Source organism: Acinonyx jubatus, chromosome X, assembly GCF_027475565.1.
Source record: "Acinonyx jubatus isolate Ajub_Pintada_27869175 chromosome X, VMU_Ajub_asm_v1.0, whole genome shotgun sequence".
NCBI lineage: Eukaryota > Metazoa > Chordata > Mammalia > Carnivora > Felidae > Acinonyx > Acinonyx jubatus.
In genome coordinates, this window is record NC_069389.1 from 79,749,737 (window position 1) to 79,821,825 (window position 72,089).

General features: G+C 38.8%; 2 protein-coding genes across 6 annotated transcripts; both read left to right on the forward strand.

The window, feature by feature from the left end:
• The first annotated feature begins 13,464 nt into the window (after positions 1–13,464).
• Positions 13,465–19,203, forward strand: GPRASP2 (G protein-coupled receptor associated sorting protein 2). Of its 3 annotated transcripts, XM_053201476.1 has the most exons (5): positions 13,465–13,941; positions 14,509–14,595; positions 15,169–15,236; positions 15,574–15,651; positions 15,956–19,203. In XM_053201476.1, exon 5 carries the CDS (start codon positions 16,277–16,279, stop codon positions 18,851–18,853), a length of 2,577 nt encoding a protein of 858 aa, XP_053057451.1. In that variant the 5' UTR covers positions 13,465–13,941; positions 14,509–14,595; positions 15,169–15,236; positions 15,574–15,651; positions 15,956–16,276; the 3' UTR covers positions 18,854–19,203. The 3 variants fall into 3 exon arrangements, with proteins under 3 accessions (XP_053057451.1, XP_026909616.1, XP_026909617.1); XM_027053815.2 differs by lacking the exon at positions 13,465–13,941 and having other exon boundaries at positions 14,336–14,595; XM_027053816.2 differs by lacking the exons at positions 13,465–13,941; positions 15,574–15,651 and having other exon boundaries at positions 14,336–14,595.
• A 2,263-nt stretch (positions 19,204–21,466) lies between these two features.
• GPRASP3 (G protein-coupled receptor associated sorting protein family member 3) lies at positions 21,467–34,127 on the forward strand. Of its 3 annotated transcripts, none has more exons than XM_015086152.3 (5): positions 21,467–21,756; positions 24,435–24,595; positions 30,128–30,228; positions 30,610–30,701; positions 31,440–34,127. In XM_015086152.3, the coding sequence occupies exon 5, from the start codon at positions 31,734–31,736 to the stop codon at positions 33,384–33,386; it is 1,653 nt and encodes a 550-aa protein (XP_014941638.2). In that variant the 5' UTR covers positions 21,467–21,756; positions 24,435–24,595; positions 30,128–30,228; positions 30,610–30,701; positions 31,440–31,733; the 3' UTR covers positions 33,387–34,127. The 3 variants fall into 3 exon arrangements, with proteins under 3 accessions (XP_014941638.2, XP_014941639.2, XP_014941640.2); XM_015086153.3 differs by having other exon boundaries at positions 30,625–30,701; XM_015086154.3 differs by lacking the exon at positions 30,610–30,701.
• The last annotated feature ends 37,962 nt before the right edge of the window (positions 34,128–72,089 follow it).

The window sequence follows — 72,089 nt, forward strand, 5'->3', positions numbered from 1 at the left end:
ATCAATAAAAAGCACTTAATTAACATTTTAAAAATACTTCATCCCAAACAGCAGAATACACATTCTTTTCAAGCTCACATGGAACATTCACCAAAATAGAACACATCCTGGGACATAAAGCACACCTTAAAATTAAAAAAAAAAATAGACACGATTCAAACTGTGCTCTCAGATCATAATGGAATTAAACTAGAAATGAATTACAGAAAAATAACTGCAAAACCCTAAAATACTTGGAGATTTTTTTTATTCACAACTTAGTTAACATACAGTATACTCTTGGCTTCAGGAGTAGAATACAGTGATTCATCACTTACATATAACACCTAGTGCTTATCTCAGCAAGTGCACACCTTCACCCATCACTGATTTTCCCCACCCCTATCAGCCCTTGGTTTGTTCTCTGTATTTAAGAGTCTCTTATGGTTTGCCTCCCTCTCTGTAACTATTTTTTTCCTTCCATTCTCCCATGGTCTTCTGTTAAGTTTCTCAAATTCCACATAAGAGTGAAATCATGTGATATCTGTCTTTCTCTGCCTGACTTATTTCATTTAATATAATACCCTCTAGTTACATCCACATTGTTGCAAATGGCAGATTTCATTCTTTTTCATCGCTGAATAGTATTCCATTACATATATATATATATATATATATATATATATATATACACACACACACACACACACACACACACACACACACACACACTACATCTTCTTTATCCATTCATCAGTCGATGGACATTTGGGCTCTTCTCATAATTTGGCTATTGTTGATAGCACTGCTATAAACATTGGGTTGCATGTGCCCCTACGATTCAGCACTCTTATATTCTTTGGATAAATTCCTAGTAGTGTAGTAGTGCAATTGTGGGTCATAGGATAATTCTATTTTTAATGTTTTGATTAACCTCCATACTGTATTCTAGAGTGGCAGCGCCAGTTTTCATTCCCACCAACAGTGCAAATGGGTTCCCCTTTCTCCACATTCTCACAAACTTCTGTTATTTCCTGGGTTGTTAATTTTGGCCATTCTGACAGGTATGAGGTGGTATCTCATTGTGGTTTTGATTTGTATTTCCCTGATGATAAGCGATTTTCAGCATCTTTTCATGTGTCTGTTTGCTATCTGGTTGTCTTCTTTGAAAAACTGTCTGTCTATTCATGTCTTCTGCCCGTTTCGTCACTGGATGATTTGTTTTTTGGGTGTTGAGTTTGGTAAGTTCTTTATAGATTTTTGATACTAATATTTTATCCTATATGACATTTGCAAATATCTTCTCTCATTCTGTCAGTTGCCTCTTTTATTAATTGCTTCCTTTGCTATGCAGTTTTTTTTTATCTTTATGATGTCCAAATACTTCATTTTTGCTTTTATTTCCCTTGCCTCTGGAGACATGCCAAGTAAGAAGTTGCTGCAGGTGAGGTCAAGGAGGTTGCTGCCTGTTTTCTCCTGTAGGATTTTGATGGTTTCCTGTCTCACAGGTAGGTCTTTCATCCATTGTGAGTTTATTTTTGTGGATGGTTTAAGAAAGTGGTCCAGTTTCATTCTTCTGCAAGTTGCTGTCCAGTCCTCCCAGCATAATTTGCTAAAAAGACTGTCTTTTTTCCATTGGATCCTCTTTCCTGCTTTGTCAAAGATTAGTTGGCCATATATTTGTGAGTCCATTTCTGAGTTCTGTATTCTATACCATTGATCTATGTGTCTGTTTTTGTGCCAATACCATACTGTCTTGATGATTGCTGCTTTGTAATACAGGCTAACATCTGGGATTGTGATGCCTGAGCTTTTGTTTTCTTTTTGAACATTGCTTTGGCTATTCAGGGTCTTTTGCATTTCCATACAAATTTTAGGATTGTTTATTCTAGCTCTGTGAAGAATGCTGGTGCTATTTTGATTTGGATTGCATTGAATGTGTAGATTACTATGGGTAGTATTAACATGTGAACAGTATTTGTTCTTCCAATCCATGAGCATGTAATGTTTTTTTTGCATTTCTTTGTGTCTTTTTTCAATTTCTTTCATAAGCTTTGTATAGTTTTCAGCGTACACATCTTTGACCTGTTTGTTTAGGTTTATTCCTAGGTATTTTATGGCTTTTCATGCAATTGTAAATGGGATTGATTCCCTGTTATCTTTTTCTATTGCTTCATTATTGGTGTATACAAATATGATCAATTTCTGTACATTGTTTTTATATCCTGCAACTTTACTGAAATCCTGTGTCAGCTCTAGCAGTGTTGTGGTGGAGTCTTTCAGGTTTTCCATGTAGAGCATCATGTCATCTGTGAAGAGTGAAAGTTTAACTTCTTGGCCGATTTGGATGTCTTTTATTTTGTTTTGTTGTCTGATTGCTAAGTCTAGGATTTCCAACACTATGGTAAACAACAGTGGTGAGCGTGGACATTCCTGTCATGTTCCTGATCTCAGGGGGAAAGCTCTGTTTTTCCCCATGGAGGATATTAGCTGTGGGCCTTTCCAATATGGCTTTTATGATATTAAGATATGTCCCTTATGTCCTAACTTTCTTGAAGAATTAAGAAAGGATGCTGTATGGGTGCCTGGGTGGCTGAGTTGGTTAAGCGTCTGACTTTGGCTCAGGTCATGATCTGATGGTTCGTGAGTCCAAGCACCGAGTCATGCTCTGTGCTGACAACTCAGAGCCTGGAGCCTGCTTCAGATTCTGTGTCTCCCTCTCTCTCTGACCCTCCCCCACTCATGTTCTCTCTCTCTCTCTCAAAAATAAAAACATTTAAATTTTTCTACTTATTTTTTAAAAATAAATTTTTTATTTATTTTTGAGAGTGAAAGAGTCAGAGACAGAGTGCAATCAGGAGAGGGTCAGAGAGAGGGGGAGACATAGAATCTGAAGCAAGCTCCAGGCTCTGAGCTGTCAGCACAGAGCCTGATGTGGGGCTGGGACTCACAGACAGGGAAATCATGACCTGAGCCCAAGTTGGACACTTAACCAACTGAGCCACTCAGGTGCCCCTAAAAAAATTTTTTTAAGACAGGATATTGTATTTTGTCAAATGCTTTTCCTGCATCTATTAACAGGATCATATGGTTCTTATCCTACCTTCTATTAATGTGATGTATCACGTTCATTGATTTATGAATACTGAACCAGTTCTGCAGCCCATGAATGAATCCCACTTGACCATGGTGAATAATTCTTTTAATGTACTGTTGAATTCAATTTGTTTGTATCATGTTGAGAATTTTTGCATCCATGTTCCTCAGGGATTTTGGACTGTAATTCTCCTTTTTAAAAAAAATAATTTTATTGTTTATTTTTAAAAATTTACATCCAAATTAGTTAGCATATAGTGAAACAATGATTTCAGGAGTAGATTCCTTAATGCCTCTTACCCATGTAGCCCATCCCCCCCTCCCACAACCCCTCCAGTAACCCTCAGTTTGTTCTCCATGTTTATGAGTCTCTTATACTTTGTCCTCCTCCCTCTTTCTATATTATTTTTGTTTCCCTTCCATTATGTTCATCTCTTTTGTCTCTTAAAGTCCTCATATGAGTGAAGTCATATGATTTTTGTCTTTCTCTGACTGACTAATTTCACTTAGCATAATACCCTCCAGCTCCATCCATGTAGTTGCAAATGGCAAGATTTCATTCTTTTTGATTGCCAAGTAATACTCCATTGTATATGTATACCACATATTTTTATCTAGTCATCCATCGATGGACATTTGGGCAACCTACAGAATGGGAGAAGATATTTGCAAATGTAATTCTCCTTTTTATTGGAGTCTTTGGTTTTGCAATCAAGGTAATGCTGGCTTCATAGAATGAGTCTAGGAGCTCCCCTTCTGTTTCTACTTTTTGGAGCAGTTTGAGAAGAATAGGTATTTATTCTGCTTTGAAGTTCAGGTAGAATTCCCCTGTGAATCCATCTGGCTCAGGACTCTTATTTTTTGGGAGATTTTTGATAACTGATTCAATTTCTTCACTAGTTATGCACCTGTTCAAATTTTTTATTTCTTCCTCTTTGAGTTTTGGTAATGTGTGCATTTGTAGGGATTTGTCTATTTTTTCCAGATTGTCCAGTTTGTTGTCATATAATTTTTCATAGTATTGTCTAATGATTGTTTGTATTTCTGTGGTGTTGGTTGTGATCTCGCCTCTTTCATTTGTGATTTTAGCTATCTGGGTCCTCTCTCTCTCTTTTCTTTTGGATAGGCGTTTATCAATTTTGCTTATTCTTTCAAAAAACCAGCTCTTAGACTCGATCTATTCTACTCTTTTTTTTATTCTATATTGTTTATTTCTGCTCCAATCGTTACTATTTCTATTCTTCTTCTCGCTTTGGGATTTCTTTGCTGCTGCCTTTCTAGGTCCTTTAGGTGTAAGGTTGGGTTGTGCATTTGGGACCTTTATTGCTTCTTTATATATGTCTGAATCGCAATGTATTTTCCTTTTAGGACTGTCTTTGCTGCACCCCAAATGGTTTGGACTGTTGTGTTTTCATTTTCATTTGCTTCCATATATTTTTTTAATTTCTTCTTTAATTTTCTGGTTGACCCATTTGTTCTTTGGTAGAGTATTCTTTAACCTCCATGTATTTTGGGGCTTTGAAAATTTTTTCTTGTGGTTTATTTCAAGTTTCATAGTGCTGTGATCTGAAAATATGCATGGTATAATCTAAATCTTTTTTATACTTGTTGAGGGCTGTTACCCAGTATGTGATTTATTTTTGAGAATGTTCCATGTGCACTTGAGAAGAATGCATATTCTTCTGCTTAAGATGAAAAGTTCTGAATATATCTGTTAGTCTATCTGGTCCAATGTGTCATTTAGAGCTGTTGTTTCTTTATTGATTTTCTGCCCAGATGATCTGTCCATTGTTGTAGATGGAGTAACAAAGTCCCCTAAAATTACAGTATTATTATCTACACATTTTGTTTATATTTGTCATTAATTGATTTATATATTTGGGTTCTTCATGATGGGTGCATAAACATTTACAATTGTTAGCTCTTCTTGATTGATAGAGTCCTTAATTATGATATAATGCATTCTTCATCTCTTGTTACAGTATTTGTTTTAAAATCTAGTTTTTCTGACATAAGTTTGACTACTACAGCTTTCTTTTGGTGTCCGTTAGCATGATAGATGGTTCTCCATCCCCTCTCTTTCAATTTGCTAGTGTCCTCAGGTCTAAAACGAGTCTCTTTTAGTCAGCATATAGATGGATCTTAGTTTTTTGTCCATTTTTACACCCTATGTCTTTTGATTGGAGCATTTAGTCCATTTACATTCAGAGTGATTATGGAAAGGTATGGATTTAGGGCCATTGTGTTATCTGTAGGTTTCCTGTTTCTGGTGATGCCTCTAGTCCTTTGTAGTCTTTGCTGCTTTCCACTCACAGAGTCCCCCTTAGGATCTCCTGCAGGACTGGTTTAATTTCATGAACTTTTTAAGTTTTTGTTTGTCTGGGAAAGCCTTTATCTTTCCTTCTATTCTGAATGACAGCCTTGCTGGAAAAAGGATTCTTGGCTGCATATTTTTCCTATTCAGCACATTGAATATTTCCTACCACTCCCTTCTGGCCTGTAAAATTTCAGTGGACAAGTGTGCCACTACCCTTATATGCATACCCTTGTAGGTCAAGGACCATTTGTCCCTAGCTGCTTTCAAAATTATCTTTATCTTTTATTTTGACAGTTTCACTATGATATGCATGGTGTTGACCTGTTTTTGTTGATTTTGAAGGGAGTTCTCTGTGCCTCTTGGACTTGGATGCCTGAGTCCTTTCCCAGATTAGAGCAGTTCTCAGCTATAATTTGTTCAAATAAACCTTCTGCCCCTTTCTCTTGCTCTTCTTCTTCTGAACTCCTATGATATGGATATTTTTTTCATTTCATTGAATAACTTAATTCTCAAATTCTCCCCTTGTAATCTAGTAATTCCCTTTCCCTTTTTTCAGCTCCTTAATTCATCATGACTATTTCTTAGGCCTTTGATCTCTGCAGCAATAGATTCTCTGCTGTCCTCTATGTTTTTTTCAAGCCCAGGTATTAGTATTATGACTGTTTTTCTAAATTCTTATTCAGATATATTGTTTATATCTGTTTTGAACAATTGTCTTGCTATCATTTCTTCCTGAATTTTTATTTTTGAGGAGAGCTCTTCCATTTCATCATTTTTGCTAGGTATCTGTCTTTTACATGTTTTAATATCTTGTTATGTGTCCTGCACCTGCAAGTACTACTGTATGAAAAAGGGGTCATACACTGTCCAAGGTCTGGCACTTAAGGAAGTGTTTCTGGAGTGTGTTGCATGCACTCTGTTGTTGCATTTTGATTATTCTATCCCACTGGTCAGTCTTATGCAAAGCTTCTCCTTTTTTGTAGTGGTGTAGTGTTTGGACCTTCACCCAGGTGTGCTTTGATTTGTTTGTTGAAGTAATCCTGGAAAAAAAAATGAAACAAGGTTGGGGGGAAGTGTGATCCCACGCAAAGAGAAAAATGAAAGGGGAGAAAAGAAGACAAAACAGAGAGCTAAAAGAACTATAAGGCTAAATCCAGAGAAACGAATCAGAAACTATGAGCCTGATTCCAAAAGGAAAAAAAAAAAAAAAAGAAGAAGAAGGGGGTAGAAAGAAAAAGTAAAGAAAAGAAGAAAAAACAGACAGATAAAAACAAAAAAATAGTTGCCTGTTGGTGTCTGGGACCTGTGGCTGTGCTGGTTTGGAGGCGAGGCAAGCTGTGTTGGCTCAGTCTTCCTGCAGTAAATAAGCAGTTGCCAGGCATGGAGGGGCGGGGTTTGGTATAAGTGGGTCCCGCCTCCACTGGGGGTCACTGTGCTGCTCCCTGAAGCCCCACTGTATTGGTGTTGGAGAGAAAAATGGTGACACCCCAATCTCTCCTTCCCTGGACTGGGTATCTCAAACCACGCTGTTCAGGCAGCCCTCACAGAATAGCACAGACAGTTGGTTTGCCTTGGTCCAGGGCCAAGGCCTTCTCCTGCGCCTTCTTGGCACTCGGCTCAGATTAAAACCCAATGTCTTAGGGCACCTGGGTGGCTCAGTCAGTTAAGCATCCAACTTCGGCTCAGGTCATAATTTTGCGGTTTGTGGGTTCAAGCCCCACATCAGGCTCTGCACTGAAAGTTCAGAGCCTGGAGCCTGCTTCGGATTCTGTGTCTCCCTCTCTCTCTGTCCCTCCTCTGCTCACACTCTCTCTCTGTCTCAAATATAAATAAACATTAAAAAAAAAACAGTGTCTTAAAGTGCCCTGCGACATGCGGACCCTTTTCTGATGTAGCGCCACTCAGCCCTACCAATTAAGGCCTTTGGCTGGCACCTGCAGGGTCTTTTTTCCTTGGGGAGGCAATTAATCCTCTTCCCACATTACTCAAGGAAGGCGACTATTCTCTCCCAGTGTGCCCCTGAGATCACTACAGTGCCCCAAGGTTGGTTCTTTCCCCCAATGGTGTGCACACATGGTATGCTCTGGTCCAGAGAAAGTCACACACTTTTGAAACCTCTGAGCTTAAGTTCCTAAAGCTGTTTGCAAAATAGAACCTGGCACTTTCTGTATTTCTCATTCCTCAGTCCGTGGTCTGGAGAGGTTTTCCTCTTGTGTTAACTCAGTACTGCAATTTCACAGCCCCATTGTCTTTCTCTCCCTTTTGTCTCTCCACAGAAGGGGTTACCTCCCCTCCATGCCTACGCTGTTTTATCTCCCCCAATTCACATACATGCATCTCAATCCCACCAAGCTGTCTCTCTCCACCTGTGGAGATCCTTCTACCACTCTGCAGATTGATTTCCTGGGTGTTCCAAGTGATCTGACCTCTATATAGCTGTGTTTGAGGGAAGAGGGAAATTCCAGTCCCCCTACTTCTCTGCCATCTTAACTCCTCCCAAATACTTGGATATTAATCAACACACTTCTGAATAACACATGGGTCAAAGACCTCTCAAGGGAAACTAAAATATTTTGAAAAAAATTATGAAAATATATTTTATCAAAACTGTAGGATGCAGCAAACAATGCCTAGAGAGAAATTCATAGCATTGAATATATTAAAAAATAAAAAGGATCTTAAAATCAATAATTGAAGCTTCCACTTAGGCAACTAAAGAAATAAGAGCAAACTAAAGCTAAAATAAGCAGAAGAAAATGATAATAAAAATTAGACCAGAAATCATTGATATGAAAACAGGAAATCAAGAGAGAAACTCAATAAAACCAAAAGTTGGTTCTTTAAAGATTAATAACATTTATAAGTCACTAGGCGGCTTACGAAAAAAGAGAGAAAGATAAATTATTACCACAAATGTTTCTATGGACATTAAAAGGATAATGAAGGAATAGTATGAACAACTTTGTCCAAAACATTGATAACATAGAAGAATTGTAACAATTCATTAAAAGACATAATCTACCAAAAATAACACAAGGATAAATAGATAATCTGCATAATCCTTTAACTATCAAAGAAGTTGAATCAATGCCTAACAACCTTCCAAAAGATAAAGAACCAGGGTCAGGTTTACTGGTGAATTCTACCAAATATTTAAGGAAGTAATTATACCAATTTTATCTAATCTTTCAAAGAAAATAGAAGTTGAGGGAATAATTCCCCCCCCCCCAAATTCTGAGACCAGCATTATCCTAATACCAAAACCAGGCAAATACATTACAAAAAGGGAAAACTATAGACCAATATATTTCAGGCAGATAGGTGTAAAAATCCTTACAAAATATTAGCCAGTAAAACCTAGCAATGTATAAAAAGAATATACACCACAGCCTAGTAGAATTTATTCCAAGTATGCAAGACTGATTCAACTTTTGAAAATAAATTAATGTGATCAATGACATCAAAGGCTAAAGAACAGAAATTATATGATCATATCAATAGAACAGAATAAAACATTTGGCAAAATTCAATACCCATTTATGATAAAAACTCAGAAAACTAGGAATAGAGGAAAATTCTTTAAGCTTAATAAGGAGTATCTACAAGAAATTTACAGCTAACATAAGGGTGAGATGCTTTCTCCTAAGAACAGGAACAAGGAAAGGATATCCCTACTCACCATTCTTCTTTAATATCACACTGGAAGTCCCAGCTAATGCAATAAGAGAAAAAAAGGAAATAAAAGTATACAAATGTGGAAGGAAGCATTAAAACTGTACTTCCCAGATGACATGATTGTCTCTATAGAAAATCTCAAATAATCAAGAAAAAAGCTGTGGAACTAGTGAGCAATTGAAGCCATGTTGCAGGATACAGGGTTAATTTACAAACCTCAATTTTTTTTCTTATATACCAGCAATGAACAATGGAATTTGAAATTAAAAACATAATACCATTTATATTAACACCAAAAATGAAATATTTACATATAAATATTTAAAAATATATACAAAATTTATTTGGGGAAAAATACAAAATACTGATGAAAGAAATCAAAGAAGATCTAAATAAATGGGAAAATATTCCATAAGCATGAATAAAAAGGCTCAATATTTTCAAGATGTCAATTCTTCCCAACATAATCTATAGATTCAATACAATGCCAATCAAAATTCCTACCAGTCATTTTGTGGATATCAGAAAACTGATTCTAAAGTTTATATGGAAAGGCAAAAGATCAAGAAGCAAACAAAATACTGAAAGAGAACAAAGGCAGAGGACAGACATTACCCAATTTCAGTACAGTCCATAAAACTACAGTAATCCAGACAATGTGGTATTGCCAAAAGAAAAGACAAGTAGATCTGTGCAACAGAAGACAGAGGCCAGAAATAGATCCACACAAATATAGTTAACTGGTTGTTGACAAAGGAGTAAAAGTAACTCATTGGAGAAAGTATACTATTTTCTACAAATGGCGCTGAAACAACTGGTATCTACAAGCAAAAAAAAAGTGAATCTAGACACAAATCTTACATCTTTCAAAAATATTAACTCAAATTATATCACAGAGCTAAAGGTAAAATGAAAAACTCTAAAACTCTTAGAAGCTGAAGTGAAAGTCTAGATGACTCTGTTTAGATACAACAAAAAAAGTGTGATCCATGAAAGAATATATCGCTAATTTGGACTTCCATTAAAAATAAATCTTCTCTGCAAAACATTCTGTTTATATAATGAAAAGACAAGCCGAAGATTGAGAGGAAAAGCTTTGTAAGACAGACATCTACTAGAAACCTGGTATCCAAAATATACAAAGAACTCTTAAAATTACAATAAGAAAACTATCAACCACATTAAAAATGGGCAATGATCTGAACAGACAACTGACCCAGAAAGCTATAAAGATGGCAAATAAGCATATGAAAAGATGCTCAACATTGTATGTCATTATAAAATTGCAAATTAAAACAACAAAAAGAGCCAAGTTAAGCTAAATGGACAAAAAAAAAAAAAAAGTCATTGTCCATAATGATTGAGATGGACAAGGAATAGACCAAGCCTGGTGAACATGTGAAAGTTTACCTGTATGTTTGTAGGAAGTGGGGGTGGGGCTGGGGACAGAGCTGTAGTTATAATGAATCAGCACAGTTGCTTCTATATCTCGGGCTTAACAATTGGTGGTTATTTGATTCTGAAATTTATATTTCAGGGGCAAGTTGGGTAAACACAGGTGTTAGTGCAGTCACTGGGTAGTAGAACCATGGCTGTTGAAATGTGTTAGACGGTAATCCATTGTAGGGTAAACTAAATATTGTTTGGCAATTAGACATAGGTCAGTATCCTTTAATCTTTTAATCTTTTTTTTCTTGTTTTCTGACGTTACAGATGAAATTTAACCAATTTCAGCTGGTTTCCTCACCTGTTATATGAAGGTAGTAATAGTATATTTTGATTGTAGTCCCTATTGTCCACTATTGTTGTAAGTTAATATGCATAAATACCTTAAAATAAAGCCTCTCTCAGTTCAATAAGTGTTAATGAGTAATAGTGGCTGTTCTATAAATGAATTTACAATATATTGTTCAACGGGCATTAAATGTCTTACAGCAAAATCTCTCAGCTATTGGTAGATCCACCCCTCTGTCACAAAGATCTTGGAATCAAGATTCCACCGCATCCACACTTATCAGAGAAGCTTATGCTTGTATGATTTTGAATATACCTGTAAACTTTTAGGATAAGAAACTGCATAAGACATACACTACAAGTAAATGTGGCTTCCACAAAACAGAGATTTCTTTCACTTTTGTTTCTACTGTATCTCCAGTCCTTAGGATAAAAAAGATATTCATATGTATTTCTTGAATGAATGAAAGGCACCAGAGACTTTAACAAAGTGAAAGAATAGTTCAGGGAGGCAGGAAGATTCACACACACCCACAGATCCCAGCAGAGCTCAGACACTTCTTCAAGCCTGGCATTCACCCAAGATAGTATACTGTGGAATAAGGAAAATGATCCACAATTCAGCTTAAAGCCATTTAAACAGTACAGCAAAACTGGCCCTCCTCTGGGGGACCTCGGTGGCTTAGTTGGTTAAGCATCCAGCTTCTTCTCAGGTCATGATCTCAAGGTTCATGAGTTCAGGCCCCACATCACACTCTGCTATCAGCACAGAGCCCACTTCAGATTCTCCATCTCCCTCTCTCTCTGCACCCCACCCCCACACTATCTCTTTCTTTCTCAAAAATAAATATTTTTTTAAAGTGGAACCAACTTGACAATAAATTATATTAAAAACATACATACATACATACATACTTACATAAAGTGGCCCTCCTCTGATAATTGACATCTGTTGTCAGTCCAGATGCTGTATATAATCATCTCCAGATTTTTTTCCTGTCACCTAATATTGAAGTTATAATACATATAATACATATTTATCTAAAATAAAAGCTGAAATAAAAATACATGAAAAGTCATAGTAAGAATATGGTTCCCTTTTCATCCTCAAAAATGAAAGTGATTTTCAGCAAATGGGGATTTGTTCCAAGATGAACCTCAAAGGCCCTTGCATAAATCTTATATGGAAAACAGAGACAGGAGATTGCTAGAAAGGGTGGTTATAGTGGTAAGAAATGAGCCCCCAAAGTGATCCTCCCAGGGGTTGAGGCACAAATAAAGAAGGATAAGGAGAATGGACCATCATGATGGTAAGTAAATTCAGTTCCTACCGCTACTATAACACATTACCACAATCTTGGCAGCTTAAAATAACACAAATATATAATCTTACAGTCCTGTATGTTGGGAATACAAAAAAGGTCTCACTCGTCTACAATGACGGCAGGGCTTCATTTTTCTGAGGAACCCTGGGAAGAATCTGTCTCCTTGCCTATTCCAGCTTCTGGGAGCTGCCTGCCTTCCTCGGACCATGGCTTTCTTTAATCTTCAAAGCCAGCAAAGGCCTGTCCTGTCTTTCTCATGCTATTTCACTGTCACACTGACTCTCTGCTTACCTCTTCCACATAAGATGTACCCTTGCAATTACAAAGGCCAGGAATACCCAGCATATTCTTATTATTAAAGTCAGCTGGTTAGCAATCTTAATTGCATCAGCAATCTTAATTCTTTTTGCCCTTAACATCACATGTTTACAGGTTCTGGAGAATAGGATGCAAATATCACTGAGGGAACTTTATTCAACTTACCACAGTGAAAGTGCCATTTAATTGAGTTTAAAAGTTTTACAATGGGCACCAACAGGTCTGTGCTTAACCACAATTATGCTTAAACACTGTTTCTCTGTTTGCCCTATGGAGCACAGAAAGGAAGGGCTCAAGACTAGAGGAAGGATGTAGGGTTAAGGGAGTCAGAGGATTCAAGAACCACCAGGCTTCTGTCTTGTACAAGTGGGTACATGATGGGGCCTTCTCCAAAGAATGTCTGGGGAAACTAGATAGATGTGCAGGCAGATGTGCATGGCATCCAAGCTGGTTCTAATCCCTGCCACATATCCACATTGCCAAAGATCATGAGAGCTTGGACATGACTACAAGCGAAGACTTGATAGATAGGATAGTGGAAAAGGAGCCAGGACTATCCTGACACCGGACCATGGGGCAACAGACAGGAAAGATCCTATGACCCAGTGCAAGTCCTGACAGGGAAAGGCCCTCCTTCTTGGGCAACTGTGGGGACTGCGAAATGGCAAAGCATATTACCAGTTTGAATGAGGGGTGGGGGTGGGAAGCAGTGTGGCAGAAAGGGTGGGCACAGAGCAGTGGTTGGTTTTCTCAGGTTAGAGGTGCAGGTCTGCTTCTCTTTAGAAAAGGCTCAGTGGTGAGGCCTCCATGAGAGCCCCCTCCCACTTCCTCCTCTCCGGGCTCCGTGAAACAATGAAAGAAGGACTCCAGGAGGGCCAGGTGGTCTGGCCTTAAGTCGCCTCTCCCCTCTCATCCTGCTGTTCTCACAGCCCCTAGCCCATCAGCTTCCAGGAAGGAGGGCGGGCTGGATTGGGTGGGGGTGGGGGGTTGGAGGCGGGCAGACACTGAACAGGCTAGGGATTCTCACAAACCGAAGGACGGTTGATATCCATCCGCTGCTGCCTGCAGCACACTACCACCACCACCACCCTGAACTAGGGATCCTAGCCCCCACTGCCAGTCGTCCCCAGGTCCCTTTTATTGCGGTGCCAGCAATGAGAGGGTGGTCGCCTCGGAGGTCTGCAGAGGCGGGCTGCTGTGAGCCCGCCCCTTAGGCTGGCGCACCTCCTGGCCCCGCCCCCCGTGGGTCGGAACTAGGGTGGGCCAGGGAGGGGGCGTCTAGCCCATTCGTGCTGTATCCCTCCGCCCCCCTTCCCGACACCCTTGCTGAGAGCGGTTCGTGCCGCATCCTGCGCAGCCCCTGCCCAGTTTGGTGCTGCAGCGCGGGGGGGCGGGACGCCTTTTTGCGATTCTGACAGCACGCTAGGTGGTGGGAGTCCGAGTGAGGAGCTCCGAGAAGAGGGGGAGGACAACGACCTGCACCTTGAGCCTGTGAAGGCAAGTGGGTTGCCGTGGGGAGGGGTGGGGGGACCCCCACTGTCGCCCGGCTTACAGCCTGCCCGGACCCCAGCCTCTGGCAGCCTGGCAAGGGGGAGGCGACCGGGTCGTACCCTGTCCGTGACAGAGGTGCGCAGCGCCGCGGGACGCCTGGTGAGGAGAGGCAGTGACCGGTGCGGGCCGGGCCCAGGACATGGGGGCTGGCGGGAGAGGCTCCCTCGGATCCTGTGGAGGCGAACTGCGCCAGCCACTCCGCAGCCAGCTTTCCAGGCACCCATGACCCGCCCTCGACGGTGCTGTGCCGGGAGAGAGCTGTGGGGGGAGCCTGCTGCGGAAGAAATGGCGGAGCGGGAGCTGGGGTGGGGGGCACCTGGAGAGGCCGCCGGGGCGAGAGCGGGTGGGGGGTGGCGTTCGAGTTATTTGCCCAACTGGCAGGAGCCTGGGTTCGGTGGCGTCGGCTGTTCCGGGCCCTAATTCTGTAAAGGGGCCTATTGGCCCCCGGACCCTGGGTGCTGTCCCTTAGCACAGGCTCCTGGTTGATTCGAAAGTCTTCTCTCTGCGAGGTAGGTCTGGTGGTTTCATCCCGCAGGGTGCATCTGTAGAGGAGAGGCTTGAGAAAAAGGAAGAGCAGGACAATGGCCTGGATTTCTGGAGGTATGTGGGGCTGGGGGTGCAGGGGGGAAATGAGCAGCAACCATTGAGTGGAGACCCAAATCGGGGTGGGGTGACTGCGATCAGAACAGGTCAGGCCCATCCAAGAGTACCTTCCAAATTTCCCCTTTTTACTAGCCTTCTAAGTCCTTCCTTTGCCTTTCTCCTTCACCTCCACCCGAAATTGGTGGCAGGAAAAGATGAGCTAGGAGGTGAGGGTGAGACAAAAGTCATAATTACAAGTGTCACTGCACAACCTGTTTTCTAGAATATACGTAGGGGCACCCTTCCCCCAATTTATGCTGCGCAAGGCGGTGGGATGTGGTGCACCTAGTGGTGAATCCTCAGAATTGGAGAAGGGAGGCATGTGAAAGTGTGACGTCAAGAGAAGATGTCGTTGTATGCAACCCTGAAACTGAGAGCTTAATTAATAGAGAACATTCTACCAAGAGGACTTTAAATGTTGAAAGACAAATAATATGTGGACTCCTATCCTTGGTGTTTGTGGGTCCACCCAGAACTCAGTTGCTGCCATGGTCTCCTGACTGTCATGCCTTTTCATCTGTTTGTCCATAGGCCTGCTTTAAAGCTGCTCACTTCCGTAAGGAAGGGAAGGAGGAATATACTGGCCCAAATCTCTGGAGGTTGGTATAAAGGACAGCAATGCAGGGGATAGTGGCAGAGTAAGATCAATAGCAGGTGTCTTTGATCCACTTGGGTGTGTTTGATCCACCTCTCCTACCCTCTGCCATATTTGCACACTGTCACAGCATCTTTTCCTCATTTCCTGCAGGAGGTATTAGGCATATTAGTGTAGTTACGGATTGGGCCATGAATGGGAGGAGACAACCAGAAAGCAGGGACCATTAGATAGGAAAAAATTAGACAAATTAAACAGATGTTTACATCAGGGGTCAGTGTGTCAGTCTGTCAACAAGGCACTCAGACTTCATTGTCTCCTGTATGTTTACTTCTCTGTAGGACTGCCTACTCTCTGATGTAGAGCTTAATACCACTGAAACAAAGCAAGGAGGGGGAAATTGCACCATATCCTTGCAGGTTGGTATGAGATTGGGTGCAAACTTGAGTGGGGAAGTGGAGATCAACACTGGCCCAAGAATGACTAGGGTAGTCTGGGGGCTCCTAAGCCTCTCCCATTGCCAACACTCACCAATTTCACACCTGTTTTGTAGCAGGAAAAGTAATGTGGCAAAATCTGGGGTAAAATGTGGGTGAAATGAGGGTGATGGAGAGACTTTCCATCTGTTCGCTAAGCATTCAAGGTCCAGTCTCTGTGTGAATCTCTGCATGGAGTGATGCAATTTGAAGAGATTCAAAGCCCTATATCATTCTCTTTCCTTAGATCTACCTCCAGTGGCATCTCTGGTGGTGTTGGAATTGCTGCTGACCACCACCCTCAACAGGTCTGCACCCACCTGGGAGCATCCATCATCCCCCAGCTTGGTTGTGCCTCTTCTGCGCTTTGTGATATTGACTGAGGCTGGGCTTTGGAAGCAGATCAATTGACTGCTGGACTGGTGATTGACTCTAACTCTTGTTTCCAACTATATCACGTGAATCACTGAAAGATCACAGTGTGAAGATACAAAACTGTGAGAGATCTGTGGTAGAGGCTGAGACTGGGGTAGGGGTACTTAACTGGGCCTCCTCTGTAACTTACACCATGACTGGGGCTGAGATTGAACCTGCTGCCCGGGCAAAGCCTGAAAAGAAGGCTGGAGAAGAGGTTGGGGGTGGGGCTGAAAGAGAGAATGAAGTCCCAATGGTGGTCAGACCCAAGGTTAGGACCCAGGCACAGGTAATGCCTGGAGCAAGGCCCAAAACTGAGTCAAAGTCTATGCCTGGGGCAAGGCCCAAAACTGAATCCCAGGCAATGGCTGGGGCAAGGCCCAAAACTGAGTCCCAGGCAATGGCTGGGTCAAGGCCTAAAACTGAGTCCCAGGGAATGGCTGGGACAAGGGCCAAAATTGAGTCCCAGTCAGTGGTTGGGGCAAGGCCCAAAGCTGAAGCCAGGACAGTAGGGGGAGCACGTCCTAAGACCGAGGCCAAGGCAATCCCTGGGGCAAAGCCCAAAGATGAAGCCCAAGCTTGGCCCCAGACTGAGTTTGGGGCTGAGGCAATGTCGCAAACAGAGGGGTTGGCCCAGACCAGTGCTGTAGCCTGGCCACTCGTCAGTACTGAGTCTGGGCCAGTTGCTAAACCTATGGCCCTATCTGTGGATAGGGAACTGGTCGGTGTAGACACTGAGACGTTTCCTGGCTCCCAGGTTCAGACAGGAATTCAACCCTGGTTTGGATCAGGGGAGGAAGTTAATATGGGGTCTTGGTGCTATCCTAGGCACCGGGCCAGAGAGGAAGCCTCTAACGAGTCTGGATTCTGGTCAGCAGATGAGACCTCTACAATGTCCTCTTTCTGGGCTGGAGAAGAGGCCAGTATCAGATCGTGGCCCAGGGAAGAGGCCAATACCAGATCCAGGCATAGGGCTAAACATCAGCCTAACCCCAGGTCCAGGCCCAGATCCAAGCAAGATCCCTATGTTGATTCTTGGTCTGGGTCTGAGGAGGAGTCTGGCAATCCATTTTGCTTGTGGGCTGGAGAAAATACCAATAACTTGTTCAAGCCCAGAGTCAGGGATGAGGAAACTATGAGGTCCAAGCTTAGGACAAAGAGAGAGGACTTTTTTGAGTCTGAGTCTGAAGATGAGTACTCTAAGGAGTCCTGGTTTTTGCCTGGAGAAGAGGCCAATGGTAGATTCAGGACCAGAGACCAGGAAGAGCCTAATACTGTCTTGAAGCCCAAGGGCCAGAAAGATGTTAATAACAGTGGTAGGGTCAAACAAGAGCCCAGGTTTGAAGAGGAAGTCATTATTGGGTCCTGGTTCTGGGCAGAAAAAGAGGCCAGTATGGAGGCTGGGGCTTTGGCCATCTGTGAATCTACACCAAGGTCTGAGGAGGGGGCCATTGGTGGATCCTTGCTCTGGACTGAGGAAAAGTCCAATTTGGGGGCTGTGGCCAGAGAAGAGGCCAGGCCAGAGTCTGAAGAAGAGGCCATATTTGGGTCCTGGTTCTGGGATAGGGATGAGGCCTGCTTTGATCTAAATCCCAGTCCTGTGTATAAGGCTAGTTCCAGGTTCAGAGATTCAGCTGAAGAGGAACTTAAAGCATCATCCAGGCCCCAAACCTGGGAAGAGGTCACTGTTGAATTCAAACCTGGTCCTTGTCATGGGGTTGGCTTCCCATCCCCAAGCTCCTTTAGAATTCCTGAAGAAGCAGCATCTGTATTCTCTGACATGTTTGAGGGAAAGCCCAAGAATTTGGAATTTTCCCCAGAAGGGGAAGGACAGGAATCTTTTCTTCAGTCTGATCAGCCTGAACCTGAGTTCCCATTTCATTATGATCCATCCTACAGGTCAGTCAGGGAAATTCGGGAGCATCTTAAGGCCAGGGAGAGTGTAGCACCTGAGAGTTGGTCCTGCAGCTGCATACAATGTGAGCTTAAAATTGGTACTGGAGAATTTGAAGAACTCCTTCTATTAATGGACAAAATCCGAGATCCTTTTATTCATGAAATATCTAAAATCGCAATGGGTATGAGAAGTGCTTCTCAATTTACCCGAGATTTCATTCGGGATTCAGGTGTTGTCTCACTTATTGAAACCTTGCTCAATTATCCCTCCTCCCGAGTTAGGACAAGTTTTTTGGAAAATATGATTCACATGGCTCCACCTTACCCAAATCTAAACATGATTGAGACATTCATATGTCAAGTGTGTGAAGAAACCCTTGCTCATAGTGTGAGTTCTCCTGAGCAGCTGCTTGGATTAAGGATGCTTAGACACCTCACTACAACTACTGACTATCACACACTGGTTGCCAATTATATGTCTGGGTTTTTCTCTTTATTAACCACAGGCAATGCAAGAACAAAGTTTCATGTTCTAAAAATGCTATTGAATTTGTCCGAAAATCCTGTTGTGGCAAAAAAACTATTCAGTGCCAAAGCTCTATCAATATTTGTGGGTCTCTTTAACATAGAAGAGACAAATGATAATATTCAAATTGTTATTAAGATGTTTCAGAATATCAGTAATATTATAAAAAATGGAACTATGTCTTTAATTGATGATGATTTCAATCTTGAGCCACTTATTTCTGCATTCCATGAATTTGAGAAGTTAGCTAAGGAACTACAAGTCCAAATAGACAATCAAAATGATCCTGAGATGGGACGACAAAGCTAGTGTGAATAACCACCTGCCTTTGATCAGCCTTATGTTCCCAAAGAGCCCTGAGTAGTGCTTTGGTTTTCACAGTCTGGTTTTATGTTGTAACTTATATTTTAATGCTGATGTTAACTTTGTCCAATCCTTGGTTTGAGCTGGATCATTTTGTGGATGCCAAATGAATATTAGAACTGAAAACATATTTGTTGATATTTGTCTTGCTGTCCAGATTGCAATATCTTTTTTGGTATTGAGCTTCCAGTGAACTGAGTCGCCTATGTAAGCTACCCTGCTATTTGTTGTTTAAACATATGGTTCTCTATTCAAGTCTGTGTTTTCAATAAAGGTCTATGTGAAAATTGGCAAAAGTGATCCTTCAGTTTGAAATCCAGGTACAGATACATTGTGCACACTTACAAATACAGATAACTGGTAGTATGACAAACACCCTCATTGGAAAATCCCATTCCTAGAGTTTGAGAAAGGAGAGATTACTGTGTGCTGGTGGTATTTGAGAAATGCTTCAACAAAGAGGGACCCACTTAAACTAGTGTAGGATAAGACAAACCATTAGGTCATTCTCTGAAGTGAGGAGTGGGAAGAAAAGTGTGAATAAATGTGCATGATTGGGAAACCTGTCCTAGTAGCATGGATTTAGCCTATCTGCCTGGAATAGGTTAAGACAAATTTAGTGAGGGATGCAGTTGGAATGAGGCCAGCTTGGAGAACTAAGTCAGCCAAATCTGCACATTTTACAAATCCTAGTACTGTTGTTGCTTCATTGCCACCTAAAGAGTGAAAGAGTACAATGGCACACAAATTGAGTCAGGAATAATATTTCCTTTGTGTTCCTAGTCCAAGGAAGGTATTAAGGAAATTATGCAGCTTTAAAAAAAGTATTTATTGGCATGAAATTATACTGATGCTTTAATGTCAAGTGAAACAGAAGATTGTGATATCTGGAAAATTGGATCCCATTTTAAAATCTTGTGTGTAAATACACATAGTTTCTATGTAACTTCAATATGCCTAAGAAACTTCATACATTCAATAGTCTGGAATAAAATACCATAGTAAAAGAATTTTCAGAGACAATCATTGGGGAGATACAAAAATTACTAAGGGTTTTTCCTTTTAATATGCTTGTATCTAGTGCCTCAAGTTATATGTGGACATATTGGAACAGACACAGTTACATGAAAAGATTGAGCTATCAGTGTTAAAAAATGTTTAGAGATAATAACATTTAGAAAAGTTGGAAAGTAATGAGACTTCTGAAAGACTAATGAAATGCTTCAAAAAATTATCAAGGTTACTAAGTTTATAGTAGTCTTTTGAGTGTACAAAGATGGTAATGTTTTCACATGATAGTTACACTCAAAAGATCATGTTTCCTTTTAGAATAACAATAACATTCAAAATAGTGATGCTTGCACAGCATTGTGAATATACTTAACACCACACTGAATTGTACACTTTAAAATGGTTAAAAGGATTAAGTTTTACTTTGTGTGTATTTTCCATAATAATAAGTAAATAGATTATGCCATACCATCAGACAGAAGAATTGTATAAGTCAGGGACAGAGTTGGTCCCAGACTTGCAGGAAACATCATATTTTATTATTTTTAGACATGGTGAAATGTTTTGTCTGAGGATGCTAATTTTTGAAAAAGTAATATGACTTGTGAATTAGAAATGTTTATGTGATTTTTTCAACACAAGGAACTGCTAAGAATATGAAAATGGTTAAAGGAGATACGTATATATCACATACACAATATAATAATATAAACAAAATATATGTATATTAAGTTTAATACACAGAAAAATAGTAAATGTTAGGATAAAATTTCTAGGTTAAATACAAAACTAGTTAGTATTCTAAGGGCAATACGTTGTAACCATTGATGTTATCTGTCCACTGAACGTAAATCATTTCCATATCCGTTAGACAAAATATCTACAAGTTAACATTGGCCTCTCAGGGTTGAAAACTTGCTCAATAGAGAATGAAGCCCAGCACTACTGGAATAATATCCAGCACCCATGTTGTCTTTACTCAAGTTTTGTATAATTTTTCTGACCATGCAACATGTTTTTTCCCCACTTGATTCTGATATGCACGGTTTATGGAAGTAGGACAAAGTGGCAGTTTTGCCTACCTTCACAAACCACAAGTGTTAACAGAAATCATCCTGGTAGTGGACATGGTAATTTGAATGTTTGTTTTACTTATCAATATTTTTTAAGACAGGTTCTGTGTGTGTGTGTGTGTGTGTGTGTGTGTGTGTGTGTTAATATGTCGCCCGAGTATCACACAGATTAATAAAAATCACTTCCTCTTCAAACTCCTTTCTCATCGAGTATTCCTCACCAGCCCTGTGCTCCTAAAGAGCAAGGCCCAGGCCTAGCGCTAGCGCTGGAAGCTCCGGCTCTAAATCCAGCCTTCCTTAAGCTCTCTATCTTCACCTGGAGCGTCAGATTCTTCTAGTAAGCATCTCAACCTCAGGGGCAGAAGATTCTTCCATCCATGATGCAGGGATGCGGCAGACCGACCGACTACACGGTCACGTGAAGCTAGTGGTGGGTCACGTGACCATGCTCTCTCTTGCGCAAGCACAGAGGCGTGTCGTACTGAAAGCGGACAGGAAGGATATACACCTGACAACTGACACACGGCCGTGGGAGGAGTGGTAGAATATTGGGCTGAGTGGGTGGGTGTCTCTCCATGCTGCACTAACCTGAAAACGGATCTCTCAGGCGAGTGCAATTACAGCATTTGTTGGTAGAGGGCACAACCCCTCAGCCTATTGCCAGCGTCTTAGCCGGGGTCAGTCTTTTGCCCAGGAACTCAAGAGGCAGGAAGTCATCCTGCAGGAGGCAAACGCGGAGAGAAGCAGCGGTTGCTGTTGGAGGAGGTGGGTGCGAGGCTGGGAAATGTCATCCATGGGATGTGGTGGCTGAGAATAAGTCCTGGTGCAAGAAGTGCCTCGGACCTTACTGGGTCTCTGCTTCTGCCTTCTGAAAACCCCTCCCTCACTCCCAGGCTCCCCGCCCAGCCCAGCTGTGTGTGGCTTTGTTACTGTGTGTCCAGTAAGGGAGGTGGACACAAGGAGGGAGTTGGTTTCAGGGGAGACCAGAGAAAGGAAACGGTGAGGTGACAATTCCTGAACTCCTGAGGCGCTGGATTGTGACAATGGTATTGGGAACTAGGGCAGGCTGCCCCAAAATATGCCATTTTGGCATGCAGATTATTTGGAACTGAAAACAATTGCCCAAAAGGCTCAGGAGGAAACTTTGACCTCCTCCACTAATTGCCTGAGGAAAATTTAGGTTGAGGACCTGCTGCAGGAAGACAACTACTTCCATAGATAACCACAGTATATGAGCTAGGGGTGGTTGACAGGGAGGAATTTAGCAAAGTATCTGTTAAAATTCCTTTGTATGTCCTATTGTTTGTGTATGTACTCCCATATTTGGTTACCAAATATTCATTCTTTTTGAATTGCTTTCCTTCCCTTTGAAGTCCCAAATCCCTACCTTTCTTAGTTGGGTATGGCAAATTACCTCATTTTACCTGTCTTTGGAATCTCCTGTCTGTGTGAGTTCCCTATATGTATGAATTTAAATCTTATTTCATTTTATTTTTATTTATTTGATCTGTCTCATCAATTTAATTCTTACTCCAACTAGAAAAATCTTGAAGGTTAGAAGGAAAAAAAAAATTCCTCAACAATGGGAACCATGAGCTGCACTCCTTTCCTCTCACCTAGTTGGCATTCACTCTGTCTGTCTTCCAAATGTTGGGGATGACTGAGACCAGACCAAATTTGGGGGGATGGTGGGGGAAAAGGAGGCAGGGATATATCTGCCTTATATTCCAAGGTTCCAGCTTCCAACAGATGCAAGAGTAGAATAAACCCCAATCTGAGAAGCTCTAAGGAATGGGGAAGGGAACAGACTCAGGAGGAGGGAACCTGGGGGCTTTGTGCCCTTCACATGGGATTTCTCATTAGGAAACCATCAAGTTTCTCCTCTCCCAAGAGGATCCTTGGATCTTAGCCCCAGGCAGCAGCTCCTTCCCTCTAGGAACACAAAAGTTTCTTATTGATCTGAGCCTCCCTCCCACTGTTGTCCTGGGCCTCAGAAGAGGTTCTTTCTGGGAATCACTGACAGAAACTCTTGATCTCACATGATTCCCTCTGTAGACACTTTGCTTTCTTCCTTGCACTGTGTTCTCTGCTCCCTTCTTAGGGCTTGTTTCTTTGGTCTCATCCTAGGTACCAGCCCTTGGTAAATACTTAACCTCTTTCTATTTGAATGCCCCCCCCACCCATGCCTCCACTGGATAGTTTAGGAAGTGTCACCAGGAAGTAATGAGTTTTCCTAACTAAGCCTTCTCATATCCTTATTTTTGTACTCAGTATAGAGTTGAAATCATGTCATAATAATATTTCAGGCCCACCTTTTTACATTTAAAAGCTAGGATTGAGCAGAAGGCATGTGAGATAAAATTACAGAGATTGAGACCTAGGACTACCTCTTCCTCTCTTACTTCTTGCCTGCTTTGTTATTATCCCCTTCCCTCCACTCTCCAGAATTCTGGTAATACATGTATTGGGTTCAATATTCAGGTTATAGTCTTTCCCCTCAAGCTCTGTTTTCTATTATCTGTGTGTTTTTAGAATTTGACAAACGAGAATACCTCAAACATAGTGTGGCATAAGAAAGAATATATTTAAACTTTGTCCCTGGTTTCTGGCACAGAGCTTCAAAAAACAAATTTAGTGAGTGACAGGAGTGTCTTTGTTATAATAACAAAGTGACTTTTGGCTTCAGATTGTGGTCTGGTCACCAGTAGGACCAACCATGTGACTAGATTTGGAACTTTAGGCCAGCTGGAACTCTCAAAGAGGGGAGGTCTGAATTTTGGGTTCAGTCACATGGCCAGTGATTTAATGGATCATGTCTACATAAGGAAACCCCAATGAAAACTCAGGGATCAGTGGGGCTTCCTGACTGGTAAATGCACTGATATCCAGGGAGGTTGATATGGCCTAAATCCATGGGAAGAGGGCATAGAAGCTGTGTGTCTAAGAACCTTCCACACCTTGTCCTGTGTGTATTCTTTATAATAAAACTATAATCCTAGGTATAGAACTTTTAGTGAGTTCTGTGAGTTGTTCTGCTAAATTATCAAACCTGAGGAGATCATGGGAAATCCTGAATTTATAACTGGTCACTCAGAAGTATGAGTGGTTCCCATGACTCGTAACTGGCATCTGATCTGAAATGGGGCAGTATGTTGAGGACTGCACCTTTAAACCTGTGGAGTCTGGTGCTAACTCCAGGTAATTGGTGTCAAATAACTGATGTTGGAACAATGATGTTACACGTCTCTATTTTTAGCAGCCACCGGTAGATTAATATCTGTCTCTGATCCTATTTATCATATATAAACAAGTTAAAAATGAAGAAGGCAGAACCTACCAGTGTATTATGGGTGAAAAAATCAGCATGTGTTTTTGTGGCAAGTGCATGCAATTTAAACTATTTTTAAAGTTCTCTATAATTTCTGTATATTTTTTCTCATTAGAGCTCCCTCAGCCTAGAATTCCTGTTGGGAGTACCACATTTATATTTGGGGAACTTCATACTGTGGCCTCACTGGATACCGCCTAAGTCCCATGTGCAACCTGAAGCAGATACTTACCAGTTAACACCTGTGGATTTTTTCAATCTCAGGAAAGAGGCAGGGTAAGTGTGGTGTGTGTGTGTGTGTGTGTGTGTGTGTGTGTGTGTGTGTCCCTAAGTATAAGGATGATTATCTCTGTTCTGATCACCCCTTGGGTATGACTTGTAGGGGCCAGGATCATCCATCAATGTTTTTACTCACATGGCCCTTTTGTTTATGCTCCTTTTCTGGATAAATATTATGGGCTATCTCAAGTAATGAATATCAGGGCCCATTCAAGTATCACTTGACTTAAAATGTTGCTGCCTGAGGATAAAATTAGAGTAGATTTGTCATCAATCCAGTCATGAATGAAAGAAAGGTATCTTCTTATAGTACAGCTGAACTGTTATCACTCACTGACCATCTACTGTGCGCCCAGTTTCAAAAGAGCAACTTTCAATGGGATCTCATCTTTAAAATGTTCCCAGGTTCTCTGGAGAGTTTCAAGGCCCTAACTTTCTATCTCCATCTCTCAACACATTCTTCCAAGTCAGGGCCAGCACTAGAATGAGATAAGGACACAGTTTTAGGAAGCACTCACTTTCAGGCGCTTCACCCTAGTCCAAGCCCTTCTCCACTTTCCCTGCACTCAGGCCACATTGGTGCCGAGGTCCAGCCCCAGCAGGTCCAGGGGTTCCCAAAGGATGAACAGCATCGGCGAAAAAATAAATAAATAAATGGACACAGACAACAGCAGTGTGTTAGACTGGCCACTTTATTGTAACAAGCGTAGCATTATATTTTTTAGCAAATTCCTTGTAGTGTGCATTATCTATGTTTCTGGGCATTACCTAATTCTAAAAATGTTCCTTTGTGTAGTCACCCATTAGGGAACAACATAGTTATTTTCTTGTAACATTCCCTCCTGCCCTTTCAAGGTCATCTAGCTGTCAACACCTCAAGTGGAATGTTTTACAAGGACAGGACTTCTTAATTGTTCCTTTGTGCCATTTGCAGTACAAGGGACAAAAGTATTCGCTTTGGTCTGAGGTGCTGGGAGGGAACCAAGAGGGCCCTGAGAACCCAGGGTTAAGGAGACTGTTTCCTGATGGCCTTTTCTTATGAGTGAGGACACTTTGCTCAGAAGTCCTTTTGCAATCTTCTAATGCCTCAATGAGTACCGTTATATCGCCACCCCTTCCTGAACCAGAGAGTACCAAGGGGATGGATTACCCCTGGAGCAAGTTGACTTACCCCTGGAACAGGGATCAGCCTCCCTGTGCTATATGACTACAAGGAGAGGGGGGACATACCTTATGCAAAAATGACATTATTTTTGTAAAGGGCCATGGTAAGCAACACAGTATACGAAGTACTGACGTTACAGAGACAAAGAGCACAGTGGCAATTTCTTATCATTTATGACCACGAAAAGCCACCATGGAGTTCTCATCTACTCTTTTCTACTTTCCCCAGCCCACCTCATAATATGGCTAGATCACAATTTTAAAAGGAACTAGAAAGACCTGATAACCTACAGGTATTTCAGAATATCAGATACTTCCTAATTTAGTGTGCACAAGAATCCTGTGAAGTAGATTTAACCAGCCTCTTCTGAGACATGAATTAACACAGATAAAAACATTAAGTACCTTTTCCAAAGTGACACAAATAATTAATAGTAAAAAACTCTCTATTCAATTTCTGGACTGCCTGGCTCTGAAGTCTGGCCATGTTCCAAAGGAGAGACTCCGTTTTTTAAATTTTTAAAAAATTTTTATTAAAAAATAAAATTATAATTTAATTTACTTTTTGAGAGAGAGTGTGTGTGTAAGCAGGCAAGGGGCAGAGAGAGGGAGACACAGAATCTGAAGCAGGCTTCAGGCTCTGAGCTGTCAGCACCCACCCTGACACAGGACTTGAACTCATGAACTGCGAGATCATAACTTGAGCCGAAGTCAGACGCTTAACTGACTGAGCCACCCAGGTGCTCCAGTAGAGCCTCCTTTTGGAACCTGCTTCCAGGACTCAGAAACTGGCCATTCTAGTCTAAGCAAGCACCTAGTAGTATAGTAATCTGTTTCTTGGTGGTGATGGTAACAGAGATGACTTTTTTCTCCCAGGGTTGAGTCACAGTTGCTCAGAGCTCACCACCAGGAACTTTGAATCTGGAAGTATGAACTCTAATCTGCACTCCCAAGTTATGAATTTGGGGGCTGAGATGCCAGATTCAGGGAGCCACATAAATATTCTATACCTGGGAGGGAAAAGAGCCAATATTTATGGAGCAGCTTGGTTTTCAAGGGCAACTTAATTCCCAGATCTAATATATAGCTGAAAGGAAGAGAACAAACATTGTGTTCACTGGTCTTTAGCTACCCTATTAAAATCCATAAGCCATATTTCCAGATTCAGTTAGGACATGTAAAGAGTTTAGAAGTCATTCTTCCTGTATTTCTAAACAGAAAAAAAAAAGCTGAACAAACTGAGAAGCAATGATTTATCTTAGACCCATCAAAGAACTGAGGTCACAGGGCAAATAATCACCCCAAATTCTGGAGAAAAGACAAATCTGGAGAGTCACAGCCTCTCTCTCTACTTACACAGAGCAGAAACTGCTAGAAACATAAACATAAAAATAGTAGTTTTGACAAATTTCTAGGTAATGAGTGTGGAATAGTTTGAGAGTAAGAAACCCCATGGGGACGTGCTGGCTTAGAAATTTAGTGGGCTTTACCTCTAGGAAGTCCAGCAGGTTCTCACAAGTAAACATTTCAGAAAGATCACCACATGGCTCTAGGAGGGGGAAATAGACCCAGAACCTTCTCCAAGATAAAGGTCTACTTTCCAGTGGAAAAGCCTTTCCCTGAACTTTATCCCAGCTGAGGAAAAGGCATTCCACCTATTGAGTCCATTCTAGACTTCCATTCTCACATAAGGAAGACAAAGACACTAAGAAACACTTGTGAAGGTCATAGCTTAGGGACACAGGTCCACAAAACACTGGAATTTAATCATAAGATTATAGAACACTTGCTCTCCTCCACACATTGTCACATTGCTAACAAGCCTCCATTGTCATAACAGTAGAGTATAGTTAAAAGAGCTGCAAGATGTAGACTCTCTGCAAGGAGTAATTAGGGAAGCCCAGAGTTTAGAGGGGAGGTAAAAATAAAGACACTAGACGAATTTGAAGACCATAGCACTGAAAGCTACAGCAAACTACCCACAGCCCAACTGCTAACCAGCTTAACTTTAAAACTTCTCACTAAAGGACTGTTCACTTCAGTTCCTATCACCTAATGCATAATATCCAGCTTTCAACACAAAATTATAAGCCATGCTAAAAGGCAAGAAAAAGCACAGTTTGAGAATACAAAGCAAGCATCAGAACGAGACTCAGATATGATGCAGAATTTGTAAGTATTGGGGAATAAAAATAAGTAAGCTTAATATGTTAACAGCTCTAATGGATAAACTAGGCAAGTGTGTATGGCAAGTGGCTGAGATCCAAGCTGGTTCTAATCCCTGCCACATATCCACATTGCCAAAGATCATGAGAGCTTGGACATGACTACAAGCGAAGACTTGATAGATAGGATAGTGGAAAAGGAGCCAGGACTATCCTGACACCGGACCATGGGGCAACAGACAGGAAAGATCCTATGACCCAGTGCAAGTCCTGACAGGGAAAGGCCCTCCTTCTTGGGCAACTGTGGGGACTGCGAAATGGCAAAGCATATTACCAGTTTGAATGAGGGGTGGGGGTGGGAAGCAGTGTGGCAGAAAGGGTGGGCACAGAGCAGTGGTTGGTTTTCTCAGGTTAGAGGTGCAGGTCTGCTTCTCTTTAGAAAAGGCTCAGTGGTGAGGCCTCCATGAGAGCCCCCTCCCACTTCCTCCTCTCCGGGCTCCGTGAAACAATGAAAGAAGGACTCCAGGAGGGCCAGGTGGTCTGGCCTTAAGTCGCCTCTCCCCTCTCATCCTGCTGTTCTCACAGCCCCTAGCCCATCAGCTTCCAGGAAGGAGGGCGGGCTGGATTGGGTGGGGGTGGGGGGTTGGAGGCGGGCAGACACTGAACAGGCTAGGGATTCTCACAAACCGAAGGACGGTTGATATCCATCCGCTGCTGCCTGCAGCACACTACCACCACCACCACCCTGAACTAGGGATCCTAGCCCCCACTGCCAGTCGTCCCCAGGTCCCTTTTATTGCGGTGCCAGCAATGAGAGGGTGGTCGCCTCGGAGGTCTGCAGAGGCGGGCTGCTGTGAGCCCGCCCCTTAGGCTGGCGCACCTCCTGGCCCCGCCCCCCGTGGGTCGGAACTAGGGTGGGCCAGGGAGGGGGCGTCTAGCCCATTCGTGCTGTATCCCTCCGCCCCCCTTCCCGACACCCTTGCTGAGAGCGGTTCGTGCCGCATCCTGCGCAGCCCCTGCCCAGTTTGGTGCTGCAGCGCGGGGGGGCGGGACGCCTTTTTGCGATTCTGACAGCACGCTAGGTGGTGGGAGTCCGAGTGAGGAGCTCCGAGAAGAGGGGGAGGACAACGACCTGCACCTTGAGCCTGTGAAGGCAAGTGGGTTGCCGTGGGGAGGGGTGGGGGGACCCCCACTGTCGCCCGGCTTACAGCCTGCCCGGACCCCAGCCTCTGGCAGCCTGGCAAGGGGGAGGCGACCGGGTCGTACCCTGTCCGTGACAGAGGTGCGCAGCGCCGCGGGACGCCTGGTGAGGAGAGGCAGTGACCGGTGCGGGCCGGGCCCAGGACATGGGGGCTGGCGGGAGAGGCTCCCTCGGATCCTGTGGAGGCGAACTGCGCCAGCCACTCCGCAGCCAGCTTTCCAGGCACCCATGACCCGCCCTCGACGGTGCTGTGCCGGGAGAGAGCTGTGGGGGGAGCCTGCTGCGGAAGAAATGGCGGAGCGGGAGCTGGGGTGGGGGGCACCTGGAGAGGCCGCCGGGGCGAGAGCGGGGATGGGGCTTAGGAGCTCTGTGCCCAATTGGTGGATGTGGTGGGCCGGTGGCGTCTGCTATTCCAGGTCTTGATTCTGTAAAGGGGTCTGTTGGGCCCCTCGCCCTGGGTGCTGTCCCTTCTCATAGGCGCTTGGTTGATGCCAAAATCTTTGCAGGGTAGATCTGGCACATTTAGCAAGAGGACATTTGAGTGGGTAGATTATGAAGACATCAAAATGAAATGTTTACCCACCTCTTAATACAGCAGCTTTATTGCCTTCCATGTTTATATCTTGCAGTCAATTAAATGCAAGGAAATGACAGAGTAAGGAGTAGATCACCTTTAACAGGAAGGGTCCTTCTAAAGAAATAGTGTGGTATAAAGAAATAGTGTGGTATTAATCCACCTTTCTCCTTCAGGATCATTTTTCTCAACATCCCAGCCCACTTAATATGTTGAGGTGTGGGAATGGTGGGTCAGAATAGAGGGGAGTATTTTCTGAAGGGTCATTTTAGAGCCTATGTCATTTATTTACTTGTTTCCTGATTCTTCAAAAGGTAGTGTCAGGACCTGAATTCTGGGTATCTGTCTTATTAACCTGATATTTTCCTACGATTGTCAACATATTCTCTTGGTGTTTTGCTGAATGTTCCTCTTTGTTTTTGCAGGGTGTGACTCTTCTCCAGCTAAAGAACTGTTCTTTGGTGTAAAGGATAGAATTTCCTGAGGACCTCTGCTGTGTGGGCTGGCTGAAATAGGTGGCAGTGAGGTAGGATATATGTTTGCATGGGGAAAGTGGAAGGGTAGGGGCATGCAAAGATGGTATTAAAATAATAGTCCTGTTATCTTCACTGACTGCTTTCAAAATACAGTTGCTCACTATCTACTGTTGCATCTCATATTTTGTTCAGGAAAAGAGGTGTAGTCTCTGCTGGGAAAATAACCAAATTCAAAATTGGAAGGAAGTATAATTAGACAAGTTGCAGGTCTTGGGGGGAATTGATGTGGAATCATTTGGTAGGATCAGACAGGTGGGAGACATTTAACATGGCCTTAAATAAACAAAAGTCTGTATTATAATGCTTGTGATGGCTGTTGGGCTAGCTCAATCTCTTCTGGTTTCTCTTTTGTCTTTTTATCTATTCTTAAGTTTGTTCCTTTATAGGTTCCTGTAGAAATATGTAGATAGTTGTTCACTTTGAATTAAGAAAAAAAGACGCAAACTATTCATTTGGATTCAAGGTGAGTGTGAGCATGAGCATGTGTAATGATTGGGGATGTAAATAGGCTATTGGCAAGCCTAAAACATATCTTGGAGCCATTGTCTTCCAACTTTACAGATAACCTCTGTCCTCACATTTGGGTATAGAAAATGAGGATAAATGAAGCCAGTATTGTGCCTACAGGGTAATTGATAGATACCCAGGAAATGGGGTAGGAAGCCATGAGGAGGACCAAAGAGACCAGAAATGTTATATAATCAAAGTTCTAGATTTGGAAAGACAGACACTTGGTTTACAATCCAGAGTAAATGTCTGTCTACCAAATGCTCAATTCCAACTCTCCTGTATTTTTGTCCAAAAGTCTGCCTGTGAATTGGCTGTAGGGCTTTTGATCCTAGAAGTAAGGAAGCAGGAGGAAATCGCACCAGATCAGTACAGGTTGGTGTGAGACCTACCTGGATAGACCTGTAGCATATAGCATACCAAAGAGCCTGGATGTTTCTTAGCCTCTTTCACTTTCAGCAAACTTTTCCATCATTCCTGCTCCTATGTGTTGTAGAGAAAAGAGTGCGTTAGTGCCTGGGTAGGATATTGTTGGGCATGAGTGTGGGAGTGTGGAAGGGATAAAATGAGGGAATAGAGTTTTCTACTATTCTACCTCACAATCCATTTCTATTCTCTCATATCATGTGTGGCTCTCTGCATAGTGAAGCACAGTTGGAAGAGACTTAAAGCTTGTTTTCTTCTTCCACCTCAGGTCCATCTCCAGTGATGGCTGTAGTGGCCTTGTAGTGGCAGATCATCACCTTCAACAGGTCTGCACTCAGGAACTATCATCTTCGCTCAGACTAAGTGCCTCTGTCTTTTCTCTGTATTGTTGACAGAGGTTCTGTGTTTGGAAAGGGGACTGTGTGACTGCTGAGCTGACGACTGACTATTGCCACAAAGTTTATGTCTGATCCAGTGAAAGAGTGTTAAGACATTGACCTGGGACACATTGAAAACCAAGGCCAAGACTGTATAGAGCTATCTATATAACTGATCTTTAACCATGACTGGGGCTAAGAATGAGACTAGAAACAAAGGCAAAGCTCAAAAAAGGGCTGGTGTGCAAGCTGAAGCAAAGAGGGAGACTACTGGCATAGTCAGACCTGTAGCTAAGACCCAGGACAAATCAGTAGCCAAGGCAGAGTCTCAAGCTGATGCAACAGCAGCAATGAAGGCAAGGTCTAAGAACAGGAGTGTTCCTGAGATAAAGGAAAGAGGCCTGGCATATTTTAGTCCCAAAGCTGAAGATGAGGCCACTAAAGTATCTGGGATTTGTTCTGTGGCTGAGGCTAATGCTGAGTCTGGGTCCACCTGTAAACATAAGGCTGGTATTGATACCTGGTTTTGGAGTGGAGAAGAAGCCAATGTTGGTTCCTGGTTTTGGAGTGGAGAAGAGGCCAATAATCATTCTAATGCTAAGGATGAAGGTAAAGCTGGTATTGATCCTCTGTCCTATGCTGAAAAGTTGGAATCTGTGGCCGGGGCCAGCTGCAAAGCTAGGCCAGGGGCTGAGGAGGAAGAGGAAGAAAATGTTATTGGGAACTGGTTTTGGGATGGAGATGAAACTAGTTATGACCCTAATCCTAGACCTGTGAGCAGGATAGTTAGGCCCCAGCCTGTGGATGAAATTAATGAAAAAAATAGGCCCAAGGACTGGTCTGAGGTAACTATCTGGCCCAAAGCCCCTGCTGTAACTCCAGCAGTGTTAGGATTTAGATCCCAAGTCCCATTTGAGACAAAGCCTCCTTCATATATTGTCCTGGCCTCAGCTGAGGAAAATACCCATTCTTTACCTGTGGCAACAACATGCCCTTCTAGGAGCACTACTTCATGCTCACAGCCTGTCCCTGAGTATCCGTTCGGTTCTAGCCCTTGCATCCAGACCATAGAGGAGATTAGATGCCAAATCAGGATTAGGGAAGTGAATGGGATTAAGCCATTTGCTTGCCCTTGCAAAATGGAATGCTATATGGATTCTGAGGAATTTGAAAAACTTGTTACTTTACTTAAGTCAACTACTGATCCTCTCATTCATAAAATAGCTCAAATTGCAATGGGGATCATTAAGGTTCATCCCTTTGCCCAAGAGTTTATTAATGAGGTGGGTGTAGTGACGCTTATTGAAAGCTTGCTCAGTTTTCCTTCCTCTGAAATCAGAAAAAAGGCTGTAATTACTCTGAATCCTCCTTCTGGGGATGAGAGACAACGCAAGGTTGAATTACATGTTAAGCATATGTGTAAGGAAACCATGTCTTTTCCCTTGAATTCACCTGGACAGCAATCTGGATTAAAGATACTAGGACAACTGACTACTGATTCTGACCATCACCACATTGTTGCCAATTACTTTTCACAACTTTTCCACTTGCTGTCCCTGGGAAATCGTAAAACCAGAAATCTTGTTTTAAAAGTACTTTTGAATATGTCTGAAAATCCAATTGCAGCCAGAGACATGATCAATACAAAGACATTAGCAGCATTAAAACTCATCTTTAACCAGAAGGAGGCAAAAGCCAATCTCGTTAGTGCTGTGGCCATATTTATTAACATAAAGGAGCATATCAGAAAGGGCTCAATTGTAGTTGTTGATCACATGAATTATAATACACTGATGGCCATTTTCCGTGAGGTTAAAGGAATTATTGAAACAATGTAAAATGAGCCAGAAATAAAAGTGAACACTGAACAATCTTCAGACTCTAAAAGGCTGTCCCTATAGGCCCTTGCATAATGTTTTGATTATTACAGTGTGTACATTATAAATTACATCTTTAACATGATATTACCTGTGACAGTCTCAAGTTTTGAGCTATACCATTTTTGAGATACCAAATGAATATTGTATCATATGCTGAAAACATCTGTTGATTTTTGTCTTGTGTAGATGGGGAACTTTTTAACATTTTACTGAAGATAGTGAACCAATTCATCATAAGTATACTAAGTTCTTCATTAGTATTTGTTTAAATATGTTTGTGGCTTCAAATGGCAAAAAAAAAATCATTGAATTTGTAATCTAGTTTGCAAAAATAAGGCATATATACACAAAAAGATAACTAACAGCACTCACATATATCTGTACACATACACATTCATTGCTGAATGTGCACTCAACATGTAAAGAAGGCAGGAGTTGCTATAGGCTGTTTAATGTAAGAGGAGTTACCGTTTTTCCCTTATTCTACCTGCATCAGATAACTTATGGTAGGCATATAACAACCACTGGTGTAAGCTGAAGAAAATGTCTCAGCATGTGAAAATTTTAGATTATATGCTTTTAGATTTTTAAATAGTTAAGAAACTAAAACAAGATCATACTGTAAAGGCTGTTATTTTTTCTCTCACTAACTGTAAATTGTGATCATCTTTCCATATCAATAAATATGCTTCTATGACATTTTTGAATCACTTAATGTTTCTTCTGTGTTAACATTTAGTGCATAGTGCCCTAATATTTCATCGCATATCCTCTTTTTTCTAAAGTTTATTTATTTTGAGAGAGACAGAGTGTGAGCAGAGGAGGGGCAGAGAGAGAGGGATAATCCCTAGCAGGCTCTGCATGGTCAGCATGAAGGGCCCAAAGTGGGGCTTGAACTCACAAAACCAAGAAATCATCACCTGAGCTGAAATCAAGAGTTGGATACTTAACCATCTGAGCCACCCAGGCACCCCCATTGTATATTGTCTTTAATAACATGCACACATGTTTTTTGCAGAAGCAAGAGTATAGTACTCTGCAGCTTGCCTCATTGTCTTTATAATTATCTTTCCAATTTAGTATTATGCAGATCTGCCACAAGCTTTTTATTTATAGCTTTATTGAGGTACATAATCCATTACATTAATCCATACATATTTAAAGTATACAATTTAATATATTTTGATATACATATACACATGTGAAACTATCACCACAGTCAAGATAGTGAACATATCCATCATCCACCCCCCCAGAGTTTCTTTATGCCACTTTAGTCCCTCCCAACTTTCCCTATATCTCCCTGCCTCCAGGCAACCAGTGATCCTTCTTTTGACAATATAGAATTGTTTTCATTTTCTGTAATTTTATGTAAATGAAACCATACAGCATGTTTTTTTTGGGGGGGGGAGCAGGGGTGTGTGGCTTCTTTCAGCACAATGACTTGAGACCCATGCATGTTACTATGTGTATCAGTAGTTCATTGCTTTTTTATTGCCAAGAGTCTACTATATGGCTATATCACCATTTATCCATTTACCTGTTGATGGAGATTTAGGTGGTTTCCAGATTTGGGCTATTACAAGTAAAGCTGCTGTGAGCATTTGTACACACTGTTTTTATGAACATGTGTTTTGCTTTTCTCTTGGGTAAATAAATACCTAGGAATGGAGTGGCTAGATCATATAGTAGGTATACACTTAAGTTTTACATTTTTCCAAAGTGGTTGTTCTGTTTTATTTTACACTCCTGCAGCAGTGTTTGAGGGTTCTGATTCCTCCACATAGTTTTTAACACTTGGTATGGTTGGTCTTTCTAATTTTACCTGTATCTCATTGTAGTTTTCTTTATTTTTTTTTAAATTTATTTATTGTGAGAGAGAAACAGTGCAAGCAGGGGAGGGGCAGACTGAGAGAGAATCACAACCAGGCTCCACAGTGTCAGCACAGAGCCTGACATGGGGCTCAAACTCAACAAAACTGTGAGATCATGACTTGAGCCAAAATCAAGAATCAGATGCTTAACCAAGTGAGCCACTCAGGTGCCCCTCATTGTAGTTTTTTTTTCTTAATTTAAGCATAGTTGGCATACAATATTATACTAGTTGTAGGTATATGATATAGTGATTCAACATTTATATATGTTACAAAGTGATCACCATAGTAAATCCAGCTATCATCTGTCACCATATAAGTTGTTACATATTATTAGCTATATTCTCTATGCTGTGCTTTATATCCTTGTGCCTTATTTTATAACTGGAAGTTTGTACCTTTTAATCCCCTTCCCGTTTTCCCCACTCTCTTCTATCCCCCTCTCCTCTGGCAACTACCAGATTATTCTCTGTATCTATTTGTCTGTTTCTGTTTTGTTTGTTCATTTGTTTTTTACGTACCACATATAAGTGCAATCGTACAGTACTTGACTTTCTCTGACTTATTTCACTTAACAAAATACTCTCTAGGTCCATCTATGCATGGTGTCATGATTGGAAAGCTTTCATTCTTTTGTATGACTGAGTAATATTCTATTGTATATATATCACATTTTTATTCATCTATTGATGGACGCTTAGATTACTTTCATATCATGGTTATTTTAAAGAATGCTGCAATGAACATAGATGTGCATATATCCTTTTGAATTAGTGTTGTCATTTTCCTCAGATAAATACCCAGAAGTGGAATTGCTGGATTGTATGATAGTTCTATTTTCAATTTTTTGAGAAACCTCCATACTGTTTTCTTTAGTGACTGTACCATTTTGCATTCCCATCAACAGTGCAAGAGCGTTTCCTTTTATCCATATCCTCAACATGTTATTACTCCTTTTTGATACTAGCCATTCTGACCAGTGTGAGCTGATACTGTGGTTTTGATTTGCATTTCCCCAGTGATCAGTATTGTTGAGCAACTTTTCATGTTGGCCATCTGTATGTCTTCTTTGGAGAAATGTCTATTCAGGTCCTCTATTTTTTAACTAGATTGTGTTTTGGGTTTTTTAAATATTGAATTGTATGAGTTCTTTATATATTTGGGATATTAACCCCTTATTGGTTATATCATTTGCAAACGTCTTTTCCCATTCAGTAGGTTGCCTTTTTGTTTTGTTGATGGTCTCCTGTGCTGTGCAAAAGCTTTTGTTTGATATAGTCCCATTATTTTATTTTTGCTTTCCTTGCAAAAATAAGGAGAAAGACCCCTAAAAATATTGCTCAGACTGATACCCAAGACTTTCCCGCCTGTGTTTTCTTTCTTATTTGTAGTCCTAATTTGCATTTCTCTATTGACGGTGGTGTGGAACATCTTTTCATATGCATGTTTGTCATCTATATGTATTAGGTGAAGTTTATGTAAATCTTTTGCTTTTTTTTTTTTTAACTGGGTGGTTCATTTTTATTGGTGTTGATTTGTAAGAGTTGTTTTTATATATACTGAATACAAGTCTATTAACAGATATATGTTTAACAAATAGTTTTTCCCAGCCTATGGATTGTTTTTTCACTGTTAAAAATGTCTTTTGATATTAACCCTTGGGGTCTCAGTCTATTAAAGTGTACTACTTCAGCTCAGGTCATGATCTCCTGGTTCGTGAGTTTGAGCCCCACATCAGACTCTGCGCTGATGGTGCAGAACCTGCTTGGGATTCTCTCTCTCTCTCTGTCTCTCTGCCCCTTCCCCACTTGTGCTTTCTCTCTCAAAATAAATAAATTTTTTGAGTGTCTTTTGAGGAGTAGAAGTTTTAACTTTTGATAAAGAACATTTTTTTACCAGTTGTATTTTGCTGTTATATAGGAGAAACCATTGCCTAACCGAGATCACAAAGATTTTATCCTATATTCTAAAAGCTTCACAGTTTAGGTTTCACATTTAGGTCTGATCCATTTTGAGATTTTGTGTATGGTCCAAGTTATAGGATAAAGTTCTTTATTTTGGCATAGTGATACCCAATTGTTGCAGCATCACTTGCCTAAAAGACTTCTTTCTCTTTTGAGTTGTCTTTGCATCTTTGTCAAAAAATCAGTTGTCCTTGAATGTATGGATCTGTTTCTGGACTCTTTATTCTGTTTCATTGATCTACTTGTATATCTTGATTGCAGTGCCACACTGTCTTGATTACTGTAGCTTTATAATGTCTTGAAATCAGGCAGTGTTAATCCTTAAACTTTGTTATTTTTCAGTTATTTTGGTTATTTTTATTTTTGCTTTTCCATATAAACTTTAGAATCAGCTTATCCATTTCTATAAAAACTACTATAAAAAAAAATCTTCCAAGGTGTTGGGAGGCTAACGGGAATATATACATTCACAAAACAGCCAGAACTCAAGAAACCTGATCGACACAAACGCTATAAGTATATATTGGGAAGAGAAAAGCTTCTTTGTTCTCTGAGGGAGTTGGTCAAGGGAAGTGGAAGTTCGTAGATGGTTGTTGAATATATTAGGCAATGCAAAGAATCATTCCACATTCAGACGTCAGACTTTCTACAAAAGTGACCATATCAAATCTTGTCAGAAGCAAAGGATAATAAAATCATTATGTGTTATCTTTATTTTACCAGCCACAGAAACAACTGATCGGTGAATGTCTTATGACTTTTTGTTAAGTTGTACCTCCCTAGACATTTGTGATTATTCTGTGATTGGGATAAAAAGTAACTAATGAAGACATCTCTTCTTTCCCCTGAAACTGACATTCTTTATGTTCTTTGATTAAGGCAATAATATGGTTTCAGCATCAAGGGGCATTATTGATTAATACTATTAATACTTGCCATAACATCCTCATTTACTATCTAAAATTCTACAGTGTAAAAAAACTGAGCACTTAGTCAACTGAATGTTCCTTTACTGAATGGATGAATGAGGTGCAAGGCCGTAGATACTGAAAAAACACTTCTTCATCTTTTTTTTTTCACTTCTTCATGTTTACAATGTAAGTTGAGAACTAAACATTAGTTTCTTGGACAGCCATTGCCACCAAGAAATGCAAATATCTCTTGAGTGAAATGTATGGTCTTTGATATATTTCAAACTGTGATAGGAACAATGCATTGAATTTGAGTGGCTCCCTTCTTCAGTAATCATTCACACATCACATTACTGATCAGGCAAATTTCATGTATTAAACAAACCAACTCAAACTACAATTGTGAATTTCTTCCCAAATGTTTTGTATGTATAGGTACAATAGAGGTTTTGTTTGCTTTTTTTAAATTAGATATTGGCATCTTTTTAAAAAAATACATTTATTTTTGAGAGAGAGAATGAGTGGAGGAAGAGCAGAGAGAGAAGGGGACAGAGGATCCAAAGTGGGCTCTGCACTGATAGCAGGGAGCCCGATGCAGGGCTCAAACTCATGAACCAAGAGATCATGACCTGAGCCTAAGTCCAATGCTCAACCAACTGAGCCATCCAGGTGCCCCTTAAATTAAATATTGGGATCTTAATTAATATTTTGTTTTAAATAATACTTTTATCATTTGACATATCCTACATAATATGCTGTAAGGAATTAAATCTAACTACTTTCTTTTGAATATTTAATAAAACAATTAAAAATTATTTTCTTTACCCAATGATTTTAAAATGCCACTTTTGGAACTGCCATCTTCCAGCCATATGCCAAATGACCAACACAAATGGAAAGAGGAGAGATACCCACTGTAAGTTCTCTAGGCCTTTTATTTAATTTAATTTTATTTTTTGTTAATATTTATTTGTTTTTGTGAGAAAGGGGAGAGAGAGAGAGAAAGAGTGGGGAGGGGCAGAGAGAGGACAGAATCCAAAGCAGATTCCAGGCTCTAAGCTGTCAGCACAGAGGCCAACAGGGGGCTCGAACTCATGGACCTTGAGTCATGGACCTGAGCCCAAGTTGGGCTCTTAACTGACTGAGCCACCCAGATGCTCCTGTTCTCTAGGCCTTTTAGAAAACATGGAGTTGTCAGGGCACCTGGGTGGATCAGTTGGTTAAGTGACTGACTCTTGGTTTTGGCTCAGGTCATGATCTCATGGTTCATGGGATTGAGCCCCATGTGGGGCTATGTGCTGACAGCACGGAGCCTGCTTGGGATTCTCCCTGTCCCCCTTACTTCACCTCTCTCTCTCTCTCTCTCAAAATAAATAAAATAAATAAACTTAAAGAAAACATGAAGTTGTTCCTTTGGCCACATACATATGAATCTGTGATACGATATTGTGGACATTAAGGGAATGGGCACTATTCAAAATGGAATGCCCCACAAATGTCACCCAGGCAAAACTGGAAGAGTCTACAGTGTTATCCAGCATGCTATTGGCATTGTCATAAACAAAGAAGTTAAAAGCAAGATTCTTGACAAGAGAATTAATGTGCATAGGGTGCCTATTAAGCACTCAAAGAGCTGAAATAACTTCCTGAACCGAATGAAGGAAAATGATCAGAAAAAGAAGGAAGCCAAAGAGAAAGGTATTTGAGTTCAACTGAAGTGCCAGCCTGCCCCACCTAGAAAAGCACACTTTGTGAGCACCAATGGAAAGGAGCCTGAACTGCTGGAACCCATTCCCTATGAATTCATGCCATGATAAATGTAAAAAAAATAAAATAAAATATCTCAAGACTGTAAAAGAAATGCCACGTTCATCATAATAAGAACTTATATATAATTTGGTCTCTTTCTGGGCTTTCTATTCTATTTTATTAAATTATATATACTTGCATAAATCTTAATTATTCTAACCTTGTAATTACTTTAGAATAAAGCAGAGCAAGTTTCCCTTCATTATGCTTTTTCTCGATGACCTTCAGGGCTAGCTGGTAGTATTAGTGTTTCTGATGGAAGTAAGGAGTGGTGGAGTGACTTACTTATCATAAAGTGAAATTGTGGTGAATACAGCCCTGGGACCCAGGTTTCCTGCCTTTCATCATGGTGTTTTGTTTAGTAAAATCATTATTTTGCTTTTTTCTTTTGTAGGATTCTATCTTTCTGTAACTTGAAGGATAGAACCAACATTCAATTCTCTTGCTTCTCTGCTGCTGACCAAGAGGGTACAAAAACAGGAAACAGGAATATACACACACCTTTTACATGGAAATGGGTGATTTTTTCATCCCTGCCCCACTTATATCACCCTAATCATCCTACAACACAAAAATGGTGCTGAAGTTTATATATAATGTAAATGTGTGCTTATTTCCCTTCCTGACTACAAAATCTCTAATATATTTATTATCTTTATTTGATAGATGGAGAAACTAAGGCTGAACAAAGTTAAGGAAACTTTCAGAGGTTATTGCTAATTAGTGACAGCCAGAACTCCCATATAGTTTTGTTTGATTTCAATGACTGTGCTCTTAACACTCAATGAATTCTCCCTATATATACGTAGAGTTTTTCTGTGGTCCAGGTACTGGCTGGTTTAAACCTTAGCTGATACTGCCTATGCTGCATCATTAACATAGATATTCAAACAACCTAGGAGAATGACAATTCTGGTAATGTGCTTAACTCAATCTGGGAGACATACTTTATATTCCCCAAATACCAGGAGATGTAGCAATGAGATCACAAAAAACAAGGTTGAGGGCAGAGCAGATTTCTTGATTATCTTCCACATGCCAGGTACTATGCTAAGCACTATATGTATGGCATCTCATTTTACCATTTTCATCTATATTCCCTAAGGGAAACTATTTTAGAAACAAAGTTGTTTGCCCAAGGTTATGTAGCTATAAGTGGAGGCCTAACTGATACATCATTATTTTTTATGACCCTGAAACATTTTGTATTACATTTATCACGTTATCTTTCACTGCTCTTTTGTCACTGGTGGATGCTCAGTAGATATCTACTGGCTAGTGAGTCACAAAATTGGGGAAATTCACTTATTGTGCAAAGAATGGGCTACAAATTAGATGCTACTGAACAACAAAATATGAAGGTGTCCAGAAGATGGTGGGGTAAGAGGACCGTAAGCTCACCTCATCCCATGCTTACAACTAGATATCACTCACATCCCAGTAAATAAACTGCAGAGCAATCTGAAGACTCCACAACTTCACAACTAAATGTAGAAAAGAAGCCACATCAAAGGGTTTAGGAAGGGCAGAAACTGGCCAGGAGCTGCATGCTGGAGGGAGGGAGCTGTGGGGCATGGAAAGCTGAAAGCCCCAGGAAGCCCACAGGGGAAAAACAAGTCCCCAAGATGTCTGGCTTTGAAAACCACAGGGGATGAATTCTGTGAGTTTGTATAACCAGCAGGATTTGGAGCTTGGAGCTTTAAAAGTCAGCTGACTCAGCACTGAACTAGCCTGGAAAGCCAGTGATACCTGGGTCCCCACCCTTAAAGAGACCACAGCCCAAAAGAGGTAACATAGAATCTATAGCACAACGACTGGGGCAAACTGGAGGGTGATCTGTTTATAAGTGTTTCAGAGCATGCTGGGGGACTTTACCTGGAACAATGGTGCTGGCAGTCACCATTTTCCTCCCCAGCTCCCCAGCATAAACACAGAGCCACCTGCAGGAGGCACAGACACTTGTTACCAAACCTGCTAACAGTGTGCCTGAGCACTCACCCACTCCAAGCCTGCTGGCCTTGGCCTTGGGCTCAGCACAAGTCTTTTTAACACTGGGTGCCCTGCACAACACCTGCCTCTGCATGCCAAGGTGTCAGCAACCATCATGATTTGGGGGATCCTGGCTAGGACTAGTGACTCAGCACAAATTTTGCTAATGCTATGTATGCTTTGCTCAGGCATTGCACACCCATGTCTGCCACCACTCCCACTAACTAACGTGCACCATGCCCCTGACTGTAGCAGTGCTCAAAGGATTAAGCCTAGGTCTAGCAGCTCAGTGAAAATTTTGTTAAAACCTCTGTCCTGCTCTCCAGCCCTCCTGTGGTCAAAACCCCTCAGAGCTGGCCTGCCTGGGTCTCACTAACAACACAGAGAGCAAGCACAGCCCATAACAGGCAGGGAGTCAGTACAGAAGTCTGGACTGAAAGGAAAAGTGACTCAGATGCAATATCAGGACACAAAACACACAGGAGACTCCCCTGAAGTGCCAGGTTATGGTGAATAAGGGACACTGCACTGCAAGGCCCTACAGGGCCTCTTCTCCATAAAGCCACTACTTTCTAGAGCAGAAGACATAGCTGACTTTCCTAACACAGGGAAACAGACAGAGAGGTAGATAAAATGAGACAGAGAAATGTGTCCCAAATGAAAGAACACCACAAAATCACAGGAAGAGATCTAAGTGAACCAGGAATAAGTGGTATGCCTGATAGAGAATTTAAAGTAATGATTATAAAGATACTGGACTTCAGAAAAAGGTGAATGACATCAGAGATAAGACATAACATATCAGAGATGAAGAACTCAATAAGTAAAATTAAAAATAAAATATATGGAATAAGTAGTAACACACAAGAACAAAGGAATATAACAGTGACCTGGAAGATAGAGTAATGAAAAGCAATCAAGCTAAACAAATGAGAGACATATAATGCATAATGAGAACAGGCTCAGAGAAATTAGTGACTCCATCAAGAATAATAACATTCTCATCATAAGGATCCCAGAAGGAGAAGAAAAAGAAAGGGGGCAGAATATGTATTTGAAGAAATAATAGCTGACAATTTCCAAATCTGGGGAAGGAAACAGAGATTCAGATTCAGATAGAGATTTCCCAACAAATCCAACCTAAGGAGGTCCATACCAAGACACATAGTAATTAAAATGGCAAAAAATAGTGATAAAGAATTTTAAAGGTTGCAAGAGAAAATATGACAGTTACATACAAAGAAAAACTCCATAAACCTATCAGCTGATTTTTCAGCAAAAACTTTGCAGGCCAAAAAGGAGTAGCATGATATATTCAAGGTACTGAAAGAGAAATCTACAGCCAAGAATACTGTATCCAGCAAGGCTGTCATTCAAATAGAAAGAGAGATAGAGTTTCTCAAACAAACAAAAACCAAAGGAGTTCATGATGAGCAAACTAGCACTGTAAGAAATATTAAAGGGGACTCTGTTTTTTTTTCTATTTTTTTTAATATTTATTTATTTTTGAAAGAGAGCAGGGGAGGGGCAGAGAGAGAGGGAGAGACAGACTCTGAAGGTAGCTCCAGGCTCTGAGCTGTCAGAACAGAGCCTGACACGGGCCTTGAACCCAGAAACCACAAGATCATGACCTGAGCTCAAGTCTTATGTTTAACTGAGTGAGCTACCTAGGTGCCCCTTAAAGGGGACTCTTTGAATGTGGTACAGTAGACATTGAATGGAAAGGAAATACCATAATTGAGAGTGTGAAAATTAAAACAACACAAAATCAGTAAAAGTATTTCTGTAAAAATCATGCATGAGATTCATAAGATAAAAGGATGCAAAATATTCCAAACATCTGAGACATGGAGGGGAGAGGAATAAAGAATGAGTTCAGATTAAGTGACCATCAGCTTAATGGTCTGATTACTATTTGCACAAGATGTTATGTATAAAACAAATGGTAACCAGAAATCAAAGTAGTAATAGACACACACAAGATAAAGAATCCAAGTATATCGCTAAAGAAAGCCAAAAAATCATTAGCAGAAATAAATGATATAGAAACTACAAAAATAAAAGAACAGATCAATGAAACCAGGAGCTGGTTCTTTGAAAAGATCAACAAAATTGATAAACCTATAGCCAGACTCATCAGAGAGAGAGAGAGAGAGAGAGAGAGAGAGAGAGAGAGAGAAGAGAGAGGACTCAGATAAACAAAATCACAAATGGAAGAGTAGAAACAACAGCCAACACCACAGAAATTACAAACAATTGTAAGAGAATATTATGAAGAACCATATGCCAGCAAATTAGACAATGTAAAAAAATGGATAAATTCCTAGAAACACATAACCTACAAAAACCAAAGCAGGAAGAAATAGAAAATTTGAACAGACCAATTACCAGCAAGGAGATCGAGTTAGTAATAAAAAAATTTCCCAGCAAACAGAAGTCCAAGACTAGAGGGCTTCACAGGTGAATTATACTAAACATTTAATGAAGAGTTAATACCTATTCATCTCAAACAATTCCCTAAAATAGAAGGGAATTTTTTAAATTCATTCTATGGGGCCAGTATCACTCTGGTATCAAAACCAGATAAAGATACGACAATAAAAGGGAACTATAGTCCAATATCTCTGATGAACATAGATGCAAAAATCCTCAACAAAATACTGGCAAACAGAATCCAACAATGCATTTAAAAAATCATTCACCAAGATTGAGTGGGATTTATTCCTGGGATGCAAGTTTGATTCAATATTTGCAAATTAATCAGCATGATACATCACATCAATAAAAGAAAGGATAAAACCCATATGAGGGGTGCCTGGGTGGCTCAGTCGGTAAAGCATCCAACTCTTAATTTTGGCTCAGGTCATGATCCCAGGGTCATGGGATTGAGCCCCACGCTGACTGTGGCCCTATTTGAGATTCTCTCTCTTGTTCCCTCTATCCCTTTCTCCCATTCTCTCTCCCTAAAAATAAATAAAAAATAAAAATAAAAACCATGTGATCATGTCAATAGACAGAAAAAGCATTTGACAAAGTAAACGACCATTCATGGTAAGAGCCCTCAACAAAGTAGATTTAAAGGGAACATACCTCAACATAATAAAAACCATATATGAAAAACCCATGGTGAACGACATCCTCAATGGGGAAAAACTGAGAGCTTTCCTCCTAAGGTCAGGAACAAGACAAAGATGTCCATCTTCACTACTTTTATTCAGCATACTATTGGAAGTCCTAGCCACAGCAATTAGAAAACAACAACAACTAACTAACTAACTAACTAACTAAATAAATAAATAAATAACATACCCAAATTGGTAATGAAGAAGTAAAACCTTCACCATTTGCAGGTGACATGATACCTCATAGAAAACCCTGAAGACTCCAGCAAAAAAAAAAACTACCAGAACTGATGAATGAATTCAGTGCAGTCATAGGATACAAAATCAGTGTGCAGAAATCTTTTGCATCTCCATACATTAATAATGAAGCAGCAGAAAGAGAAATTAAAACAATCTCATTTATAATTACACCAAAATAATAAGATACCTAAGAATAAACCTAAAAAGACATGAAAAGACCTGTACTCTGAAAACTAAAACATTGATGAAAGAAATTGAAGATACCACAAAGAAATGGGAAGACATTCCATGATCATGGATTGGAAGAACAAATACTATCAAAATGTCTGTACTACACAAAGAAATCTACACATTTAATGCATTCCCTATCAAAATACCAATATAATTTTTCACAGAACTACAACAAACAATCCCAAAATTTACATGGAACCACAAAAGACCCTGAATAGCCAAAGCAATTTTGAAAATGAAAAGCAAAGCTGGAATTCCAGATTTCACAATTCCAGATTTCAAGTTATATTACAAAGCTGTAGTAATCAAAACAGTATGGTACTGGCACAAAGATAAACACATAGATTAATAGAACAGAATAGAAAACCCAGAAATAAACCCACAATTATTTGGTCAACTAATCTTTGACAAAGCAGAAAAGACTATCCAATGGTAAAAACTCAGTCTCTACAACAAATGATGCTGGGGAAACTGATTAGGTACATGGAAAAGAATGAAACTGGTCCAATTTCTTACACTATACACAAAAATAAACTCAAAATGGATTAAACACCTAAATGTGAGACCTGAAACCATAAACATTCTACAAGAGAACACAGAAAATAATTTCTCTGACATGGGCCATAACAAATCTCTCTATATATGTCTTTTGAGGCAAGGAAAACAAAAACAAAAATGATTGTTGGGACTATGACAAAATAAAAATCTTCTGTACAGTGAAAGAAACAATCAACAAAAGAAAACGGCAACCTCCTGAAGGGAAACGATATTTGCAAATGACATAACTAATAAAGGGTTAGTATCCAAAATATAAAAGGAACTTACACAACTTAATACCCCTAAAGTATTCCAATTTAAAAATGAGCAGAAGACATGAACATTTATCCAGAGAAGACATCCAGATAACCAACAGACACATAAAAAGATGCTCAACATCACCCATCATCAGGGAAATGCAAATCAAAACTACAATGAGATATCACCTCACATCTGTCGGAATGACTAAAATCAAAAACACAAGAAACAACAAGTGTTGACAAAGACGTGGAGAAAAGGAACCCTCCTGCACTGTTGGCAGGAATGCAAACTGAGGCAGCCACTGTAAAAAATAGTATAGAGATTATAGGGATTCCTCAGAAAGTTAAAAATAGAATGGACATATGATCCAGTAATCATACTACTGGATATCTACCACCAAGATAATAAAAGCACTAATTTGTAGGCATACATGCACCACTGTGTTTATAGCAGCATTATTTACCATAGCCACATTATGGAATCAGTCCATGGGTAGATGAATGGGTAAAGAAGATGTGGTATATATGTAATGCTAAATGAAATAAGTCAATCAGAGAAAGACAGATACCATATGATTTCACTTATGTGTCAAATTTAAGAAACAAAACAAATGAGCAAAGGAAAAAGAGAGAGAGGTTGAGAGAGACAAACCAAGAAACAAAAAAATCATGGATATCTGAGGGGGGTTGGGTGGATGGATGGGTGAAATAAGTGATGGAGATTAGGAGTGTGCATGTGGTGATGAGCACTGGGTGGTGTATGGAAGTGTTGAATCACTATATTCTAAACCTGAAATGAATATAACAGTGTATATTAACTATACAGCAATAATAATAATAATAATAATAATAATAATAACTAAAACACTTATACCTTATAAATACATAAATAAACAAATAAATAAATAAATAGCAAAATAACCTAAGATTTTTTTCTCCTTTTCCCACAGTTTCCCAAAATAGGCAAAAAATCCAAATGTGGATTTTTTTTCTTGCCAATTATACTCGTATTAACTCTCCCGTCTAACTTTAAAACAACTGCTTCAAGAGGAGTGACTTGAAAATAACGTGAGACAAAGGAAAAGATTAAAAAAAACAAATTACCTCTGAGAAAAGAAGAATGGTCAGAACGTAATTTCCTCTCAAAACCTGGTGATAATAAAGTGGAAAACTCACAGAAAGCATGCAGCATTCCCTGGTTAATGGTGATTTTCCCTAATTCCCTAGAAGAAAGGGGATTCTTATTTTAGGTGACCTTTGTATTCTACTTGCATTAATGGAGCTCAATAAATAACATTAGTAATAAGAGCTAATAGGGACGTTGCACTCCTCAATGCTCCTTCCTTTCTTTCTATCAATATATCAGAGTAAAAGTTGAATGTAACTTTCCTTTTGTTTTGTTAAACTGTTTCATCCATAATTAAAATAATTCTTTGGCTTTAACAGAGCTCCTTCTTTCCTTCCTTCCTACCCTGCTGAGAAAGCAAAAGTGCTTGCCTAGCTGGGATCTTGTGGGTCTTCACAACACTCCAGGACCACTGGGAAGGCCACCTGATCTCATCCTACTTTGGACCTGTAAAAGGGAATTGACTCACTCAGTGTCTTGTCATTGGCAATGCCTCTGGCTATAGGACCTAGGAAACTCTTCTGACCCTTAACCCAGCATCTTTCCCAGCAGATTTATCATTGTGTTTCTTGTAATAATATATTGTCTTTATGGGGCTTAGAATACCAGACAACAAACTTATGTGCACACTATAATGGCAATGGCACAGACATTTGCACTCATAGATCTTCTGATCCTTACTCCAGTTGCTGTCCCTGCAACCTCATGGCATGGATCTTGTGTAGGATCTTGTTTCTCTAGGGCTTAGAGAATGTCACAGATACCCAACTCATGTGCATGCTTCAGATTCACCTGGAGAAGCAGTTCTCAAACTTTTGGTCTCAGGAGACTTTTGCATTTTAAAAAATTATTCAGGACCCCAAAGAGTTTATATGTAAGTTTTATATATACACCATATTATTAACTAAAAGTGAGAAAAAATATAAATGTTTAAAATAACCTTGGGAAACATCTGCAAATAAAACTCACCATCTATTCTAACAGTATTTTCCTATGCATATATATATTCCGTTTCTCAGAAATAATTGGATTAACCTGTTTTACAAGAAACGCTAAAGTGAGCTATTCAAGTAGAAATAAAAGAATGCTAATTAACATCATAAAATGTATGAATGTAGATGTAAAACTCACCAGTAAGTGTAAATATATAGTCAGTCAATTCTCTAATAATTTAATAGTGATGTGTAATACTTTTTTTTACTTTATATATTTATTTTATATAATTTACATCTAAGTTAGTTAGTACATGGTGCAACAAAGATTTCAGGTGTATATTCCTTAAGGCCCCTTGCCCATTTAGCCCATCCCCTCCACCCATAACCCCTCCAGTACCCTCTGTCTCTTCTCCATATTTAAGAGTCTCTTATGTTTTTTCCCCCTCCCTGTTTTTATATTATTTTTGTTTCCCTTCCCTTATGGCCATCTGTTCTCTGTCTTAAAGTACTCATATGACTGAAGTCATATAATATTTGTCTTTCTAATGTTGCTTAGCATAATACCCTCCAGTTCCATACACGTAGCTGCAAATGGCAAGATTTCATTCTTTTTGATTGCCAAGTAATACTCCATTGTATATATGTACCACATCGTTTTTACCCATTCATCCATTGATGGACATTTGGGCTCCTTCCATCTTTGGCTATTGTTGATAGTGCTGCTATAAACATTGGTGTGCATGTGTCCCTTTGTAACAGCATACCTGTATCCCTTGGATAAATACCTAGTAGTGCAATTGCTGGATCGTAAGGTAGTTCTATTTTTAATTTTTTGAGGAACCTCCATACTGTTTTCCAGAGGGGAGGTATCAGTCTGCATTCCCACCAGCAATGCAAAAGAGATCCTCTTTCTCTTCCTCTTCGCCAACATCTATTGTTGCCTGGGTTGTTAATGTTAGCTATTCTTACAGGTGTGAGGTGGTATCTCATGGTGGTTTTGATTTGCATTTCCCAGACGATGAGTGATGTTGAGCATTTTTTCATGTGTTGGTTGGCAATCTGGATGTCTTGTTTGGAGAAGTGTCTATTCATGTCTTTTGCCCATTTGTTCATTGTATTGTTTTTAGGGTATTGAGTTTGATAAGTTCTCTATAGGTTTTGGATACTAACCCTTTATCTGATATGTCATTTGCAAATATCTTCTCTCATTCCGTCGGTTGCCTCTTAGTTTTGCTGATTGTTTCCTTCGCTGTGCAGGAGTTTTTTTATTTTGATGAGGTCCCAATAGTTCATTTTTGCTTTTGTTTCCCTTGCCTCCGGAGACGTGTTGAGTAAGAAGTTGCTGCGGCTGAGTTCAAGGAGGTTTTTACCTTCTTCCTTCTCTAGGATATTGATGGCTTTCTGTCTTTTAGGTATTTCATCCATTTTGAGTTTATTTTTGTGTATGATGTCAGAAAGTGGTCCAGGTTCATTTTTCTGCATGTCACTGTACAGTTTTCCCAGAACCATTTGCTGAAGGACTGTCTTTATTCCATTGAATATTCTTTCATGCTTTGTCCAAGGTTAGTTGGCCATATGTTTGTGGGTCCATTTCTGGGTTCTCTATTCTGTTCCATTGATCTGAGTGTCTGTTCTTGTGCCAGTACCATATTGTCTTGATGATTACAACCTTATAATACAGCTTGAAGTCCAGGATTGTGATGCGTCCAGCTTTGGTTTCCTTTTTCAAGATTGATTTTGCTATTTGGGGTCTTTTCTGGTTCCATACAAATTTTAAGATTGTTTTTTTCTAGCTCTGTGAAGAATGCTGGTGTTATTTTGATAGGTATTGCATTGAATATGTAGACTGCTCTGGGTAGTATTGACATTTTGACAATATTTGTTCTTCTTATCCAGAAGCATGGAATATTTTTCCCTTTTTTCTGTGTGTGTGTATCTTCTTCAATTTCTTTCATAACCTTTCTACAGTTTTCAGTGTATAATTTTTCACCTCTTTGGTTAGATTTATTCCCAGGTATTTTATGTCCTAGGAATTTTGTGTCTTTTGGTGCAATTGTAAATGGGATTGACTTACTGATTTCTCTTTCTGTTGCTTTATTATTAGTATGTAGGAATGAAATGGATTTCTGTGCATTGATTTATATCCTGTGACTTTGCTGAATTCATGGATCAATTCTAGCAGTTTTTCGGTGGAATCTTTTGGATTTTCCATATAGAGTATCACGTCATCTGTGAAGAGTGAAAGTTTGACCTCCTCCTGGCCAATTTGGATGTGTTTTATTTCTTTGTGTTGTCTGATTGCTGAGGCTAAGACTTCCAATACTATGTTGAATAACAGTGGCGAGAGTGGACATCCCTGTTTTCTTCTTGAACTTAGGGAGAAAGCTCTGTTTTTCCCCATTGAGGATGATATTAGCAGTGGGTCTTTCATATATGGCTTTTATCTTCAGGTATGATCCTTCTATCCCTCCTTTCTTGAGGGTTTTATCAAGAAAGGATGCTGTATTTTGTCAAATGCTTTCTCTGCATCTATTGAGAGGATCATGTGGTTCTTGCCCTTTTATTGATGTGATGAATCACGTTGTTTTGCTGATATTGGACCAACCCTGTATCCCAGGTATAAATCCAGCTTGGTTGTTGTGAATAATTTTTTAATGCATTGTTGGATCCGGCTGGCTAGTATCTTGTTGAGGATTTTTGCATCCATGTTCATCAGGGAAATTGGTCTGTAGTTCTCCTTTTTAGTGGGGTCTGTGTCTGGTTTTGGAATCAAGGTACTGCTGGCTTCATAGAAAGAGTTTGGAAGTTTTCCTTCCATTTCTATTTTTTGGAACACCTTCAAGAGAATAGGTGTTAACTCTTCTTTAAATGTTTGGTAGAATGCCCCTGGAAAGCCATCTGGCCCTGGACTTGGGTTTTTTGGGAGACTGTTGATTACTAATTTGATTTCTTTACTGGTTAAGGGACTGCCCAAATTTTCTATTTCTTCTTGTTTCAGTTTTGGTAGTGTATATGTTTCTAGGAATTTGTCCATTTCTTACAGATTGCCCATTTTTTGGCATATAATTGATTATAATATTTTCTTATTATTGTTTCTATTTCTGCTGTGTTGGTTGTGATCTCTCCTCTTTCATTCTTGATTTTATTTGTTTGGGTCCTTTCTTTTTTCTTTTTGGTCAAACTGGCTAGGGGGTTATCAATTTTGTTAATTCCTTCAAAGAACCAGCTTCTGGTTTTATTGGTCTGTTCTAGTGTTTTTTTTTGTTTTGATAGCATTGATTTATGCTGTAATCTTTATTATTTCTTGTCTTCTGCTGGTTTTGAGTTTTATTTGCTGTTCTTTTTCCAGCTCTTTAAGGTATAAGGTTAGGTTGTGTATCTGAGATCTTTCTTCCTTCTTTAGGAAGGCCTGGATTGGTGTATACTTCCCTCTTATGACCACCTTTGCTGCCTCCCAGAGGTTTTGGACTGTGGTGTTATCATTTTCATTGGCTTATATGTACTTTTAAATTTCCTCTTTAACTTCTTGGTTAACCCATTCATTCTTTAGTAGGATGTTTTTTAGTCTCCAAGTATTTGTTATCTTTCCACATTTTTTTCTTGTGGTTGACTTCAAGTTTCATAGAGTTATGGTCTGAAAATATGCACGGTATGATCTTGAACTTTTTGTACTTATTGAGGGCTGATTTGTGTCACAGTATGTGGTCTATTCTGGAGAACGTTCCATGTGCACTGGAGAAACATGTATGTTTTGCTGCTTCAGGATGAAATGTTCTGAATATATCTGTTAAGTCCATTTGGTCCAGTGTGTCATTCAAAGCCATTGTTTCTTTGTTTATTTTCTATTTAGATGATCTGTCCATTGTTGTAAGTGGGGTGTTGAAGTCCCCTACTATTATGGTATTATTTTCAGTGAGTTTATTTATGTTTGTGATTAATTGATTCATATATTTGGGTGCATTCACATTTGGCGCATAAATGTTTACAAATGTTAGATCTTCTTGGTAGATAGACCCCTTAATTACAATGTAATGCCCTTCTTCATCTCTTGTTACTGTCTTTATTTTAAAGTCTATATTGTCTGATGTAAGTATGGCTACTCTGGCTTTCTTTTGTTCACCATTAGCATGATAGATTGTTCTCCATCCCCTTAATTTCAATCTGAAAGCATCTAGGTCTAAAGTGGTTCTCTTGTAAACAGCATATAGATGGATTTTGTTTTCTTACCCATTCTGTTACCCTATGTTTTGATTGGAGCAGTGAGTCCATTGATGTTTAGAGTGAGTACTGAGTACTTTTAAAGCTGAATAATATTTCATTGTATGTATATACCACATTTTATTTATTCATCTGTCAATTGATACTTGGGTTGCTTCCACCTCTTGGCTACTGTGAATAATTGTCCTATAAATATGGTTGTACAAAAACCTGAATGAATCACTGTTTTCAGTTCTTGAGGGTATGTACCCAGAATGAAATCACTGGATCATATGGTAATTCTATGTTTAACTTTTTGAGGAGCTGCCATACTATTTCTCACAGCCACTGCACACTTTTAAATTCCCACCAGCAAAGCACAAGTTTTCCAATTTCTCCACATAGTCATCAAAACTTATTTCCTATTTTTTTTCCTTAATAATGGCTGTCCTAATGGGTTTGAAGCGATGTCTCATTATGGTTTCAATTTCCATTTTCCTAAGGATTAGTGATGTTGAGTATCTTTTGTTGAGTGTTTGGAGCAATGTGTATTCAAGTCCTTTCCTCATTTTTTAATTAAGTTGTTTATTTTTGCTGTTGTTGTTGAATTGTAGGAGCTATTTATATATTCTGGATATTAATATTTTACCAGATATATGATTTGCAAATACTTTCTCCCATTCCATAGGTTGCTTTTTCTCTCTCTGTTCATAGTATTCTTTCATGCACAAAAATTTTAATTTTGATGAAGTACAATTGATCTGTTTTCTTTTGTTTCCTCTGCTCTTGTTGTCATGTATAAGAAATCATTGCCAAATCCAATACCATGATGCTTTCCCCTTATGTTTTTTTTCTCTGTTTAGTTTCATAATTTTAGCTCTTACATTTAAGTCTAATGTATTGTGAGTTAATTTTTGTATATGGTGTAAGGTAGAGACAGAACTTTATTCTTTTGTATATGAACATCCAGTTTTCAAAAACCATTTGAAGAAAAGACTATCTGTTATTCATTGAATGATATTGGCACTATTGTTGAAACTCAATTAACCATATATGTAAGGGTTTATTTCTGGACTCTGTACTCATTTCCATTGGTCTGTATGTCTGTCTTTATGCTGGTGCCACACGGTTCTGATTACTATAGCTTTGTAGTAACTTTTGAAATCAGGAAGTCTGAGTCTTCCAACTTTCCTCTATTCTTTCAGGATTACTTTGGCTATTCCGGGTCCTTTGATATTCCATATGAATTTTAAGATGGATTTTTCTTTGTTTGAAAGGTTATTTATTTATTTGAGAGGGAGAGAGAGAATGCAACAGAAGGGCAGAGGGAAAGAGGGAAAGAATCCCAAGTAGGCTCCATGCCATCAACACCGAGCCAAATGTGGAGCTCAAACCCAGGAATCATGAGATCATGACCTGAACCGAAATGAAGAGTCAGATGCTCAACTGGCTGAACCACCCAGGGGCCCCTCAGATGGATTTTTCTATTTCTGTAAAAATGTTAAGATTTTGACAAGGATTCCATTGACTCTGTAGATCACCTTGGATAGATGGTATTGATATCTTAACAATTTTACATCTTCCAATCCATGAACATAGGATGTCTTTCCAATTTATTTGTGTCTTCTTAAAAAAATATTTAGCAATGTTTTGTAGTTTTCAGTGTATGTTTTTCACCTCCTGGGTTAATTTTATTCCTAAACATTTTATTATTTTTCATGATATTGTAAATGGAATTGTTTTCTTAATTTCCTTTTGGAATTGTTAATTTTTATTATATTTTTTAAATATATTTTTAAATTTTTCATTTATTTTTGAGAGAAAAAGTAAAACAGAGTGTGAGTGGGGAAGGGGAGAGAGAGAGAGGTAGACAGAGGATCTGAAGCAGGCTCAAGGCTCTGAGCTGTCAGCACAAAGCCTGACATGGGACTCGAACTCATGAGCCATGAGATCATGACCTGAGCTGAAGTCAGATGCTTAAACTATTGAGCCACCCAGGCTCCCCATTGAATTGTCCATTTTTAATGTATAGAAATGAAACAGATTTTTGCATGATCTATTTGTACACCACAATTTTGCTGAATTCATTTATTACTTCTAACAATTTTTTTTAATCTTACTGTTCTCTACATATAAGATTATGTCATCTATGAACAGAGATACTTTTACTTTTTACTTTTCCCATTTGGTGCCTTTAGTTTACGTTCCTTTCTTAATTTCTTTGCCCAAACTTTCCAGCACTATGTTCTGTTTTTGTTTTTGTTTATTTTTATTTAAATCCAAGTTAGTTAACATATGGTGTAGTATTGGTTTCAGGAGTAGAATTTAGTGATTCATAACTTACATATAACACCAAGTGCTCATCTAAACAAGTGCCCTCCTTAATGCCCATCACCTATTTAACCCCATTCACTGCCCCTCCAGCAATCCTCAGTTTGTTCTCTGTATTTAAGAGTCTCTTACCATTTGCCTTCCTTTATGTTTTTATCTTATTTTATTTTCCTTCCCTTCCCCTATGTTCATATTCTATTTCTTAAATTCCACATATGAATAACATCATATGATATTTGTCTTTCTCTGACTGACTTATTTGGCTTAGCATAATACACTCTAGTTCCATCCACTCTATTGCAAATGGCAAGATTTCATTTTTTGATTGCCAAGTAATATCCATAGTATATACCACATCTACTTTATCAATTCATCAGTTGGTGGACATTTGTGTTGCAGGGAATATGGCTGGAGTCGCAAAAGATGAGTCTGCAAACAAAGTGCAGTTAAATGAAGGTCCTCATACTGGAGTTGGAATGAGGTCCCAACTCCAGAAGGAATCTCCTTTTTATTATGATAATTGCTAAAGACTACGTGCATAAAGTCAGCTAAGCATGTGTTAATTAATCTAATGGTTTAGATTTTCAAGGTTGAGTTTTGAGTTAATTGGTTTCTATAACACTAGGAAGGGTCAGGTGTGAATGAGGATCCAGCCCTGGACAATGTTAATGGCTCTAGGCTTCCTTATGAGTCACAGCTGGTTCAGCTATGTAACCATGTCTTAAGGCCTTGCACCTTCTCTAGGCCTTCCCTTTTGAAGTCTTTTCCTTTGATGCTTCTATCCTGCATTTCCCACACATTTGGTCTCTTTCCATAGTTTGGTTATTGTTGATCGTGCTGCTGTAGACATTGTGGTGCATATGCCCCCTTCAAATGAGCATTTTTATATCCTTTGGTTAAATACCTAGTTGTGCAATTTCTGGGTCAGAGGGTAGTTCTATTTTTAATTTTTTGAGGAACTTTCACACTGTTTTCCAGAGTGGCTGCACCAGTTTGCATTCCCACTAAAAGTGCAAAAGTGTCCCCCTTTATCTGCATCCTCACCAACATGTGTTGTTTCCTGAGTTGTTAATTTTAGCCATTCTGAGAGATGTGAGCATCTCTTCACTTTCAAGTGTTAGCAGAAAAGCTTGTTTTCACAATGGAGTACGCTTTTAACTGGGTTTTCTATACATGGCCATTATTATATTAGATATATTCTGTCTATTCCTAGTTTGTTGAATTTTTTATGATGTAAAGGTGTTGAATTTTGCAAATCCTTTTTCTACATCAATTGAGATAATCAAGTGGGATTGTCCCCTTACACTGTGTTAATGTGATGTACTGTATTGACTTTCTATATGTGTTAAATCATTGTTGCATTATACAAATAAATCCCATTGTTTATGGTATATAATCTAATTAATATGCTAATGAGTTCAGTTTGCTAGTACTTATTTGAAGTTTTTGCACTGATATTCATTATAAATATTGATCTGTAATTTCTTTTCTTGTAATGCCTTTTTCTGGCTTTGGTATTAGGGTAATGCTAGCATCACTGAGTAAGTTAGGAAGTATTCTATCCTTTTCAATTTTAGGGGAAGTATTTGAAAAAGATTGATGTTAAGTCTTTTTTAAAAGTTTGGTAGAATTTGCCTGTGAAGAAATCTGGTCTTGGGCTTTTCTTTGTTGGGAAATTTTGTGTTGTTTTGTTTTGTGTTTTTTTTTTTTTCCTTGATTGAATCTGCTTACTACTTACAGATTCTTCACACATTTTATTTCTTCATATTCAGTTTTGATAGCTTGTATGTTTCTAGGAATTTTCCATTTCAATTAGGTTATCCAATTTGTTGACATATAATTGTTCATAATTCTCTGTTATCCCTTTTATTTCTGTGAATTGGCAGTAACATCTACATTTTAATTTCTGATTTTGTTGAGTCTTCTTTCTTTATTAGTCTACATAGCTAAAGATTTGTCCATTTTGTTGATCATTTTGAAGAAATTGACTCATCATATCAATTAATTTGGTACCTATTATTTTTCCATTCTCTATTTTATTTATCTCAGATCCAATTTTTATTATTTCTTTTTTTCTAACTTTGAATTTAGTTTGTTCTTATTTTTTCTAGTTCTTTAAGGTATAAAGTTAGGTTGTTGATTTAGTATCTTTCTTCCTTTTTTAATGTAAGCCATAAGTATCCCTCTTAACACTGTTTTATTGTGTCCTAATAGTTTTGTGATGTTGTCTTTTAATTTTCATTTGTCTCAAGGTATTTTCTCTTTTCCCTTCTGACTTCTTCTTTGATCCACTAGTTTTTAAGGGTGTGTGATTCTATTTCCACATATTTATAAATCTTCATTTTTCCTCTGTTACTTTAGTTTCGTTCCATTGTGGTTGCAGAACATACTTTGTATCTTTGCCTTTTCAAATCCATTGAGACTTGTTTTGAGGACTAACATATGGTCTATCCTGAAGAATGTTCCATTTATACTTTAAAAATTGTATTCTGTTGTTGTTTGATGATGTTCTGTGTATGTATGTTGGTCCAGTTGGTTTGTAGTGTTGCTTGGGCCTTCTATTTTCTTTTTATTTTAACTTTATTTAATTACTTTGAGGGAGAGGGAGAGAACCCCAAGCAGGCTCCATGCTGCCAGCACAGAACTGGATGTGAGGCTCAGACTCACAAACCACAAGATCATGACCTGAGCCAAAATCAAGAGATGAAATTTTAACCTAATGAACCATAAAGGAGCCCCTGGGCCCTCTATTTTCTTATTGATCTTCTCTCTGGTTGTTCTATCCATTATTGAAAGTGAAATGCTGAAGTTTTCTACTGTTATTGTAGAGCTGTCCATATCTCTTTTCCATTTATGTCAATATTTGCTTCATATATTTTTGTCATTTGGTGTTTAATGCATCTATGTTTAAAATTGTTTTATCTTCTTGACACATTGACACTTTGTCATTAAATAGTGTCTTTCTTTGCTCCCTATCACTTTTTGTTTTAACGTCTATTTTCTCTGATATTGGAATAACCACCCCGGCTCTCCTTTGGTTACTATTTGCCTGGAATATCTTTCTCCATTAATTTTACTTTTGACTTATGCATGTCATTAGATCTAAAATGAGTCTCTTGTTAAAGGTGGATACTGTTTTTTAATCCATTCTGATGATCTATGATTTGAGTGTTTAATCCATTTATATTTAAAGTAATTTACTGTTAGGGAAGGGCTTACTTTGTTATTTTATGCTTTTCTGTATGTTTTATAGCTTTTTTGTCCCTCATTTCCTCCATCACTGTCTTCATTGGTGTTTAGATGATTTTTTTTGTTGTTACATATTTTGATTCCCTTCTCATTTCCTTTTGTGTATATTGTATAGATATTTTCTTTGTGCCTATTATGGGGAATACATATAGCATTCTGAGGTTATAACAATGTCATATAAGCTGAAAATAAATTTCAATCACATATAAAAACTCCACTCTTGCACATGGAGCATTCTTCAAGATAGATCACATACTGGGTCACAAAACAGCCCTTCATAAGTATACAAGAATTGAAATCATACCATGCATGCTCTCAGACCACAATGCTATGAAGCTTGAAATCAACCACAGGAAAAAGTCTGGAAAACCTCCAAAAGCATGGAGGTTAAAGAATACCCTACTAAAGAATGAGTGGGTCAACCAGGCAATTAGAGAAGAAATTAAAAAATATATGGAAACAAATGAAAATGAAAATACAACAATCCAAATGCTTTGGGATGCAGCGAAGGCAGTCCTGAGAGGAAAATACATTGCAATCCAGGCCTATCTCAAGAAACAAGAAAAATCCCCAATACAAAATCTAACAGCACACCTAAAGGAAATAGAAGCAGAACAGCAAAGACAGCCTAAACCCAGCAGAAGAAGAGAAATAATAAAGATCAGAGCAGAAATAAACAATATAGAATCTAAAAAAAACTGTAGAGCAGATGAACAAAACCAAGAGTTGTTTTTTTGAAAAAAATAAACAAAACTGATAAACCTCTAGCCAGGCTTCTCAAAAAGAAAAGGGAGATGACCCAAATAGATAAAATCATGAATGAAATGGAATTATTACAACCAATCCCTCAGAGATACAAGCAATTATCAGGGAATACTGTGAAAAATTATATGCCAACAAACTGGACAACCTGGAAGAAATGGACAAATTCCTAAACACCCACACGCCTCCAAAACTCAATCAGGAGGAAACAGAAAGCTTGAACAGACCCATAACCAGCGAAGAAATTGAATCAGTCATCAAAAATCTCCCAACAAATAAGAGTCCAGGACCAGATGGCTTCCCAGGGGAGTTCTACCAGACGTTTAAAGCAGAGATAATACCGATCCTTCTCAAGCTATTCCAAAAAAAAGAAAGGGAAGGAAAACTTCCAGACTGATTCTATGAAGCCAGTATTACTTTGATTCCTAAACCAGACAGAGACCCAGTAAAAAAAGAGAACTACAGGCCAATATCCCTGATGAATATGGATGCAAAAATTCTCAATAAGATACTAGCAAATCGAATTCAACAGCATATAAAAAGAATGATTCACCATGACCAAGTGGGATTCATTCCTGGGATGCAGGGCTGGTTCAACATTCGCAAATCAATCAACATGATACATCACATTAATAAAAGAAAAGGTAAGAACCATATGATCCTGTCAATCGATGCAGAAAAGGCATTTGACAAAATCCAGCACCCTTTCTTAATAAAAACCCTCAAGAAAGTCGGGATAGAAGGAACATACTTAAACATCATCAAAGCCATTTATGAAAAGCCCACAGCTAACATCATCCTCAATATGGAAAAACTGAGAGCTTTCTCCCTGAGATCAGGAACACGACAGGGATGCCCACTCTCACCGCTGTTGTTTAACATAGTGTTGGAAGTTCGAGCATCAGCCGTCAGGCAACAAAAGGAAATCATAAGGCATCAAAATTGGCAAAGATGAAGTCAAGCTGTCACTTTTTGCAGATTACATGATATTATACATGGAAAATCCGATAGACTCCACCAAAAGTCTGCTAGAACTGACACATGAATTCAGCAATGTTGCAAGATACAAAATCAGTGTACAGAAATCAGTTGCATTCTTATACACTAATAATGAAGCAGCAGAAAGACAAAAAAGAAACTGATCCCATTCACAATTGCACCAAGAAGCATAAAATACCTAGGGATAAATCTCACCAAAGATGTAAAAGATCTGTATGCTGAAAACTATAGAAAGCTTATGAAGGAAATTGAAGAAGACATAAAGACATGGTAAAGCATTCCGTGCTCATGGATTGGAAGAATAAATATTGTCAAAATGTCAAAACTACCCAAAGCTATCTACACATTCAATGCAATCCCAATCAACATTGCACCAGCATTCTTCTCAAAATGAGAACAAGAAATCCTAAAATTCATATGGAACCACAAAAAGCCCCGAATAGCCAAAGTAATTTTGAAGAAGACCAAAGCAGGAGGCATCACAATCCCAGACTTTAGCCTCTACTACAAAGCTGTCATCATCAAGACAGCATGGTATTGGCACAAAAACAGACACATAGACCAATGGAGTAGAATAGAATAGAAACCCCAGAACTAGACCCACAAATGTATGGCCAACTAATCTTTGACAAAGCAGGAACGAACATCCAATGGAAAAAAGACAGTCTCTTTAACAAATGGTGCCGAGAGAACTGGGCAGCAACATGCAGAAGATTGAAACTAGACCACTTTCTTACACTATTCACAAAAATAAACTCAAAATGGATAAAGGACCTGAATGTGAGACAGGAAACCATCAAAACCCTAGAGGAGAAAGCAGGAAAAGACCTCTCTGACCTCAACCGTAGCAATTTCTTACTTGACACATCCCCAAAGGCAAGGGAATTAGAAGCAAAAATGAACTATTGGGACCTTATGAAGATAAAAAGCTTCTGCACAGCAAAGGAAACAACCAACAAAACTAAAAGGCAACCAACGGAATGGGAAAAGATAGTTGCAAATGACATATCGGACAAAGGGCTAGTATCCAAAATGTATAAAGAGCTCACCAAACTCCACACCCGGAAAACAAATAACCCAGTAAAGAAATGAGCAGAAAACATGAATAGACACTTCTCTAAAGAAGACATGCGGATGGCCCACAGGCACATGAAAAGATGCTCAACGTCGCTCCTCATCAGGGAAATACAAATCAAAAGCACACTCAGATACCACCTCACGCCAGTCAGAGTGGCCAAAATGAACAAATCAGGAGACTTTAGATGCTGGAGAGGATGTGGAGAAACGGGAACCCTCTTGCACTGTTGGTGGGAATGCAAATTGGTGAAGCCACTCTGGAAAACAGTGTGGAGGTTCCTCAAAAATTTAAAAATAGACCTACCCTATGACCCAGCAATAGCACTGCTAGGAGTTTACCCAAGGGATACAGGAGTACTGATGCATAGGGGCACTTGTACCCCAATGTTTATAGCAGCACTCTTAACCATAGCCAAATCATGGAAAGAGCCTAAATGTTCATCAACTGATGAGTGGATAAAGAAATTGTGGTTTATATACACAATGGAGTACTACGTGGCAACGAGAAAGAATGAAATATGGCCCTTTGTAGCAACGTGGATGGAACTGGAGAGTGTGATGCTAAGTGAAATAAGCCATACAGAGAAAGAAAGATACCATCTGTTTTCACTCTTATGTGGATCCTGAGAAACTTAACAGAAACCCATGGGGGAGGGGAAGAAAAAAAAAAGTTAGAGTGGGAGAGAGAGCCAAAGCATGAGACTCTTAAAAACTGAGAACAAACTGAGGGTTGATGGGGGGTGGGAGGGAGGGGAGGGTGGATGATGGGTATTGAGGAGGGCACCTTTTGGGATGAGCACTGGGTGTTGTATGGAAACCAATTTGACAATAAATTTCATATATTGAAAAAAATAAAATAAAATAAAAACTCTACTCTTTACAGGTCTACCCCGCAACTTTCTGTTACTGATGACACAAATTACATTTTTATATATTGTGTACCCATTAAAATATATTTATAATGAATTTTTGTGCATTCATCTTTTAATTCCTGTCAAAAATAAAGAATGGAGTTACACATCAAAATTATAATCATACTTGTTTTTATATTTGCTCATGTAGTTACCTTTACTGGAGATCTTTATATTTTCACATGGCTTCAAATAACTCCTAACATCTTTTCTTTCCAACTTGAAGGAATCTCTTTAGCATTTCTTGTGAGAAGACTTAGTGGTAATAACCCACTCAGGTTTTGTTTGTTTGGGAATGTCTTAATTTCACCCTCACTTTAAAAAAAAGTTTTACTAGATGTAGAATTCTCAGTTGAGCATGTTTTATTTTTCCTTTTCTTATTTATTTCATTTTATTATATTGTAAGCACTGAACATGACATTTATCTTCTTAACAAATTTTGAAGTGTTCAGTACAGTGTTGATCACTATTTGTACAATGTTGTGCAGCAGATTCCTAGAATTTATATATCTTTGCTTAACTGTAATTTTATGCCCATTAATTAGTAACTCCATTTCCACATCCCCCCAAATCCTGGCAAATATCATTCAGCCCTTTGATTCTATCAATTTGACTATTTAAATACCTCATATAAGTAGAATTATGAAGTCCCTGCCTTTCTATGTCTGACGTATTTCACTTGATATAATGTCTTCCAGGTTTATGCATGCTGGTTCCATATTGTGAAATTTCCTTCTTAGTTTTTAAGGCTGACTAATAAGCCATTTATGTATATGCCACATTTTCTTTTTCCATTTATCTGTTCATGAACATTTAAGTTGTTTCCACATTTTGGCTATTGTAAATAGTGCTGCAATGAGCATGACAATGCAGATATCATTTTGAGTTCCTGATTTCAATTTTTTTTGGATAAATACCCAGAAGTGGGATTGCTGGATCATATGGTAATTATATTTTTAAGTTTTTGAGGAACGTCCATACTGCTTTTGTTGAGCAGTTTACCATGCACTGGTTATCAATACCAAAGTTGTAGGGTACACTGCACTGGTTGCAAATCCCAGAGGAGGACTATAAACACTTCTTCCATTGCATCATTGGTATCAGAGTTGCCAAGAAAAACACAACACAGTCAAGCACTGGATGAAACAATGCTCTACTTACATAGAAAAGAGAGCAAAAAGAGCATCAATAGTGGTCATTAGTCAGTCCCCCATGGCCAACAGGTGTCTTCTAGAGGCCAATGCAGGGTAATTTGCCTACACATACCTCTTCTGTGCCCCAGTAAAAATACCTGTCACCTCTCCATGGAGGAGAGATATAATAGCGGGATTGTCCAGGTGTCACATGATGTACACATTTTAAGCAAAGACAAAACAGAATTCATTGAGCATAAAACGGGGAAAGGTAGTCCCACACAAGATGATAAGCTTCGTGCAGGCTTTGAGGGCATGTTATCTCTTGGTAAGGAGGTGTTCCAAGGCCAAATCAGTTTGCATTTCCCTGACAATTAGTAATATTAAGCACTTTTTAACATATTTTCTGGCCATTTGTATGGCCATTTTTCTTGATTAATGTCTATTCAAATCCTTAGTCCATTTTTAAAGTTTATTTATTGTGTGTGTGTGTGTGTGTGTGTGTGTGTGTGTGTGTGTGTGAGAGAGAGAGAGAGAGAGAGAGAGAGAGAGAGAGAGAGAGAGAGCAGGGGAGGGACAGAAAGACAGGGAGAGAGAGAATCTCAAGTAAGTTCCATGCGTCAGCAAAGAGCCCAATGTGGGGCTCAATCTCACAAACTGGAGATCATGACCTGAATAGAGATAAAGAGTTGGACACTTAATAGACTGAGCCACCCAGGAACCCCATCCTTAGTCCATTTTAATATGGTTATTAGTTTTTTGGCTTATAGAGTGTAGGAGTTACTTATAATTCTGGATACTAACTCCTGATCAGATACATGGTTTGCAAATATTTTCTCCCATTTCATAGGTTACCTTTTCACTCTTTGATTGTTTTTGTTGCTGTGCTGAAGCTTTTTAGTTTAATGCAAGTTAAAATTTGTTAATGTTTGGTTTTGTTCCATGTGATTTTCATGTTTTATGCAAGAAATCATTGCCATGACCAATGTATTGAAATATTTCCCTTATGTATGCTAGGAATCTTACAGTTTGCAGTCTTATGTTTAAGTTTTTAAGCGATTTTTAGTTGATTTTTGTGTATGGTGTAAGATAAAGGTCCAACTTTATTCTTTTGAATGCAGATATTTAGTTTTTGCAGCACCAGTTTTTTTTGTAATTTTTTAATGTTTTTATTTATTTTTGAGAGAGACAGAGAGAAAGACACTGTGAGCTGGGGAGGGTCAGAGAGGGAGGGAGACACAGAATCTGAAGCAGGCTCTAGGCTCTGAGCTGTCAGCACAGAGCCCAACGCGGGGCTTGAACTCATGAGCTGTGAGATAATGACTCGAGCTGAAGTTGGATACTTAACCAACTGAGCCACCCAGGCGCCCCTACAGCACCAGGTTTTAAAGAAATTCCCTTTTACCCATTGTGTATTCTTTGTACCATTGTTGAAGATCAGTAGACTGTGTAGGTGTAGATTTATTTCTAGACTCTATTATGTTCCATTGTAAACAACATGATCTTATATATGAAAAACCCCAAAGACTCCATAAAAAACGTTTTAGAATAATAAATGAATTCAATAAAGTTTCAGTACACAAAATCAACAAAAAATATCAGTTGTATTCCTATAGACTAACAATAAACTATCTGAAAGGGAAATTATATAACAATTTTATTTACAATAGCACTAGAAAGAATAAAATACTTAGGGATAAACTTAAGTAAGGAGGTGAAAGACCTGTATACTGAAAACTATAAAACATTGAAGAAAGAAACTAAAGCAGACACAAATAAATGAAAAAAGACATCCCATGTTCATAAATTTAAATTGTTATAATATCGTTATAATGTCCCTACTACCCAAAGTTATGTATAGTTTCAATGCAATCCCTATTAAAATCCCAATGATACAGTTTACAAAATAGAATAAAAAACGATTCTACAATTCATATGGAACCATAAAAGGCCACAAAAATCCAAGTTAATGTTGAAAAATAACTAAGCTGGAGGCATCACACTTACTAATTTAAAATACATTACAAAGCTATGGTAGTTTTTTTTTTTCTTTCAACAATTTAAATATATCCTCCAACTGTCTTCTTGTCTGTTAGGTTTCTGATGAGACTCTATTGGTAATCTCATTGAGCATCTCTTGTACATGGTGAGTCACCCTTCTCTTGGTGCTTTCAAGATTCTCTCTTTGGCTTTGGCTTTCAAAGTTTGACTATAATGCATATGGTGTGCATTTCCTTCAAGTTCATTCAGCTTTTTGGATTTGTACATCTATATTTTTCCTCAAATTTGGGAAGTTTTCAGCTATTATTTCTTTGAAAAATCTCTGTGCTACTTTATCTTCTGCAACTCCTATGATGTGCATATTGGTCTGCTGGATGGTTTCTCATAAGTCTCTTAGGCTTTGTTCACTTTTTATTTATTTATTTACTTTTGTTCCTCAAACTCAATAATTTCAAATGATGTGTTTTTAACCTCATTCATTCTTTTTTTCTGTCTGCTCAAATGTTTTGTTCAACTCCTATAGTGAATTTTTCAATTCACTTATTGTATTTTTTAGCTCCAGTTTCTACTTGGATTATTTTTGTTATTCTATTTTTTATTTTTTTATTTTGTTTATATTGTTTTCATGTGCTCCATTAGTTCTTTATGCATTTTTAGAAGCTCTTTGAGCATTTACAGCAGTTGTTTTAATTTTTTTTCATTTGTAATTTAGTGTCTGCCACTATATTTTCTTCCTTTAAGTGGGCCGTGTTTTCCTGTTTCTTTTTGTGCCTTGTGATTTGTATTGGATATTGGTTCTTTGAATGAACATCCTATACTCCCAGTCTTTACAGACTGTTTTTGTGCTGAGTAAGACCTTCACTAATTAGCAGATCATATTCTTTTTTCCTTCTTATATTTGTTTAATGCTTTATTGTGGCCTAACATATGATCTATCTTGATGAATATTCCACATGTACTTGAGAAAAATGTGTATTTTGCTATTGTTGAATGGAGTAATCTATAAATGTCTGTTACATTAATTTGGTCTATAGTATTGTTCAAGTCTCCTATTTTCTTAGCAGGTTGTATTCAGAACCTTGGATTCAGCCTGAGGTGAAGGCCTAAAGATTTCTCAGTTTTTCTGGCTATGCATTTTGTCTGGGCCTGTGCATGTGATTTCTTTTAATTTTAATTTTTTTTTTGGTGTAGTTGACACACAATGTTACATTAGTTTTAGGTATACAACATGGTGATTCAACTTCTCTATATGTTATGCTATGCTTATCACAAGTATAGCTACCATCTGTCACCATACAACACTATTACAAAATCATTGACTATATTCCCTGTGCTGTGCATGTGCTTTTTGAAATTCTCCCATATACATGACTGCTTTTAAATGTCTTAATTTCCCAGACTCTCATCCCAGCCACTTCTTGGGGACTTAGATATTCTAATTTCTCTGTCTGTAATATCTTGCCTCAAATATCTGCATGTCTATACTCCTTCTGCAGGTTTCATGAACAGCACCTGCTGCCTCCCATGGCTTTTTTCAACCTGAAATCTGAGCTATGCCACTTCCCCACATCTGAGCTCAGAACTAGGTGAAATGCAGACCAGTCCTTAGTCAGCCCCCAGACAGGTTAGGATTTGCAAATAAAATTTGTTCTTTTCTTTGTGATTCAAGGGAGGGAATTGATATTTGTGCTTCTACTCTGACTGTGTGCTATTGTTTCAGGAAAGAGGTGGAGAAAGAATGAGTGAAAATGCCATGAAATTTCCTATGATTTGAATTGTGGATTTTTCTTAAGTGGACATTCACTTGATTGTTGTAGACCTTTGACTGTTTTTTAGAAGTACTATAAAGTAATTATAATCATTCTATAGTTGTTATTTTAAATGTGTCCATAAGTGATCAAAGGCCTTGAGCTTCCTAATCTGTCATCCTCTTGATGTGACACCAAGTTTTTTATAGCTCATTCCTTTTTATTGCCAAGTAATATTTCATTATATAGCTGTACCACTATTTGTTTATCCATTCACCTGATAATAGACATTTGGGTTATTTCCAGTTTTGGACTATTACAAATAAAGCTGTCATGATGATTTATATACAAATGTTTTTTATACACATATGCTTTTATTTCCCTTGCATAAATACCTTGAAGTGGAATGACTAGATTATATGAAAGGTATATGTTTAACATTTTAAGAAACTGTTAAAAATTGTTTTTCAACAGTGGATTTATCATTTTACATTCCCAGAAGCAATGTATGAGAGTTCTAGTTTCTTAATCTCCTCACCATTTGGTCATTTAAAAAAAAAATTAGCCATTCAAATAACTCCGTACTAGTGTCTCATTGTGGCTTTGATTTATATTTCCCTAATGAACAATTATGTTAAGCATTGTTTCCTGTGCTTTTTGGTTATCTGTATTTCTTCTTGGTGGTGTGTGTATTTAAATATTTACCCCATTTCCAGGGAAAGAGGGTATTTTCTTATTATTGAGGTTTTTTTTTTTAATTTTCTTTTTTTCTTTCTTTCTTTCTTTCTTTCTTTCTTTCTTTCTTTCTTTCTTTCTTTCTTTCTTTCTTTCTCTTTCTTTCTTTCTTTCTTTCTTTCTTTCTTTCTTTCTTTCTTTCTTTCTTTCTTTCTTTCTTTCATCTTATTTATTCTCAAGTTAGTTAACACACAGTGTAGTCTTGGCTTCAGGAGTCGAATACAATGATTCATCACTTACATATAACACCCAGTGCTCATCCCAATAAGTGACCACCTCAATGCCCATCACCCATTTTCCTCAGTGCCCAACCCCCATCAACCTTCAGTTTGTTCTCTATATTTAAGAGTCTCTTATGGTTTGCCTCCCTCTCTTTTTTTATCTTATTTTTCCTACCCTTCCCTATGATCATCTGCTGAGTTTCTCAAATTCCACATATGAGTGAAATCATGTGATATCTTTTTCTGACTGACTTATTTCACCAGTTCTACATACGTTGTTGCAAATGGCAAGATTTCATTCTTTTTCTTTGCTGAGTTCCATTATATACATACATACATACATACATACATACATACATACATACATACCACCTCTTCTTAATCCATTCATCAGTTGATGGGCATTTGGGCTCTTTCCATAATTTGGCTATTGTTGCAATTGCTGGGTAATAGGGTAATTCTATTTTTAATTTTTTGAGGAACCTCCGCACTGTTTTCCAGAGTGGCTGCACCAGTGTGCATTCCCACCAACAGTGCAAGAGGGTTCCTCTTCTCCACATCCTCACAAATATCTGTTGTTTTCTGAGTTGTTCATTTTAGCCACTCTGACTGGTGCAAGGTGGTATCTCAATGTGGTTTTGATTTGTATTTTCCTGATGATGAGCGATGTTGAGCATCTTTTCATGTGTCTGTTTGCCATCTGGATGTCTTCTTTGGAAAAGTGTCTATTTCATGTCTTCTGCCCATTTCTTCACTGGATTATTTGTTTTTTGAGTGTTGAGTTTGATAAATTCTTAATAGGTTATTGATACTATCTTATTATCTGATATATCATTTGCAAATATCTTTTCCCATTCTGTCAGTTGCCTTTTAGTTTTGTTGGTTGTTTTCTTTGCTGTTCAGAATATTTTATCTTGATGAGATCCCAATAGTTCATTTTTGCTTTTATTTCCCTTGCTTTCAGACATATATCAAGTAAGAAGTTGCTGCGGCTGAGGTCAAAGAGGTTGCTTCCTGTTTTCTTCTTTAGAATTTTGATGGTTTCCTGTTTTGCATTTAGATCTTTCATCCATTTTGAATTTATTTTTGTGGAAGGTGTAAGAAAGCATCCAGTTTCATTCTTCTGCATGTTGCTGTCCAGTCCTCCCAGCACCATTTGTTAAAAAAGTTTTTAGCAAAACTTTTTTCCACTGGATTCTCTTTCCTGGTTTGTTGAAGATTAGTTGTCCATATATTTGTGGATCCATTTCTGGGTTCTCTATTCTATTCCATTGATCTATGTGTCTGTGTTTGTGCCAATACTATACTTTATTGATTATTGTAATACAGGCTAAAGTCTGGGATTGTGATGCTTCCAGCTTTGATTTTCTTTTTCAACATTACTTTGGCTCTCTGGGGTTTTTTGCAGTTCCATACAAATTTTAGGATTGTTTGTTCTAGCTCTGTAAAGAATTATTGTGTTCTTTTGATAGAGATTGCATTGAATGTTTAGAGTGCTTTCGGTAGTATTGACATTTTAACAATATTTGTTCTTCCAATCCATGAACATGGAATGTTTTTACATTTCTTTGTTTCTTCTTTAACTTCTTTCATAAGCTTTCTATAGTTTTCAGCATATAGATCTCTTACCTCTTTGGTTAGGTTTATTCCTAGGTATTTTATGTTTTTTGATGCAATTATAAATCTTATTATTGAGTTTTAAGAGTTCTTTCTTAAATATTCTGAATATAAGTGCTGTATTATATATATATGTATTATGGGGCTTTTATTTCAGTTTATGGTATGTCTTTTTATTTTCTTAACAATGACTTTCACAGAGAAAAAAAATTACATTTGATGAGGTCTAATTTATCAATTTCTTTTTCTATAGATTGTTCTTTTGGTGTCATATCTAACAAAATATTTTTCTAACACAAGGCCACAAAGATAGTCTCCCTGTGTTTCTCCTGGAAGTTTTAGATATTTAGATTTGATCCACTTTGTGTTAATTTTTGTGTATCATGTGAAGTAAAAATTGAATTTATTTTCTTTCTTTTCTTTTTAAAAATTTCCAGCATCATTTGTTGAAACACTATCATTTCTGCAATGAATAATACTTACACACTTGTCGAAAATCAGTTGTCCTTATACATATGGGTCATACCTGCTCTTTTTTTAAGATAACAGAGAATGTGTGATTCTCATTTTTGGCTCCTGCATAATTTTTGTATTCATATAAATATTCATGAGTCTGGTTCTGGGATGCATTAAATTACTTGGGAACAGGTTTATCCTTTTTAAGTCTTGCTTTTAAGTTTTACTCAGTGGAACCCTACATTTATTTAGTCTAGGACTAATTATTACCTTCTACTGATGTAAACCCTTCTGATAACTCTCCATGAGTTTTGAGGTTTTGACTGGGGGATTGGGACTATTTGTGGCCCTGTGTGAGTGCCAAGCACTCTAATACTTTCAGGTTGTTCTTCCTTAAACTTGAGGATTTCTTTCACACACAGGAGTTTATCAGTGCTCTGATGAATTCCCATGGGGGACCTTCTTTGGCTCTCTGGAGTTCTCAATGTATCTCTCCTTTCTGTCTTCGAATTCTAGATACCTTGGTTTCCCAACACTTCCAGCTCCATCTCCCCAACTCTGGGAGTCTGCTTAGCTTTGTCTGGATTACCCCTCTCTATATGTGGACCACACTTTGAATAGCAAGAGAGTAAAGTAAATTTTAAAAATACTGATCTGTGGGGAAATACGTTCAAGAATTCCTTATACTTACGTAAATGGGTTAAGAAAACATAGGGAGGAAAGCTGCCACCATGGGGCAAAAGTGCCCAAGGTTGGTTAGCGAGATATTATAATGGAATCATGAGTAACTTTTTATATCACCTGCAGAAAATTACTTTCCATCTGTCAATCACAAACTCCACTTCACCCTGGACACGTTGCTTCCTACACACAAGTTAATGATTACTATCTGATTGTTTTCTTCACATTCACCACGTGTGTAAGATTTTGAGTGCTTAATAAATATGGAGATGAAACCCCTGTTTGGGGCTTTTGTCTTCTCCCAGACATCCTCTCTCATATTCAATTCTGCATCTGCTCTCTTGCTGGACAAGAGAGAACTCCAGATTCATAGTCTGTGACACAGATCAATGCCAGTTTTTGACCCACAGCTAGAAATTCTGTTTGGAATGTTTTAGAAATGAAGGAATAAGAGTGTGGCCTCTGACATGACTCACACTGGACATAGGAACTTCTTTAAAGTCATCCTATAAGAGGAAACATTGCCTGATTTGCTATTCACCTCCACTACACAAACCTCCTGACAAAAAAAGGCTTAGCCCAGCCCTCAGCTCAACCTAGGCACATATATATTCATATGTATTACATGTTCATAAATAATTCTGCAACTTTATTTTTTTACTTCATAATTTGTCTTTGATAGCTTTCTATTTCATTACTTATAAATATTCCTTTTTTTACTGTTTTAGTATTCCATTGTATGAACATTTTATAGTCTATTTAACAAGATCCCAGGTGATAGACATTTATTTCTCATTCTTCTGCTACTAAATTCAAGTTCAGTTAATATATGTGATGGTTAATTTTATGTGTCAACTCGACTGAGCTAAGGGATGCCCAAATAGCTGGTTAAATGTTAGTTCTGGGTCCATTTGTGAAGGTGTTTCTGGAGAAGATTGAATCATAAGACAGAATATACCAGCCCTCACCAGTGTGAGAGGGCATCGCCCTGGAGGGTCCAAGTAGAACAAAAAGGTGAAGGAAGAGAAGAGTAAATTTCTTCTCTTCTTGAGTTGGGACATCCATCTTCTCCTGCCCTTGGACATTGACGCTCCTGCTTCTTGAGCCTTTGGACTCCAGGATTTCAAGCACCCTGTTCTCAGGCCTTCATCCTCCAACTAAAAGTTACACCATTGTCCCGCCTGGTTCTCAGACCTTCAGATTAGGACTGAATTTTACCACCATCTTTCCTGGTTCTGCAGCTTGGAGATGGCAGATTGTGGAAATTCTCAGCCTCAGTAACTGCAATAAGCCAGTTCCTATAATAAATCTTCTCACATATATATCTCTATGTATCCTATTGCTTTTGTTCCTCTGCAGAAACTTGAATAATACAAAGTTTGACTACATGTATCTTTGAACACATAGGAATAGTTCTGTATGACAATTTCTTAGAAGTGTAGCTGCATTTGCAAATAGATACATCATTCGATTTTCATAATTGCTGCTCATTTGATCTCCAAATTATTGCATTTATCTGTATTCCCACCAACAATATGTAAAAG

Bases quoted from the DNA above. Each gene is read 5' to 3' on its own strand.
- GPRASP2 (XM_053201476.1), top strand. From the start codon at position 16,277: ATGACTGGGGCTGAGATTGAACCTGCTGCCCGGGCAAAGCCTGAAAAG.
- GPRASP3 (XM_015086152.3), top strand. From the start codon at position 31,734: ATGACTGGGGCTAAGAATGAGACTAGAAACAAAGGCAAAGCTCAAAAA.